General features: G+C 37.8%; 1 non-coding gene across 1 annotated transcript; it reads left to right on the top strand.

Moving 5' to 3' along the window:
* Window positions 1-38687: 38687 nt before the first annotated feature.
* Window positions 38688-38759, top strand: TRNAE-UUC (transfer RNA glutamic acid (anticodon UUC)). The gene has a single exon. It is a non-coding gene; the product is annotated as a tRNA-Glu (tRNA).
* Window positions 38760-72089: the final 33330 nt, after the last annotated feature.

Genomic DNA, 72089 nt, shown 5'->3' with positions numbered 1-72089 from the left:
CCTTGTTCACTGGGGAGCCTGCTTCTCCCTCTGCCTGCCATTCCCCCTGTTTGTGCTCTCTCTCTTTCTCCCTCTTTCTGGTAAATAAATAAAATCTTTTAAAAATATGCAAATGAATGGGCTTAACTGTGTTCCAGTAAAACTGTATTTGTAAAAACAAGTCTCTAGACCATCAGCTATTGTTTGCTGATCTATACTTTATAGTTAAATTGAGAAGTCCCCTCTGAGTCTAATTGCTCCTTGTCTTTTATAGTAATCTGCTTGAGGTTCTCTTCTTTGCCTTTGGTGATCAGTATCTTGGTGTAATTAGTTTATAAATGAGACTTCCTCAGGACTAATGATTCCTGAATCTGAGAAAAAATATCTTTAATGATTTCTGAGAGAATTGCAACTACTACCTCTTCAAACACGCCCCTCCCCCCGCCCCAATTCTTTCTGCTTTTGCTTTCTGGAACTTAGAGTAAATGTAAATAAAAATGCACTCCTGGGGCACTGTGTGGCTCAGTTAGTTAATGGTCCAACTCTAGATCTCAGCTCAGGTCTTGATCTCAGAGTCATGAGTTCAAGCCCCATGTTGGGCTCCACACTGGGCATGGAGTCTACTTAAAAATGTACTCCTAAGCAACATGTCATATTCTGCTTCATACCTTTTATCTCTCTTTTTTTTTTTTTTCTCTATGCTGTATACTCTTTAGATGTTTAATTCATTCAGTAATCATTCTTAAGCTAGGTCTAACACAATGTTTCAAACACTGAAATTCTCTTAACTTCCTTTAAAAATCTCTTTTTTAGGGGTGCCTGGTTGGCTTAGTAAATTAAGGTTGGTTTAAGCTCAGGTCATGATGTCATGGGTCATTAGACTGAGCCCCAGGTCAGGTTCTGTACTCAGCGGAGGGTCTGCTTGGGGAATCTCTCCCTCTGCCCCTCCCTGCCCCCCCCAACTTGTGCATGCCTGTGTGCTCTCTCTCTCTCAAAGTAAAGAAATATTTTTTTTAAAAAAACTTTCTCTTTTAAAGTATCTGATTATTTTTCATGGCCTTACAATTTTATCTTACATACCTTTAATCATCTTAAGAGCATTTTGTTTTTTACAGTATTTATTTGATAGTTTCATCACCAGACATTTTTTCAGGGTGTAATCCTATATTTCTTTTTTCTATTGACTTTCATCCATGGTAAACTATTTCCTCCTGTGCTTTATGGTTGTAGATTATGAGTTCATCATTATCAGGGATTTATCTATGGGACTCATAGCCTAAGTGAGAAATTATCTCTTCAAATAAGGCTTACACTTTCTTTTGCCAGAAATTCCATGAAAATGTGCCTTAGAACCATTTCACATATTAATTCTTCAGCTGTGGAATTACTGTACTACTTCAATAATATAAATATGAACTGCAAATCCATGTAAGTTGCAGACAGAATATTGTAAATTCTAAGACTGGCATTTTCTCCATTCAGAGCTTAGACTAAGACCAGGTTTTACTGAGAGTGTAGGTCTTTATGTTTCTGTCTTGGTATATGAATCTCAGCTTCAAATATACACCTGGGGCCCAAAGGCATACCTTACCTGGTATCAACATTAAAGTTCAAGCCCTCTAATTACAAACAACAGTAGTAACTTTCCCCAAGGCTAAGCAGTTGCAGTCATAGTTCATACTCCTTATTTGTCATTTCTTTCTTCTTTTTAGTCTCCTGTAAAATTATCTCACATTTTTCCTTTGTCTTTAAAGGCATTTTCTAGGTTTTATCTAACATCTTATATGCATTCAGGAAAGAGATTTCCAAGAAGTGCTTTTTAAATATTTATCGGCTCAGACTTGCTTTGAAAGCAGCCGAAAGGTATAGCATAAATGTGTTATCTATAGAGATGACAGGCCTAGATTTAAATCCAATCTTTGACACTCATGTATTATTTATGCTTAATGGTAGTGAGCCCAAATTACCTCCTTAATAAATCAAAATCATAAATCTTATCTTTATCAGTCAGTTCACTTTTAGGGAAAAATTATTTTCACCAACTAATGAAACAGGGAATTCCATACTGAGAACTAGGTGGTTACAAGTGTTCACAGAGCCAGAGTGGTTGGCTCTAGATTTGGCCTCTGGAATTGATGCTCAGAACTAGGGAACTGACCCCTCAATAGAGCCGTTGCCATTGGGAAGCATGGTATTCCCTGTGATGCAGGAATGGGAAATAACTGCACTGTGACAAAGCCATGTTGTACCTGCTAGCTCACAAAATGGACAGATGGACATTGTCAACCCTGTCTCTTGATACCCACTAGTGACCAAAGCCAGAAAGTCAACCAGAAGCGTAGCACCCACACCATCTCTGCCTTCCTAATCTAAGAATTTCTGATTGAACCAGATGAGTCAGAACTCGTCTCTGCTGTATGATGTAGCAAAGGTAAGATCTAGCGTTCCATTTTCTGTAGGATGGATGCCGAGAGAACCAATTCATGGTATCAACCAGGAGGGTAAGCAAGGAATAAATGAAACAATATGCGAAGTGTTTGGCACTGAGACTGGCCTGTAGCAAATGCCCTTTCTGTTGCCAGTACCCTGAGTCCTTTAAGGCCATCATCAGTGAGGCAGAACTTGTGCCATTTCAGAGGTTTCTTCGGCATGAATACATAGGGCTTGCTCACTCACGTAGAAATTAATATCACCAAACCCTGCTTTCTTTTATGTAAAGAGAACTGAGGTCGTGATTTAGAAGTTAAATCCATGGTTCTCCTCCATGGGTTTCATTACTTGGCCAGTCAGACAGGGATCACTGCACCAACTATAGCAGCCAAAACATCAAGTCTGAGGGCTGTCACTGTGTCCAAAATATGGGAAATATTCTTGTTCCTGATGGTAGCCCACACTCATCAGTGCAGAGAATGGCAGCACGGTGCTTCCATTACTGAAGTACAAACCCTAACAGACGCTATGGTCACTCACATACAGAGCCAACAAGGACAAGTTCCAGTTCCTCAGATGAATCCTTCTCTCCTCCTGATGGTATGAAATCCTGCCCCAAATACCTCACTCTGCTGATGAGGTATTCTTCATTGTGTATAATATGGAATTCTGCACAAAGAGGGAAAGGAAGCATAAATACTGTAGTTAAAGTACTTGATACAAAAGAAATAAACTAAAATTATATAAAATTTAAAAAATAAAGCCCCCAAATACTCTTCTCCTGACACGGTGAAGTATATATTAGCAAATTATTACTAAGTGGGCAAGTTAGGCAATCCTGCATACACATAATTTTGTAATTATACTCTGATGCATTTCGGTATAGGAGAATTATAAGTGGACATGAAGAATAAAAAGCACAATAAGCTTTTATACTTCATGACTCAGCATGGCATTGCCTGTCACATCTGTGACCCACTGCAAGGGCTGTCCAAATCAGAGTTGTCAGAGCAAGTCCTCTGGTTCAACATTTCTACGTTCATCTCACTTAATTCTCATAGCAACTCCTGAGGCAGACACAGCCTGACAATTTAATTTGTTCCTGGAGAGAGCTGCAAGTCTGGACATTTTAAGGTAGATTTTATCTTACATGGATATAATAGTATATATTAGAAGTCTTGTGTCAGAAATCAATTTCATTCTTACAAAAATATCAGAATTGATTACAAAAAATTAATGAAAAAAATAAGGCACAAACATATGTTTTGCAAAGAGGTATAAAGGCTTTATGATCAAATATTTAATATATATAACATCACCATTTGGGAACAGGGGTTCCACCTGCACTACACTGGCTGGAGTTTATTATAACAATAATGTTATACTTGTGAAACTGGACTCAAACTAATATCTCCTTTCTCTGGAGAAAAAGCAGGATCACTATTGCAAATCTCCTCTTTGCCAGCTGGATGCTCTCTCATGCTTCCAAAACCAGGAAACAAATGGCGAATGCTTTCTATTCAGTTCCTTCTAAAATATTTGACTTTGAACATATTTGCATCTTTGCTGGGTATCCTTTTTATTTTATCACTTACTGTTGCATGTTTTTCCGATTATTGAATTACAGAAATTCTTTATATATTCTGGAGACAAGTCCCTTATCAGATATATGTATTATAAATATTTCTTTTTTATCACTTTATTTTATTTTATTTTATTTTATTTTATTTTCGTCATGATAAATGTACTATTTAATCCCCACCTCCTATTTCATCAGTCCCCTCACCTACTGCCTCACTGGTGTAATCGTTAGTTTGTTCCCTATAATTAACAGTCTGTTTCTCATTTTCTCTCTCCATCCTCTCTTTTCCCTTGTCCTCATTTGATTTGTTTCTTAAATTTGCTGGATATTATTTTAGTGTGTACACTGGCTCTGGCATTAACCCTGAAGGCTATTCTTATTAGCATTGCAAAGTTTCTAATACTGGCCCAGGCAAGCAAAGCTCTTCCAAATCAAGGACCACCTGTTTCAGAATCCCCATTGAACAGGTGATATGCCAAGAGGAATTTTTAAACTTGCCTAAGATTCTAAACATAAATGTCACTTTGTACTTTATTTCAATTCTAAATAAAAATTCATTTTTTTTCTCACTGGGGAAACTTTCTGATGATTATGTATATTTGTTTAACATACCAAACATGAATAGACATTTCTCTACAGAAGATATACAAGTGACCAACAAACACATGAAAAGAAGTTCAACATTACTGATCAAAACGATAATGATATACTACCTCACACTCATCAGGATGACTATAAAAAAAAAAAAAAAAACAGAAAATTAATGTTGTGAGCATGTAAAAATTGGAATCCTTGTGCATTGCTGGTGGAAATGTAAAATGGTGAAGCCTCTGTGTAATACAGTATAATAGTTCCTCAAAAATTAAATATAACATTTCCATATGATCTCGCAATTCCAAAAGAAGTGAAAGTAGGGACTTGAACAAATATCTGTATATTATTTCATAGCAGCATTGCTCACAAAAGCCAAAAGGTAGAAACAACTCAAATGTCCATCAATGGATGAATAGATTTTTAAAATGTGGTATACCCACAAAATGGAATATTATTCAGTCTTTTAAAAAGGAGGCAATTTTTTTATTAATTAAATTTATTTATTTTCAGCATAACAGTATTCATTATTTTTGCACCACACCCAGTGCTCCATGCAATCTGTGCCCTCTATAATACCCACCACCTGGTACCCCAACCTCCCACCCCCCCACCACTTCATTCCCCTCAGATTGTTTTTCAGAGTCCATAGTCTCTCATGGTTCACCTCCCTTTCCAATTTCTCCCAAATCCCTTCTCCTCTCCAACTCCCCATGTCCTCCATGATATTTGTTATGCTCCACAAGTAAGTGAAACCATATGATAATTGACTCTCTCTGCTTGACTTATTTCACTCAGCATAATCTTTTCCAGTCCCATCCATGTTGCTACAAAAGTTGGGTATTCATCCTTTCTGATGGAGGCATAATACTAAAAAGGAGGCAATTTTGACATATGGCATAACATGGATGAACCTTAAATACATTATGCTAAGTAAAACAAAGCAGATAGAAAATTATTTTATATAATTTCATTTATATGAGACACCTAGAGTCATTAAATGGATAGAGATAGAAAGTAGGATGGTAGTTGCCAGGGTTTGGGAGGATGTGGGAATGGAGAGCTAGTGCTTAATGAGTGCAGAATTTGGGAAGATGAAAAGTTCTGGAGATGGGTAGTGATGATGGTTACACAACAATGTGAATACACCTAAGACACTAAACTGTACCCAAAATTAAGATAGTGATTTTATATTATGTGTATTTTACCACTAATTTTTTAAAAGTACCAGCCATTGACTTCGTGGTTCTGATATCCATCACTTTACATGGAATTCTCCCACCAGATCCTCCCAACAGTTATCCTCAGGCTCATGTGGCAGATAAGGTGATATGCCATGCACACTGATGGTCTCAGCACCCAGAGCAGGTCACCAGACTCCAGGACATCTATTCCTTCTATCACAAAGAAAAGCCAGCCAGCAGCAATACTGCAACCCCACTGCAGAGAGCAAAGAGCAAGGCAAACATTTAGCTAGTGGCAGCGACATGCTCCTTGAGAAATGACCCTTGAGTACCTGTGTTTCCAGCCCAGCAACAGGAGCAGCTCTCCCAGCTGGTTCAGAAAGGAGAACAGGGAATCCATTCATCATTTAAAAACTACATAGTGAAGTGACTGAAATATAGGAGCATGTCAGTTCTGTCGATATATATGGAAGAAGGGGATAAGTCTGCAGGGTAAATGCTTGAAGAAGGAAACCTAGCTCTTTAGGTAGATAACTTTTACTCAGTTAAAATGATATTCAGTAGATGCCCTTGTTATTTTTCCTCTTGAACATTTTCCTTTAAAGTCCTAACACACTAATTAAGTGATGTGATTTTATTTACTCCGAAGAAACTATTAAACAAAACAAAGCAAAATGAAAAAAAAAAAAAAAAAAGCCACAACTGGAGTAATTAACCCTCTATGACAGACCTAATTACATTTTCAACCAATCCTAGGAATGTGATCTTTTAACAGTTAATCTGAAATTTCCTGGTCAGCGCTTGTAGGGTCACCAGTGTTATAAAGACCCTGCTGTTTCTTCCTCCCCCAAAAGAAAATGACCTGGCCTGAAACAATCCTTTCCTTTCTTTTGTTGATAATGTTTTGCTTTACCCTACTTACTACAAAAGCCCTTCCATTTTGTACAGCTCCTACAACCATCTCTCTACTTGCTAGAGGAGATGCTGCCCAATTCAATGAATTCTTTGGTAAAGTCAGTTAGATCTTCAAATTTACTCAATGTATTTTATTTTTAACATAACTGATTAACTACTACATGCAAGAAAAGGCAAAACTTTTATATCCTTTTCTTAAGGAATCTATATCCCCTTAGATTTGAATTCCCATCTTTTCTCCTGAATCTACTAAAAAGATGAGAAGAAAGAGACACACGCAAAGATGGTCTCTAAAAGCCAAAGCAGGTTCTGCTGTCAACAATCCACTGCCTGATAGTTAAAGATTAAAATGTGACAGAGTGCCTGGGTGGCTCAGAGGATTAAAGTCTCTGCCTTCAACTCAGGTCATGATCCCAGGTCCTGGAATCAAGCCCTGCATCAGAATCTCTCCTCACTGGCGAGCCTGCTTCCCTTCTTCTTTCTCTCTGCCTCCCTCTCTCTCTCTCTGTCAAAAAAAATTTTTTTTTTAATCTAAAAAAATAAAAAATGTAAAAAAATAAATAAAACATGAAATTTTGTTTTCTGTTTGAAGTTATTTCCAGCCATTGCAAAGATGTTAATGAAAAGTGTTTCCCTTTAAAATTCAATAAAAACAATGGTAACACACCTGACCATCCTCAGCCGTGGAGGGGTAATTCATGTCAACACATTCAAACAATTTACCCAGTGGTTCTGTCAAAACTAATGAATTTAGACCCTGCAAGAACCCTAAATGTTGAAAGTATTAGAATGCCACACTCACAATGTAAGGATCTCAGGGCTGTGAGGAAGGCTCTCTAGAAAGGCCTTGTCTTCTGCAAGCAGAATTCGTGGGGTACAATGTGAAATCGGTGAAGAAGTAGGCAATTTGCAACCTTTTGGAAGTTTTTAATTGCAGGCCAGATTCTGAGTAATGATAGCCTGTTGCCCTACCATTCCTTGCATATTTTTAACCGTGAATTTATTTTTACCACTTTTGTTTTAGCCATTTCAATGGGAGGAAGTCATCTTTTGCGTCCTCTTGTGATTTTCTGTGATATGTTTTGGAGAAAATAGCTCAAATATATTTCACACCTATAATTTTATTGCTTGGAAAAGACTCCAGGCCTTGGCAGGCATGGTGGTGAAATCCTTCCGTGATGAGCCTGTGGTCTCCCAGGAGCCTAATTCAGCAGCCCTGGTGGAATGGAAACTTTACCGCATACATATTTCTCTCCCATACAGATACTTGAATTTTTCCTATTTTAGGATCATGGAAACTTCCCAGGGGGTTGAGATACCCTCACCCACTTTTTTCCCAATATATCATGCTCTTCACTCTTATGTCCATTCCATGACTTGCTCTGATTCATTAAGGATACAGGAGCATCTTCTTTTCTAAAATGCTATTGCATTCAACTTAAGTCACCACCTCCACTACCTTTGTTATCTTCTGACTGTAGATTGATTTGGGATGTCAACCTTAAAACACCCAGTTATTTTATTTTATTTCATTAGCAGAAGGAGTTTATTAGGGAATAGCAGAAAACTACAATTCAAGAGAAGCGAAATATGGTGCATATCAGCAAGTCCAAACAGACAGAGGGAAGGTCAGCTTTTGTTTTTTTTTTTTAAGATTTTTATTTATTTATTTGACAGAAAGTGATAGGGAGAGAGGGAACACAAGCAGGAGGAGCTGGAGAGGGAGAAGCAGGCTCCTGCCAAGCAGGGAGCCTGACATGGGGCTCGATCCCAGAACCCCAGGATCATGACCTGAGCTGAAGGCAGACACTTAACGACTGAGCCAGCCAGGCACCCTGGAAGGTCAACTTTTATTAGGTTATAGGAGGAAATTGCTGAGGGTTGTTTTAAACAAAAATTAATTGGAGAAAACAAGAGTTTGATGTTAGAGCAGTTTCTCATGCGCCATAAGCTGTGGTTAGTGCATTGCTGTTGAGGCAAGGAGGGATCTTCCTTCTTTTTCTTAAAAACAAGAGATAAAATTCCTGTGTAAGAAATGTCCTCGTGTGTCAAGATAATGCTTACCTTCCTTCTTTCTGTTGGCTATACAGTCTGTAAGGAATGGTGCATGAAATCTCCCTTTTTCAGGGCTTCCTGACTGCATTTAATATAAAGTTTCCTTTATTTCCTTTCACAGTGTATTTCCGGTTTCACTCATATACCTATAGTACAACTGGAAATGTATTTGGTCTTTGTCACTAGGGTCCAGCACAGAACTCCTAAAACCCTTGGAATTCTTCAAGTGACAGAAGTGTCTTGTCATTCAGGAGAAGCCTTTTTGAGTCCACCGGAGTTTATGCTAAGAAGTGGCCTAGGGTGGGGACCCTACATCTCCTCAGAATGGGGTTACTTACTAGAAAGACCAAGTGATTGGAAGGTTGGAACTTTCAGGCTTCCCCCACCCCAATGACCTCTAGAAAGAAAAGCAGAGGTGCTGCAGATTAAGATCCATAAAAACTTTTGAACCAGAATGCCTGGGTGGCTCAGTCGGCTTAGCCTCTGCATTGGGCTCAGGTCATGATCCCCGGGTCCTGGGATGGAGCCCAGCATTGGGTTCATTGCTCAGTGGGGAGCCTGCTTTTCTCTCTGCCTGTTTTTCCCCCTGCTTGTGCTCTCTATCTCTATCTCTCTTTCTCTGACAAATAAATAAATAGAATCTTAAAAACAAAAGAAAACAAAACTTCAGAACAGCAAATGTTGATAAGCTTCCACATACTGGGAGGGTGGTGCAGCCCAGTTGCACAGGGACAGAGCCCCTGCACTCAGGCCCTTTCCTGACCTCATCCTGTGTACTCCTCATCTGCTGTTCATCTGCATTCTTTATGATAACCAGTATAATAAACTGGTATGGCTAAGTAAATGTTTCTCCAAGTTTGGGCACCACTCTAGCAAATCAGTGAAACCCAAGGATAGGCAGGAACCTCCAATTTGTGCAGCTAGTCTGTGAGTAGCCCAGATGACATCTTGCATTTGTAACTGAATTTGTAACTGGCTTCTGAAGTGGGGACAATCATGTGGGACTGAACCCTTAACCTGCAAAGTTTGCTGCTGTGTCCAGGTAGATGGTGTCAGGATTGAGTTAAACTTGTAGGACACCTGGTCAGTGTCTGATGAGAACTATAGTGTCCCCTGGACTTGGAAAAACAAACATTAGAATAGCATTACCTTATTGAGCCCTAAATAGGGGTCACTGCATTTTTATTAATAAACATGTCTTTATGGATATTCTATTCTTCCTTTTATTTATAATTCTAAACTAGCAATAATTACTGAGTACCTACCAGCTTCTTTCATTATGAAGAACACTGACATTTAAAGATGGAAGATAATCCTGAGCTTCTGCCTTTAAGGAGCTCATATTCTACCATTTCATTCAGGTCCATTTCATTCGGTGAAAAAAAGGGTAGCTCTGCAGGTAAAGGAGATGCAGGATCTCCCTGTTCCCATACAGAATGGCATTGAAAATAATCATTGCTGAGATGGGTAACTGCTTACCGGAAGGGGTGTGAAGGTGGTATAACCTTCTGAGACCTTGCCAACTTCACTTCCCATGTCCTCAGGACATCACTTCTATCACTTTCAAGAACCCCTTCCCTTCACAGGCACCCTGACCATTGTCATGACCTGAACTATCCCTACTTTTATAGCCATTGGAATCTCAAATGATTGCAGCCTCCCATTTCAACACTGTTTCCACTACCTTCAACTCTCTAGCTTTAATTCTTCCTGTCTTACCAGCAGACAAACCCTTACCCTGAGCAAACCATGTATCTCCTTTCTCAGAACTCACATGACCTAGCAGTTCTAAAGAAAACCACATAATAGAGCCAGTTATTTTCACTATAAACTCACAATGACTAATTAGACCACACCACAGCCCAAAAACCCTGTTCATTTTCTGTACATGCTACTCAAGGCAATGATGCTTCAAACCTCCTGCTTCTCCTCATACCGCCACCCACCTGACTTCCTCTTGCTATCACGTCTTCTACTTGGTATGGAAAATTAAAAAAGCACTAGAGGTGAAATTCTTCCATTTCCCTTCACCAAATAACTGAACGTGCCCAATCTGCACTATTTTCCCCTCTCCCATTATGGTAGGCGAGGCTCCCCTTCTCCTGGAAGACACTTACTCCTTCAGTAGGTGTTGGCTTGATCTACTTCCACAGCATACATTATATTTTCTTTTTAGGATGGTCTGCTTTTCACTTCAAACAGCTTCACCTCATCTGCAATGCAAACATGCTTGAGCCCATGCACCCCACACATCTATCACCTGGTTGCCATGAATCCCCACTACATGGTCAGTCTGAAGTATTTAAAGCCAATCCCAAATCAGATCAGTGCCTCCATAATTCTTCAGTACATGTCTCTAAAAGAAAATATTTTTAAAAAATAACTAAAATACCTTATCATACCTAAAGGACTTAACAAAAATTTCCTAATACCATCAAACTTCTAGTCAGTGTTCAAATTTCCCAGTTGCCTCGTAATTTCCTTCCACGATTGGTTTGTTTGAACCAAAATCCAATATTTGACTAACATGACTGTGGTAGGCTGAATAATAGCCCCCAAGTTGTCCACATCTTAATCTTTGGAACTTGTGAATGTTACCTTATGTGGCAAAAGGAACTTTGCAGATGTAAGTACGTTAAGGCTCTTGGGAGGGAAAACATTATTCTAGAGTATCCAAGTGTGTCTAAGGTAAACACAAGGGTCCTCAAAAGAGAGAAGCAGGACTTTCATTCAGAGGAGATAAAACAACAGAAGCAAAGATTGCAGTAATGTGAGGTCGAGAGATAAGGAATGCTGGCAGCCTATGGAAGCGGGAAAGACGAGGAAACAAACCTTCCCCTAGAACCTCCAAAAGGAACAAAGACTGCTCACTCAGGTTATACTGTGAACCCCTAGAACTATATAGGAGGATAAATTTGTGTTGCTTTAAGCCAATAAATGTGTGCTGATTTGTTACAGCAGCAATAGGAAACTAATGCATTACATCTTCCATTTATTTTTTTTTTTTGACTTTTAATTTTTTATTTTTTATAAACATATATTTTTATCCCCAGGGGTACAGGTCTGTGAATCACCAGGTTTACACACTTCACAGCACTCACCAAAGCACATACCCTCCCCAATGTCCATAATCCCACCCTCTTCTCCCAAACCCCCTCCCCCCAGCAACCCTCAGTTTGTTTTGTGAGATTAAGAGTCACTTATGGTTTGTCTCCCTCCCAATCCCATCTTGTTTCATTTATTCTTCTCGTACCCACTTAAGCCACGTCTTCCATTTATTTTAACCTATGGCTTAGTCTTGGTTCTTTTTGTTTCTTTTTGTATTTCATTTGTTGAAGAAACAGTGTCATTTGTCCTGTAAATTTTCCCACATTTTGTATTTGACTGATCACATCCCTGCAGCTATATTCAACTTGTTCTATTTTTTGTTTGTTTGTTTTTATTTTTTGTGAACTAATAGTTTGATCTTGAGGCCTGGTCAGATATCAGTTTAAGTTTTTAAAAAGAAGACTTCATAGATAGGGTCATAAACTTCTTACTGCCTCAACTCAGGAGACTCATCATGTTGATTCTCTCTATTTTTTGAGTAAAGATTAATCATCTGATTCAGGTTTGATCACTCTTAAAATGTTCCCATTAATCTTTCTAATAATGGTTTTAGTGACATTGTCACTAAGGAAAGCAAATGGTCATATCCTCATATTGTTGTTTCTGTAGTTATGGGCTTGATGTATTCCATGCAATAAACCTTTCCTTATCAAATGTTCATGTACCCTGAGATACAGTTTGAAAAGGAAAGGTAGACTAAATATTTGTCTTTCTTTATTAGTTTTCAAAAAAAAAAGATTAATATTCTGTATCCATCAAAGGTAATCAATGAGTAGTGTTCTTTTTTTTTTTTTTAAGTTTTATGATAATCCCATGGACTCTCACACATTTGTTATATTTCCATCCATTGTAATTATCCTTTTTGTTTTTTCTTCCTTAAAGATTTTATTTGTTTATTTGACATATAGATAGAGAGCACAAGTAGGCAGAGCAACAGGCAGACAGGGAGAAGCATGCTTCCCACTGAGCCGGGAGCCAGATGCGGGCCAGATGCGGGGCTGGATCTCAGGACCCCAGAGTTATAACTGGAGCTGAAGGTAACCACTCAACTGACAGAGCCATCCAGGTGCCCTATTCTCTTTGTTCTTAATTGCTTTCTCTGGCCAGTGGATGGCGCTGGGTATGGATGTTGACAAGTGCAGCTCATTCTCTCAAACATCCTCTGACAACCCAGCTCTTTTCTGGATTTCAGGGCACTAGCCCAGGTGGTGATTTTCTTTTCCAGTAAAAAGTAGTTGTCTGCGGCAGCATGGAGCGGCACGAGCTGCAGGCAGCATGAGCCACGGCTCTTTCTGCTCATGGGTCATGTCCCCATGTTTTAATAAAATCACCTTTCTGCACACACACACACACACACACACACAGAAGTAGTGGTGTGAGATAGTCACTCTTTTTTTTAATTTTTTATTTTTTATAAACATATATTTTTATCCCCAGGGGTACAGGTCTGTGAATTACCAGTTTTACACACTTCACAGCACTCACCAAATCACATATCCTCCCCAATGTCCATAATCCCACCCCCTTCTCCCAAACCCCCTCCCCCCAGCAACCCTCAGTTTGTTTTGTGAGATTAAGAATCACTTATGGTTTGTCTCCCTCCCAATCCCATCTTGTTTCATTGATTCTTCTCCTACCCACTTAAGCCCCATGTTGCATCACCACTTCCTCATATCAGGGAGATCATATGAGAGTTGTCTTTCTCTGCTTGACTTATTTCACTAAGCATGATACGCTCTAGTTCCATCCATGTTGTCGCAAATGGCAAGATTTCATTTCTTTTGATGGCTGCATAATATTCCATGGTGTATATATACCACATCTTCTTGATCCATTCATCTGTTGATAGACATCTAGGTTCTTTCCATAGTTTGGCTATTGTGGACATTGCTGCTATAAACATTCGGGTGCATGTGCCCCTTTGGATCACTATGTTTGTATCTTTAGGGTAAATACCCAATAGTGCAATTGCTGGGTCATAGGGCAGTTCTATTTTCAACATTTTGAGGAACCTCCATGCTGTTTTCCAGAGTGGCTGCACCAGCTTGCATTCCCACCAACAGTGTAGGAGGGTTCCCCTTTCTCCGCATCCTCGCCAGCATCTGTCATTTCCTGACTTGTTGATTTTAGCCATTCTGACTGGTGTGAGGTGATATCTCATTGTGGTTTTGATTTGTATTTCCCTGATGCCGAGTGATATGGAGCACTTTTCCATGTGTCTGTTGGCCATCTGGATGTCTTCTTTGCAGAAATGTCTGTTCATGTCCTCTGCCCATTTCTTGATTGGATTATTTGTTCTTTGGGTGTTGAGTTTGCTAAGTTCTTTATAGATTCTGGACACTAGTCCTTTATCTGATATGTCGTTTGCAAATATCTTCTCCCATTCTGTCAGTTGTCTTTTGATTTTGTTAACTGTTTCCTTTGCTGTGCAAAAGCTTTTGATCTTGATGAAATCCCAGTAGTTCATTTTTTCCCTTGCTTCCCTTGCCTTTTGCGTTGTTCCTAGGAAGATGTTGCTGCGGCAGAGGTCGAAGAGGTTGCTGCCTGTGTTCTCCTCAAGGATTTTGATGGATTCCTTTCGTACATTGAGGTCCTTCATCCATTTTGAGTCTATTTTTGTGTGTGGTGTAAGGAAATGGTCCAATTTCATTTTTCTGCATGTGGCTGTCCAATTTTCCCAGCACCATTTATTGAAAAGGCTGTCTTTTTTCCATTGGACATTCTTTCCTGCTTTGTCGAAGATTAGTTGACCATAGATTTGAGGGTCTATTTCTGGGCTCTCTATTCTGTTCCATTGATCTATGTGTCTGTTTTTGTGCCAGTACCATGCTGTCTTGATGATGACAGCTTTGTAATAGAGCTTGAAGTCCGGAATTGTGATGCCACCAACGTTGGCTTTCTTTTTCAATATCCCTTTGGCTATTCGAGGTCTTTTCTGGTTCCATATAAATTTTAGAATTATTTGTTCCATTTCTTTGAAAAAGATGGATGGTACTTTGATAGGAATTGCATTAAATATGTAGATTGCTTTAGGTAGCATAGACATTTTCACAATGTTTATTCTTCCAATGCAGGAGCATGGAACATTTTTCCATTTCTTTGTGTCTTCCTCAATTTCTTTCATGAGTACTTTATAGTTTTCTGAGTATAGATTCTGTGCCTCTTTGGTTAGGTTTATTCCTAAGTATCTCATGGTTTTGGGTGCAATTGTAAATGGGATTGACTCCTTAATTTCTCTTTCTTCTGTTTGTGGTTGGAATAGAGAAATGCAACTGATTTCTGTGCATTGATTTTATATCCTGATACTTTACTGAATTCCTGTATAAGTTCTAGCAGTTTTGGAGTGGAGTCTTTTGGGTTTTCCACATATAGTATCATATCATCTGCGAAGAGTGATAATTTGACTTCTTCTTTGCCGATTTGGATGCCTTTAATTTCCTTTTGTTATCTGATTGCTGAGGCTAGGACTTCTAGTACTATGTTGAATAGCAGTGGTGATAATGGACATCCCTGCCGTGTTCCTGACCTTAAGCGGAAAAGCTTTCAGTTTTTCTCCATTGAGAATGATATTTGCTGTGGGTTTTTCATAGATGGCTTTGATGATATTGAGGTATGTGCCTTCTATCCCTACACTTTGAAGAGTTTTGATCAGGAAGGGATGCTGTACTTTGTCAAATGCTTTTTCAGCATCTATTGAGAGTATCATATGGTTCTTGTTCTTTCTTTTATTGATGTGTTGTATCACATTGACTGATTTGCAGATGTTGAACCAACCTTACAGCCCTGGAATAAATCCCACTTGGTCGTGGTGAATAATCCTTTTAATGTACTGTTGAATCCTATTGGCTAGTATTTTGTTGAGTATTTTCGCATCTGTGTTCATCAAGGATATTGGTCTATAGCTCTCTTTTTTGATGGGATCCTTGTCTGGTTTTGGGATTAAGGTGATGCTGGCCTCATAAAATGAGTTTGGAAGTTTTCCTTCCATTTCTATTTTTTGGAACACTTTCAGGAGAATAGGAATTAGTTCTTTAAATGTTTGGTAGAATTCCCCCGGGAAGCCTTCTGGCCCTGGGCTTTTGTTTGTTTGGAGATTTTTAATGACTGTTTCAATCTCCTTACTGGTTATGGGTCTGTTCAGGCTTTCTACTTCTTCCTGGTTCAGTTGTGGTAGTTTATATGTTTCTAGGAATGCATCCATTTCTTCCAGATTGTCAAATTTGTTGGCGTAGAGTTGTTCATAGTATGTTCTTATAATAGTTTGTATTTCTTTGGTGTTAGTTGTGATCTCTCCTCTTTCATTCATGATTTTATTTATTTGGGTCCTTTCTCTTTTCTTTTTGATAAGTCTGGCCAGGGGTTTATCACTTTTATTAATTCTTTCAAAGAACCAGCTCCTAGTTTCATTGATTTGTTCTATTGTTTTTTTGGTTTCTATTTCATTGATTTCTGCTCTGATCTTTATGATTTCTCTTCTCCTGCTGGGCTTAGGGTTTCTTTCTTGTTCTTTTCCAAGAGATAGTCACTTTTTAAAATTAATTATTGAAGTATGGTTGGCATACGATGTTACATTATTAGTTTCAGGTATAAACGTACTAATGCAAGAATTCTATAGATTACTCAATGCTCACCACAATAAGGGTAGTCACCATACAATGTTATTACAATATTATGGACTATTTCTATTGACTGTTGACTATATTTTCTATGCTATACATTTCATGATCAAGACTTATTTTACAATGGGAAGTTTACATCTCTTAATTCCCTTTATCTATTTTGCCCTTCTCCCCATACCCCACTCTGGCAACCACCAGTTTGCTCTCTGTATTTATGAGTCTCTTTCTATCTATTTATTTGTTTGTTCATTTATATTGTTTTTAGATTCCACATAATAGTGAAATCATGTGGATTTGTATTTCTCTGACTTATTTCTCTTAGCGCAATGCCCTCTAGTTTAGTCTAGGAGATTGTCATTTTTATACAGAGGTTTATAAAATCCACTCCCTGGCTGGGACAAAGCCACAGGCAGTGTTGGCATATAAGTATGAGGAGCCTGGATTCAGGTCCCTGGGGTGGGTCTTTATCCATCTTGCACCGACTCACAGGAGGAGATTATATTCTTCCAAACTCTGTGTTCAGTGATGTCACATTGAAAATTTGAAATCAGCTGTGGTAGGAGAAATTATACCATGGAGATTGGCAAATAGGACGAGTCAAAGTTTTTATCTCCTGGAGATCAGATATTAATCATTTATCCCACACTACTGTAAACCCCCACAGGCCCCCCAGCATCAGCCTAGGTTCTTTATCGGCCTAGTTTTTATTTCTATTTTTGGTTACAGGGACTTTCATTTATTTATTTCACTTACATTTGCTGCTATATCTGATTCAAAATGTATTTGTGTTTGTAGGAGGAAGGAAGGCCTTTCCAAGGTGCTGTGTTATTAGAAATATATACAAGTAATTATGATAGAGTTTGAGGATTAGTTGAGTATGGGATAGGGAGGAGGTAACAGAGAGAGTGGAGAATGCCAAGGAACTAGAACCTGCCTACCTCTTACCACCCAGTTCCCTTGATGCCCAATCTCCAGAGCCAGTGGCCTGGAGATATTTTTGAAGTTCTATAAGGTGATAGTAAATCAAAACAGCCAAAGGGAAACATGCTAAGACCAAGGAATACCGATCCAAACTCAGGATACAGGAGAAACTCTCACATGGTAAAGCTAACTTTGCAAATCAGTGAAAGAAAAAAAGGAGGTAGGATTCAAATTCTAAAATGTAAAAATAATTATTTGTGGAGCATAAGGAATAACACGGAGGACATGGGGACATGGAGAGGAGAAGTGAGTTGGGGGAAATTGGAGGGGGAGACAAACCATGAGAGACTGTGGACTCTGAGAAACAAACTGAGGGTTTTGAAGGGGCGGGGGTTGGAAGGTTGGGTGAGCCTGGTGGTGGGTATTATGGAGGGCACGTAATGCATGGAGCACTGGTTGTGGTGCATAAACAATGAATTCTAGAACACTGAAAAGAAATTTAAAACAATAAATTAAAATTAAAAGAAATTGTAAAAAAAAAAAAATCCTTAACCCACCCCTTGTAGCAAATAAGCTTCAGATAAACCACATTTCAGTTTTCCAAAGGAAATTATAAAAGTAAATTTATACAAGAGATTATCTTAATTATATTGTTTTTGTAACCAACCAAAGTTTCAAAATTGATATGTCATCAAAGGTAGAAAGTAGGAAGAAAAATATTTATAGTGTTTATCAATAGACTATAAAATGTCTTTTTTTCATGGACAAGTACGATATATGACTGATGTTAAAATATCTATAATATTTATGGGTTTTTTGAGCTTGACAAAATTATTCTAAAGTTCATTAGACAATAATTGGAAAAAATTTTGAAAGAGAAAAATGATATAGAACATTAAAGTTTGTTATAAAGCTACAATTATAAGAATATTATTCCAGCACAGAAATGGGCTGGCATGTGTTAACCAATTCCATTTTATATAGGAATTTATAAGTAATCATTTTAGTTAGTGGAGAAATAAAGGTTATTCAATAGATAATACTGAACTACTCAGTTAATTCTAAGGAGAGAAAATAAGCCAGATTTGAGATGCACTAAAATATATTCTACATAGCTCTTAGAGGTGGAGCTTTGTTAACTAATTCTAAATCAACTTAAAAGTATAGGAAAAGTCAGTTAAACAGCTAGAGTCAACATAAGATTTTTCTTACCACTAAAGTCTGATGACACAAGAGTTGGCAAGAACATTGAAATACTGGCATTTGCACATCTGACTGGTGGGAGTGTACACCATCCTGGGGACTTCAGAGTGTTCACACTAGGGTTGAAGAATGTAGCCATCTGTCTAATGGCTCCACTGCTAAGACAGCCCTCCTTAAGAATAGGATCAGGCACACAACAGGAAACATGTGCAAGGATATTTATGGCATCATTGTTTCAAATAAAGAAAATGGAATCAATCTAACCCCCCCAACAAGAGAACAGATAGCCTATATCTCGGTTATAAATTAATGAATGAGATCTACATCTATGAATTCTGAGAAGTCTCTACAAATACTAAGTGAATAAAATGAAGTTAGGTAAGAATTGCAATTCCTTTTTTTTTTTTTTTCAGTTTTATTGAAATACTGACATACAACACTGAATAAGTTTAAAGTATACAGTATTGGGGCGCCTGGGTGGCTCAGTGGGTTGAGGCCTCTGCCTTCGGTTCAGGTCATGATCCCTGGGTCCTGGGATCAAGCCCCACATCGGGCTTTCAGCTCCGTGGGGAGCCTGTTTCCCCTCTCTCTCTCTGCCTGCTTGCGACCTCTGTCTGTCAAATAAATAAATAAAATCTTTTAAAAAAAGTGTACAGCATTGTAACTTGACTTACATATATTGTGAAATGATTAACAAGATAAGTTAACATGCATCATCTCATATAGATACAAAAAAAGGAAAAAAATAATTTTTCCTTCTGATGAGAACTTTTAAGATTTACTCTCTTAGCAACTTTCCTGTGTATCGTGTTAACTATAGTCATCACATTGTACGTTACAACCCCGGTACTTATTTATCTTATAACCAAAAGTTTGTATCTTTTGACAGTTTTTTTCCAATTCCACCCACACCCCATCACCACCTCTGATAACCTTTTTCTATGAGGTTTTTGGTGTGGGTTTCGGTTTAGAGTCCACATGTAAGTGAAATCATATAGCATTTGTCTTTCCCTCTGCTTATCTCACATACCATAACGTCCTCAAAGTTCATCCATGTTGTCACAAATTCCTTCTTTTTTTAATGTTTGAATAATAAAGAATCATAATTCTTTTGCAACTATCTAGACATATAAATGAATAGTGTATATATTTTATGAACAAATACAAACTCAGTACTTTTGCTTTTCTGTACAAAGTACAAAAAAGACACACATGCCGAAGAAGACACACAAATGTATGCAGATATGTATGTATATATATATTGTCAAAAGGTGTATGACAGGGCCTGAAAAGGCAGCAGATATTTCCTACCATGCATTTCCTCTCAGTCTTCAGTTAGTTTTTGACAGGCTGAAACTGGTGTATTTATCACTGCTGTGACTCACCAAATTTAATGTGGTGGTAACTTCTGTGAATAAAGTCAGGGAGACTTATGGGGCTCCCCTGTATTTTTAATGTTTCATAAAAAGAAAAAAAAGTTAATCTAAATCAAATAGCATAAGTTATCTGTTGACAGCAATTAGCATGTATATATAAATGTTTTACATTTACTCCTTCGACTTTTCTGAGCTATTTTATAATTAAAAGTTTAGAAATGATTGAAGAAAAGGAAATATGGACTAAGGATTAGGTGCTGTCATATGAGAAATACCTTTCTAGATCAAATAGGATAAAAAGAAAATAAAAAGCAAAATACCCCAGGAAATGCCATCAGAGAAATTAAAGGTAATTTAAAATCTGGAGAAAAGCAGTATAAATTTATAAAGGTAACTTAAAATCTGGAGAAAAATAATATAAATTTATAAATTTATTTATAAAAGTAGTATAAATTTATAAATTTATAAAAAGTAGCTATAAATTTATAGCATAAAATCAATTAAAAAAAAAAAAAAAAGAAGGTGCCTGGGTGGCTCAGTTGGTTAAGCCTCCAACTCTTGATTTTAACTTAGGTCATGATCTCTGGGTGATAGGATCATGCCCTGAGTCCAGCTCTGTGCTCAGCATGGAGTCTGCTTGTACCTCTCCCTCTGTTCCTCTCCCTCTTTTCCTCCCCCTGTTTGTGCTCTTTCTCTCTCTCAAATAAATAAATAAAATCTTTGAACAAATTATTTTTAAAAAAAGAAGTGCTACTTTAGGAAAATGAACAAAGATAATGACCAAGAATAAACAAATATAGAGAAACAAAAGAAATTTAGACACTCATTATCATCTTGGGCAAAGGTTCTATTTTTGGAAAAGCCAAAACAACCTAAAAGGACTTATTTCAGAAGCAAATAACCCCCAAAAGCACCAATAAAACAGGGAGTTGGAGAATTTAGTTTCAAGTAGAAGACTATATTGTACTAGGCTATAGCCTTATTTAGATGTGGAGTAGGGGTGACAGATTTGGTGGATCAGGAGGAGTGTATGGGGAAGGAAGAAGAACACTGAGGGGCCCAAAAGGGGTGATGAACTTTCTGCATTCTTTGCTTGCAGTTGGAGTGTCTAGATCCTTAATTTTAAGAAATGGGGGAAAGTACAGTCTTTATTCATGCTCCTTTCCATCTAGACAAGCTTGTATATGAGCAGCTAAATCACAAGGCAAAACAGTTAGGGCCTGCTATATGCCACACACAGTTCTAAGTGTTGGAGACCCAGCAGAGGACAAAATGGGGCAAGTCACTCTCTTCCAGTGGAAATAAATGCAATCCCAGAGAGAGAACAGGATGTCAGCTGGTGGTCCCTGCTGCAGGAAGCAGAGGAGAAGAAGATGTGTGGTTGTGGATAGGGCATGTCATTTTCCCTTGCCTGAGAAAGCCTTTATAAGGGGGTGCCCTTGGGGTACTGAGTCAGACAGGTGTCTGGGCCAAAGGGGGTCAAGGAGAAAGCAAGCAAGCATGAAAACCAAGGAAGGGCATGCCAGTGTATTCAGGGAATAGCAAAGAAGACAGTGTCATGGGGGCAATTATTTTACAGGATGATATTAAGTAATTAAGAAAATTATCATAAGATATTGTTGAGCATAAAAATAAGGCCAGAAGTATAGGAAGATTATAGTCCTAAATTTTTGTTTAAAAATTTATACATGAAAAAAAAAGGCATAGAAAATTATATATCAAATGTTTTAAGCACAAGTTTTTGTTTAAAAACCTGTACATACAGAGGAGGAAAGCATAGAAGAGTATATATACACATGATACCAGGATTTCTTTTTGGTGCTGGGTTATTTTTTATTTTAATTTATTCTTCCTATTTTTCTGTTTCCTAAAATTTCTTGAATCCATTCAACTTTTTAAAATTAAGAAAATATCAATATTTGTTTAACTTCTTTTTCTGACAGTATGGTGAACTTGACACTCTGTGAACTCCTCCTGTTGAAAACAATTAAAAATGGTGGAAAAGTTTAAAATATTTTTGAAATGAGTGGGCAAGATAATAAAGAAGATTCAGAAGCCAAGTGAAAAGCAGAGACCAGGTTGACAGGTGGCTGGTCTTGTAGCCCACTGTCTCTAAGGGGCATATACAGCATATTTGGCTGACTCTACTCTCTGCTTCTTCCTCTCTCTCTGCCTGTGTCTCTGCCTACTTGTGATCTCTGTCTGTCAAATAAATAAAATCTAAACAAACAAACAATAAGTATCAGATAAAAGTAGAAAAAGGGGAAACTTTCAGTTACAAGATAAATAAGTACTGGGGATATAATGGACAACATGGTGACTTTAGTTAACCCTGCTCTATAGTATATATGGAAATTGCTAAGAGAGCATATCCTAAAATTTGTTATCACAGGTAAAACACACACACACACACACACAGGCACACACACACACACACACACACACGTGTTTCTATATGAGGTAATGGAAGTTAACTAAACTCTGTGGTAATCATTTCATGATATATATCAGTGAAGTTATTATGCTGTATACCTTAAACTTACACATTGCTGAATGTCAATTATATCTCAATAAAACAGAACAGGAAAAAAAAACATGAAATGTGTTTTCATGTAGATGATTTCCAAAAATATAAAATGTTTAACCATGTATTGTTTAAGAATGTGTGTGATGCGATTTTAAAGAAAATTTCTATAGCTTCTCACAATCAACTTCTCCTTAGGAGAAGACTTAATCATACCTCTGTCAGAAGAGGCCGGTCAAATATGAAAGACCAAGGATGGAGAAGCTCTGAATTCACAATTACCAAGGTTACCTTCATTCATGAAAGAATATGCTCTCTTTCTAAACACATTTATAATTTTCAAAGTCAATTAATCATGCTCTAAGCCACAAAAGCAATTGTTATGAATTTTAAGATGAATGATTCAAATCACATTTATTTTCACAAAGCAATAAAATAAGAAAACAATTTTAAAAGCCAAACATTTATGTAACTTTAAATTAAAAATCAAATAAAGGGCGCCTGGGTGGCTCAGTGGGTTAAGTCGCTGCCTTCGGCTCAGGTCATGATCTCAGGGTCCTGGGATCGAGTCCCGTATCGGGCTCTCTGCTCAGCAGGGAGCCTGCTTCCCTCTCTCTCTCTCTGCCTGCCTCTCTGCCTACTTGTGATCTCTCTCTGTCAAATAAATAAATAAAATCTTTGAAAAAAAAAAGAAGGAAAAAATAAATAAATAAATAAATAAATAAAAATCAAATAAAAGTAGAAATCGTAAGCCATTTATAACTGTATAACAGATGAGAGCATCATATTTCTACTCTCGTGGAAGGAGGAAAACGAAAGGGGCATTTAGAAAAACAGATTCTTAAATACATTGAGTAGATCCAACAGATTAAGATAAATTAAATTGAGCTTTCCACTCAATAATCTAGATATACGAACAACACAATTAGGAGGAAAAAATTAATAAAGAGATAAACAATTTAATTCAACAGAATAGGCCCCCACACGACACGTTCAGATGACCACAGCACCAAAAAAAAAAAAAAAAAATTCTATGAAATCGCCAATAAAACAAACTTTTGGCAAATAAAATCAACAATACAATAAGGAGGACACAAGTAATATAAGAAACAAATGGCACACCGGAGTGCCAATACAGAGAGTATTAATATGTTATAAAAGATTTATGTGCAACTTCAGTTCAATAAAAATAAAGGTTGGCTTGAGAACCATGTCATATATTGGCAATCCTGAGCATCCTGCTTTATGCCTCCAAGAGGGTTTGCTAACAGATAGCCATGAAATGTGATGCTCCTGTTTCTTGATAACTAACCCTGAAAAGTAGGTGTTTTAGATGAAGAATAGTATTGAACCCTCAAACCTTTAAGAAAGGGGCAAGGGAAAATATTAGGATGCTTGTACAAAGGAGGAAAAAGCATAAAAATAAATAATAATAAAAATTACCTCTCATCATTTACATGCAGTTTAAATAAATGGGAGGTGCATTTATGCCAATAAGAACAAGAGAGCTGATTTTGAAAGCTGCCCATCTCTTCCTGCCACCCACCTACAGAGCACTCACACAGCAAGGAGGGGAGTGCGCCAGGCACCCACAGCATAAGTCATCCCTAGCAGTCAGTACTCTGATTTATTACCCTACAACATGCTTCGGGAGGAAACACTGCTCCCCTAGAATGGTTTTAGCTGCAGTTTTCCAATCCAAGGGAAAAATAAAAGCCCACAAAATGATTATTTCCATCTCACTGTGTGAAGAGGAAGACAATTGCACCTGGTTCCCAGAAGCCAAACATTTCTAAATCTTGGCAAGATGAGGAGTGTCCCGCACCATCTCTCTGGGGTATGGCAACTCAGAATGTCCTCAAAACCTCTGGTTGGTAGTGATGCAGTGGACTTCCACGTTTACAGTCTCCGGAGGATTCACCTCCCTGACACACACCAAACTGTGCACCCTCACATCTCCACCAAGCTTCTTGGCCTCCTTCTCTAGCACCTGTTAGGAATCTGCACCTAGTTTCTCTGAAGAAGGAAAATGGGGACTGAAAGCAGCTCCCAAAGAGGATCTTGATAAGAGTCTGCTCCAACAATGACCATCTCCTGGGCACAGGCTGTGTTTGAGCTTCCTGAGTTTTTAATACAAACTAAACTCCAGAAGAAAGATTAACAAGCTGTCCCTCTTGCCCCTCCTCAGCTACTGAACAAACCCTGTGACCTCCATCTGATTGATAAGACAATGTTCCCTATTCATGCTGGGTACCCTCCAGGAAGCAGGCCAGGAACACTCCCACAAAGGAGCAGCATCTGGTCCTCCAGCTTGCTCTGCCCACTCCCAGAGGGAGCAAACCTCCTCTCCTCCCCCCACAAATAGGGTATGCTGCACTCCTGTAATGGGGAACAGTAATGAGTATAAACCCCTGAAGACCTAGGGTGGAGAGAAGGAAAGACCATATTTTATATTCTAAAATCAACTCTAGATCAATCTAGTGTATATTTTGGAGTTCTTTTGCCAGGAAGAGATGTTTATCAAAAATAATCGCTGTCTGGGGGCTTGTCACCTGCTGGTTTCCCTCCAAGAGTAAGCTACCTGATGAACTGAGGGGCCCCCAACTTTCTTGGCCTGTCCCACATCTGTCTATCTACCACCTGGTTATTCTGCCATGACAGCCCTCAGGTATCCCCACTCCCAGAACAGATGGTAAATCCTCACTGTGCCAATTGATGGGGTTCAGGACGTTCCTCAAAGCACGGCACTTTTGCATATTGAATTCTTAAGCTGAAGGGATTTGAGAAAACTACAGTGTTTCTTTTACAGTGTTTACTTTGTTTGGTTTTATGTTTGTGTATCTTTCGCCAACCTGCAGGATTTTATTTAATTTTTGTTCCAGCAATGAACTTTATAGTTTTAACACCACTAAAAACTCAACCCTCAGCGTTTTTAAAGCATCCATTACTTGTTCACTGTAATAATGACCTCAGCCTATTCCCAGAGCTAAGCACCTCCCTTGACTCTCTTCCACCACTGTATTTTAGTCGATCACTGTTTTGAGTTTACCTTTGACTTTTAGAAGCACATACCCTCTATTGTCTCATTGGTGCATTTTGAAATGGTTATCCCAGTACCAGCTTTAAAAGACAGAGTGCAAGGCTATTCAAATCATCCTTTACCCTTTCTTCTTTGGAGTTGTGGCTAACTTGGTGTTTCTCTACTCCATTAGGTTCTGCAACACTCACAACACATTCCCACATTGGCTTTCATCTTAGCTCATTCAATAGATTTAATCCCAGGTTCCTGTCTTTTTCCCCCCTACTATATTCAGTAATCTGTTGATTATCTGAAATTTGTCTTCAGTATTTTCTTCAGGACCAGCTAAAAAGATCTATAGAATTTTTTAAATATTTGATCTTCAGCCTTTATAATTAAAAGGCTCTTGACCTTGGAATAGGATTTTGGCCATACTTCCATTTCATGAGGTCTTAGAAAATACTCTTCTATCGTCTTTCAAGATTTCAGGAAAGATCTAAGGCTCGAATGAAGAAGAATGTGTGTCTGTGTGTGTGTGTTTTCCTTTCTCATTAAATGTAACCTAATCATTTATATGGTTGCAAAGGGACTGTTTCTCTGTTCATGAAGTTCAGCAATTTTGTTAAATAAAATACATATAATATGTAATGTTTTTGTCAGTGTTTTATGGACAGTTTATAGATTGAAATTTATATTTCTTTATGAAAAATTGCCACAAGTTTGCCCTTAAATTATATCTGTTATTTTTCAGCAATCACTAATTAACACTTGGTACTAGTTCTCCATCACCCTATAATAATAATTATTTTTTAAATTTTAATTATTGTAAGATTCAGGGATCAGCAATCTTTCCATCTACCTTGAGATTTTTCTTATGACTGAAGTACTATCGGCTTCAGAAATTTTCATAGGTGGGGTGCCTGGGTGGCTTAGTTCAGCGTCCAACTTCAGCTCAGGTCATGATCCCTGGGTCATGGGATGGAACCCTGCCTCAGGCTCCCTGCTCAGCGTGAAGTCTGCTTCTCCCTCTCCCTCTCCCTCTGCTCCTGCCCCCTCACTCCTGCTCTTGCTCGCTCTCTCTCTCTCAAAAATAAAGGGGCTCCTGGGGTGGTTTAGTGGGTTAAAGCCTCTGCCTTTGGCTCAGGTTATGATCCCAGGGTCCTGAGATTGAGCCCTGCATCAGGCTCTCTGCTCAGCGGGGAGCCTGCTTCCTCCTCTCTTTCAGCCTACCTCTCTGCCTACCTGTGATCTCTGTCTGTTAAATAAATAAATAAAAACTTTTAAAAATAAATAAATAAAGTATTTTTAAAAAGAAAAATTTTCACAAATATTTTATTCACCTATAAATTGGCAGGTAATATATTCTAAATCAATGCCTATCCCAAAATATCATCTTTAACCCTGACAAGTGAATGCTATTTTATTGGAAATATGTTCTTGGGCCAAAAAATCCTTCTTATTAGCACTCTCTAGATATTATTTCACTGTCTCTGAGTGCCAGAAAAGAAAGGTCTAATGCTCTTTTAATTTCAGTTGTGTCTGTTTATTCACTTTAGAAATTGAACCAATTTTCTCTTTAGAACTGGCATGTCAGTATTTCAAGAAGATATTTCTAGGCCTCTCTATTTTTTTAAAGTAATCTTTTCTCCACCCAGTGAGTTTTTTTCAATCTGCAGACTCAAGTCTTTATTATTTTTTTATTTTATTGTGGAAGGAACACTTAACATGAAATCTACAGTCTAAAAAAATTTTAAGTATACAATACATTATTGTTGATTCTAGATTCAAAATTGTACCTAGCTATTATGAATAATACTTCATTGAACATGGGAGCACAAATACCTCTGAGATTCTCATTTCAATTCTTTTGGATAAATACTTAGTAGTAAGATTGCTAGGTTGTGTGGTAATTGACAAAAACTATTATAGGAAACTAATTTCAAGCATAATAAAAAGTGTTCAAACATATAATAAAGTAAATATACCTAAATTAAGATAAGATGCTATGTTGGGCTGACAGCCTGACAAAGATGAAAACCACTGACCTTACTCAGTGCTGTTGGGAGTATAATGGTGAGCATTCTTAGTCACTGCCAGTAGAAATAAAATATTAACAATTTTGTGGGAAAAAAATACTTGGATGTGTATATCAAGGAATTTTATTTTTTTTAAAGATTTTATTTATTCATTTGACAGACAGAGATCACAAGTAGGCAGAGAAGCAGGCAGAGAGAGAGGAGGAAGTAGGCTCCCTATTGATCAGAGAGCCTTATTTGGGGCTCGATCCCAAGACCCTGAGATTATGACCTGAGCTGAAGGCAGAGGCTTTAACACACTGAGCCACCCAGGTGCCCCATCAAGGAACTTTAAAGGGCTGTTAGAATTTTATATGATAATTCTAATTCTGGGGTTTCATCTAAAATGAAGTCAAAGACTTATGAAGCATGTGGTTTGTTTCTGCATGATTTAAGATTAGAAAAAGTTGAAAATAAATTTCCAACATAAAGAAAAAATAAGTAAAGCAAAATAACCCCACAACAGAAAATGGGCAGGAGTTGTGACAAATTGGTTGAGGTGGCTATTCCTGGCTATTCCTGGGTGAAGATGTGGATAAATATATATTTTTATAATGACACATGTTTTCAAAATTTTCTTCCTGTATCATTTCATTGTCAAATCAAATTTCGAATTTGACAATGTCAAATTTCATTGTCAAATCAAATGTCAAATACCTGACTTGGCCTGCTGGAGGCTATAACACTTAGAAATGGCACATAGAATCACGTATGTGCAATAAGGCAAAAACATCCTTCTGCCATAGGAGTGAGATCATTGAATGCTGATGGGGCACCCGTCATAATATAACCGAAGAATCCACAAAAATTATAAATAATCATATAAAAAGGTATTCATCATCATCTGTTGCTAGGAAAACGTCAACTGAGACAACAATAAGATACTATAACACATCTATTAGAATGACTAATTAATTAGTCATAATTAATTAATTAGAATGACTAAATTCCAAAAAGGTGACAAAATCAGTTGCTGGCAGGATATAGAGATATGGAGAAAAAGGAACTCTCGTTCATTGCTGGTGGAAATGCAAAATGGTACAGCCACTTTGGAAGAGAATTTGTCAGCTTCCTACAAAGCCAAACATCCTTTTACCATGTGATCTAGCAATTGCACACCAAGGTATTTACCCAGCTGTGTTGAAAACTTACGTACACACACAAAAAGACTTCCTATAAATGTTTATAGCTATTTTACTAATAATTGGCAAAACTGGAAGCAACCAAGATATCCTTTAGTAGGTGAATGGGTAAACAAACTTTCGATGGAGTACAATGAAATATTACTCAGCGATAGAAATAAGTTATCAAGCTACACAAAAACACGTAAATCTTCAGTGCATATTGTTAAATAAAAATGGCAAACTGAAAAGATCACATATTGTGTGATTCCGTTTATATGACATTCTGGTGAAGGCAAAACTGTAGAGAAAACAAACAGTGGTTGCCAAGAATTTGGAGAGGGAAGAGGGAAGATGGTTGAATTATAAGGGATCTCTTAGGGTAGTGAAACTATTCTGTATGATGCCATAATGGTGAACACATGAAGCTATGCACCTGTCAAAAAACATAGAACTTTACACAGAAAGGAACTTTTATGTGTGCAAATGTTTAAAAGTCATTTAGGAAGTCGGGGGCTCCCAAAATAGAATGCAGCTGTGACAAAGGAATCTAACTATTACAAATTATGACACAACCTCACAGAAGACAGCAGGGAGACAAAGTGTGGGCCTAAGTATTTTAGAAATGAGTATATAAGACTAAAGGCAAAAGGATCTGTTCATAAGCACTGTACTCTAGGTGGAATTTTTTTTTTTCAAGATATGGGTTAACACATCTGAAACTACTATATACAAACATGGAATTGAAAAGAAAGTGGATGGTGAATGTTAAATGTAAGGTTCCTCATTACTGAAGCAGAATGTTACATTTAAGCATTGATAGAAGGCTAGCATTATCTATAGGTAAAGGATTAGAGCTGGAGACATCAGTATGAACTAAATATTCCCAGAGTATACACATAACAATTAAATGACTTTTTTAAATCTGTTAATCTGTAAAGTTTCCCCGAAAAGGTAAAAGAGTGGGACAAAAAGATGTGAGGAAGAAATCTTCAGACAAATCGCTAATTAGCTTCTTCTAAAAAAGAATTTGACATATACAGACGCAAACGAGGGTGTCATGTAGCTGATTGTGACACAATGTGGGTCCCTGAGAATTTTATCAAGTCATCTGATAAAAAAGCTCACACTTAGTAATCTCCATGGATGAAAATGTAGGAGACGATCTTCCCATTTAAACAAAATGATATCTTTTCTAAACAAATAAGGCAATTCCTTCATGACACCTTTTAAAATTTTCTAAAGTCTGTGGAAAATGCTCAAATGTCAAAGTTCATGCAAGAGGTGATTTCCCAGCCATTTCTTTATTTACAATCATACTCTCCAATTTCTGACTTCAAACAATCTAGAAAAAAGTGAGAAGGTCTTTGGAAATGTCAGTAGTAGCTAATCCTGAACACTGATTAAAAACGCTACTTAGGAAAGAAAATGCTGCTTAGAGAGACAGTTTCTTACATTTTTTTTTTATTAGCTTTAGCTAAAGAATATTTTAGGAAGGCAAATTTGGGGCCTAAATTGCATTCAGAAGTCTCCTTACACCAACTGAAGAAAGCAGAGCATGGAACAGTTGGACTTTTGTTTCCTTTTTTATCTGAAGTGCTGTTCAAGAGAACTATCTTGCCCATATTAAAAATTTTCTAAAGTGGTGTCTGTGGTTTCAAATGTCTTGGTATAGTTGTGCCAGTTAGACATGCACAATAATTAGACTATTAGTGATAAAACATGAGGAAAGGCAGTTTACATTGAAGAGAAAAAGTGAAAATTGCAAAATGTCTATAAGAATGGCTCTTGTATGATTCTGGGCCTCTGAAGCTTGATAAAAACCAATCATCACCTATCAGGGCCAGACAAAATTTGGTTACAAGCAGACAAGATTAAATGAAAGCAGTTTTGGGGAGATACAAAAACAAGACTGAGGAAGTTCTTCTTACCAGGATGGTGACCCAAGGCAAAGGTTGCCAAAAAATACTGGTCTGAGAAGAAACCTCAATTTTCAACCCCTGAGTTGTCTTGATGATGGATTTCTCAGGTCTAGCTCTATGGACTTCCCCTACCCCCGCAGTATGCCCCCTACCCCCTTGAAGACACAAGACCAGCAGACAGGGTATGAGATAAGCAGGTGTTAATAAACAATTTTATGAAAGAACAATACAAATTTAGTGAAATAAATAAAAATCCCAGAAGACCTAATTCCTAAGAAAACAAAATTAACCCAATACTGAAAAGGCTTTAACAAAATAGGAGAGTTTAATTCACCATGAATTCATCTCCCTGCCAAAGCAGATGGCAACTGGTATAGGTAGAGGCAGAAAGTCCCAGATGTGTGTGCCATCGCTGAGTAGAGCATGCCAGGCCAAGGCATTAAGCTCTCAGTACACCTGAGTGGAGCTTCTATTTCTATCAACGCCCTTCGGCCAAAGACCATCAGGGGCATACTTACAGCTGAACAAGTTGGTTTTATCCTTCTTTTCAGGGAGAGAGAACATGTACATAGGGAACATTTCCACAAAAAGCTGTTTCAAAGAACTTTATCCTATAATTTGGGTTCTCATTGGATGAACTGAGAAAGAATCAGAAGAGTTTGCTCTATTTGGGAATCTCTCAGAAAATATAGGCAGTTCTATAATTGGGATCACAATTCATCCTTTTCTGCAGGCACTAGACAAGGGAAGGAAAAAGTTGTAATTGACCAAGAAATTGTAGTCACTTATGACTAGTGTAATTAAAAATAAAAGTAAAAGAGGTGTTCGGTACTTTGTGGGTGGCATAAGGACCTTGTTTTTCATCTGTAGTTAGACAACACTATGAAAGTGCCTAGCTTTGTCTCACTTTATCATGACCTCAGAGAGACCTTGTCTGAGGTTTGTGTTCTATAAGATTGCTTATGCCCAGTCTGAAAGTAACATGACCTAGCTTTGTGAGTACCAGGTCAGCTCTCTGCATATCCGGGGCTGTATATTTTTCCTTTCTCAAAATTAAAGTCTTAGGAAATAAACACAAGCAAACAATTAGAATTAACTAATCATAATGCAGGGTGAGAAGTGAGTTGCAGAGATGTGTACAAGGTAGAGTGGTGGCATGATGTAAGAAAACATCCATTTGGTGTATAGATGGAGGTCACCATGAGCAGAGCTTGGTTCCAGGAAAAAAATGTCCACAAGGTGATATTTAAGCGAAGCCTTGAGAAATAAGGAGACATTCCTTAGGTGAAGTAGATGAGGGACACACACAAAGTTGGGGGAAGAAGATTTTTTAGAACTGGTGCCTACACAGGAAAGGAGTTTTTAGGATGGCATATTAGGAGAAATTACAAAGAATCTAAAACAGAGAGAAATAAGGCTTGTATGCATAGGCAAGTCTCAGATGTGAATGACCTTTCTGAATTGCTAAGGAATTTGACCTTATATGATAAATAACCAGAAGGTTTTAAACAGTGGACTAACGTAACTGTGTTAGATAGGAGACAAACCCAGGGACAGAGAGACCAGCAAGGAAGCATTTTCATTCAAGTGATCCAAGGAAAGTCTGAACTAGGGCCCTGTTGATCGGCAGAGGGGAGGAAGGTGATGGAGACTTCAGATCTATTTCTTAAAGCCAGAGGTGAATTTTTCCATTAAACCTTCAACTCAGGAAGCCTCACTTGGCACTGGCCCCTTTCAAGTCCCTAGGAGTGGCCCACAGACTGTCTTACGTAGTCATATGTTTTTAGAGAGTTTACAAAATAAGATACTTTAACTACAATCAGACTTGAACCTCGCCAGGCTAATCACCCAGTAGTGTGACACAAACAGCTAGAGGTGTTATCTTTCCCTTGGAATTCTGCTCCTTCACAGTTCCCCTCAGGAGGAGTTGAATTTTGATTGTAAGAATTCAGAGTCTGGCTGAAAAAAAGTAATATGGGGGCATTAGAATTTAATAAGTAAAAATACTCTTTTCTAGATTTTGAAATATTTGTGTTTTTTTTAAATGTGCAATTATTTGTGATTTCTTCTTACTGTAAATGAATATTCACTTTCATCCAGAATTTTGTATTCATGAGTTTGTATTCTTTGTCTTTAAATGGATCCCAACATTTGTGTAAGTGCTAAGCCCCACAGACTTGAACCTCGCCAGGCTAATCACCCAGTAGTGTGACACAAACAGCTAGAGGTGTTATCTTGATAAGAACATTTCCTATGGCTCTGGCACTGGAACATGTCTACAGTGGAAGAAAAACAGCTTTGATACTTACAGAGCCAGAAGCTAGCCTGTGGAAATTTCTTCCAATTACCAGACATGCAAAATTTTAAATAGAGGATGACATTATCATTGATCTCTTCTTAGGAATATACTTGATAATATTCAAACACTCCCAAATAGTTTTCTGGATAGGAATCATTTGGAATAGAATTTATAAGAAGTCCTATGATTGCAAGGCAAAGATTCACAGCCATTCTACAAGCTGTGAATATCCATCTGTGAAGTCATGTTTTACACATTCCAACACAATGGATCACATCAGGGGTTTTGACAAATCTTTGACACATCATATGAAAGCCCCATAACTCATACCAAAATAATAATTCATTAACAGGAAGATATAAATTTCAAAAAGAAGTGACAAATAAACTCTTGGATTCTCTGATAATCCAGTTAATAAAAAAGGAGCAAATCATATGAATTTATTGGATTTAAATTTAATTTTAATATTTAAATTTCTTGCTGATTCGACATAAAACATTTAATTCAACAAAGACTGCAACAACCACAAAACCTTGTAAGAAGCCAGTACAATGAAACACACATAGCAAACTGGCAAATAGATGTCATCCGTCCAGGGAACACTGGAAATATCCTGGAGTGTTATGATTTATATATGAAAGAATCTTAACAGAGGTTGCCATAATTTACCAGCAATGTTAAAAATGTATAAGATATTACTAATAATGAGTTGAGGAACTGAAAGAAATTTTCTCAACTATCAATAACATAAGAACAAATTTCAAAAATGATGCTACTAAAGACTGTATTATCTTTCTATTCCCTTCATAGAAAATATTACATTCTCTGTCATATGTGGAAAGGACAGAGTATGCAGGAAAGAAAAGTAACATAGGAGGCATTAGAATTTAATAAATAAAATTTTATCTAGATTTTTAAATGTTTTATTTATGTTAAATATTAAATATCTAATACTTAATATTTGTTACTATTTTTCAATTGTTAAACGTGTGATTTGTAATGATTTCTTCTTACTCTAAATAAATATCCACTTCCATCAGAATTTTGTATTCATGGTTTTGTGTTCCTTTTTTTAAAGTAGATCTCAACATTTGTGTAAGCTCAAAACCTCACTTGAATAGGCTTCTGCTCAACCAGTAAAAATCTAAGCCTGTGTATACTCAGTTATCTCTCCGACAAATTCATTCTTACTTAAGACCTGCTGCAGCTTCAATATTAATGTCACAGTCTTTTTAATGGTTGCTACAATCTCTTTAACCTTGCGCTAATTCTCTGAAGCAATGACTGTTTTTTTAACATACTTGGAAGTACAACTTATTTTGAGGGAGTCCACATGTTAGAGACGATTCATAAATGCTTTTTATATGTTGAAAGGAAATTTTTCTGCCATAATAATTTAGGAGTTCTCACTGATTTAAATAAGGTTGAAGCTGTGAATCACATTTCAACTCTTCTCTTACACACCCAGAATAGAATTGTTAAACAAATACTCTACAACTGTTCTCTTCCCACCCCTCAACCTTTCTAAAATAAATATTACCCACTAGGCTTTCACCTTTTCGTGATGACTTTAGAAAGCAAAGTATCCATGTCCTGGAAGCAAGTATAGTTGGTTTTGTTTGTTTGTTTGTTTGTTTGTTTGTTTTGTTTTGTTTTGCTTTCATTATTGTTGTTGCTGTTGATGTTGGAAAAACTATGATTTTAATTAAATAGCATGTTTTCTTTAAATCTTTCCTGTTATTAGGTAAATCTGGATGCTCACACTTAGGGGAAGAGTTGTGTTGAAACATGGAATTTCCATTTTAGTAAATCAAAACCTGTGGGGTTATTGGCAATTCCATACGGCTAGTCATAATATAATAAACAACTACTTTTTAAATAAAAAATTGGTTTGGCTTAGAGAATAATCAAAGATGCTCTATGGAAGCAATGCCAATTGTTCACTTGCTTTGTTTCATGTGTTTGTTAAAGCAAGAATAAGGGTGGTTACCATCTTCCTTCCCAAATGGACACATTTTGGAAACACAGTGGACTTGCCAAAAATTACTTCCATAATCTTACTATCACTGAAAAGAAAATAAACCAATCAAAAATTGTTGTAGGTTAAGCTTCTGCCTTCCACTCAGGTCATGATCTCAGGGTCCTGGGATCAAGCCCTGCATCAGGCTCTCTACATAGCAGGGAGCCTGCTTGCCTCTCTCTCTGCCCACTGCCTGCTTGTGATCTCCCTTTCTCGGTCAAATAAATAAATAAAATATATATTTTAAAAGTATTTAAAAAATCATTGCGTATCTATTGTGTACTAGGCCCCATGATCCGCATAGACAGGATAGAGAAATACTTCAGACATGTTCTTACCCCAAGTTGCTTACAATGTATTCGAAGTTATTTAACATAGAAAGATGATGAAAACTACAAAATCTTAGACAACTGTCAAATAAATGATACAGAGAAGAAACATTGCCCGATTCCAGCAAAAGAATGAAAGCAGGGACACTGGGTGGCTCAGTCAATTGAGCTGCTGCCTTCAGCTCCGGTCATGATCCCAGAGTGTTGGTATCAAACCCTACACAGGGCTCTTTGCTCAGTGGGAAGTCCGCTTCTCCCTCTCTGCCTGCTATTCCCTCTGCTTGTGCTCTCGCTCTCTCTTTCTCTCTCTCTCTCAAAAATAAATAAAACTAAAGAAGAAAAGAATGAAAGCATAAGACAAAGAACACACATCCAAATGCAGAGAGCACACATGAAATCCCTTCAAGGAATGGGGTCAAGTATTGGCTGTGTATGCTTAACATGGGAGGGGTTGGGGGCATGGTGGGGAGATACTCATTTTCAAAGATTCAGTAGTTTTTCCAAAAGTTAACTGCTGGTCAGCTTCTGAATTTAGGATTTATGCCAGGTATATCTGACTTCAAAAGGCAGAAGAAATTCATACACACAAATACATACACACACATTATTCATATTATTTTATTACAGCCTTCAGTTTACCCAACTTAATAAAAAAATTATTATCAGTAGTACTATATTTGCCAAATTACAACTCCTAGAAAGACATTAGAACTTAATACTTTTTATTCAGTATATATATTGTCCTTGGAATTTTCCATTCCCTTATAGAGAAACTGCTCTCTAGTTTTTATTTATTTCAGCATAATCATATTATCCTTATCATGGAGTCAACACAAAACGATCTCCTAAAAGGATTTCACTAAATCTATTAGTTGGATGATTTAAATTCCTGGTTATTTTTGAGGTTCTGGCCTTAAAAATCCCCGAGGTTATCTTTCAGATCTTAAATCTCTAAATTACTAAAATACATCAAATATGCATTAAAAGAAATGTGAGATACTAACTCCAATTTTTTTTAATTACTTAAACTACCAAATGGAAGGATTCTGATGCACCACTCTGTAAAACCAAGCAAAACATTGGAATCTTCCTACTGTACTTCAGTTTTCACTAAAACCAGAAACAAAGCCATAACCATTGCCTCAGGCACTTAATCACCTACTAGGAAATTCTTTTCTTCTTGTCTTGCCCTTATCATTTTAGGAAACTTAGCATTATTTCTACTACTAACAAACCCTAAATTACAGTGACTTAATGCAACCAAACTTAATTGCTAAATGTAACAATGTAACTTATGTGTTGGTGGTTGGTAAGTGGCTTGCATTTCCAGGGTTTTTCTCATTCCATCTTGAGCCTCTGGTCCCCTCTGCCTCAGCTGGAAGGGACTGGGAAGGATACTGTGCTCAGCATGGCAGGGGAAAGGCAGCCAGCCAGCCATCACTGTTCATTTTTCAGCAGGGTAGTGAATGACCTTGAAGTCTGTGTTGTGCTCCTTGTTTTCCTGTGTGGGATCTGCAGGGAGTAGGAGGAGGCCCCAATACTCTACTGGTAGCACTGCCTCCCATATAATCCTCCCTAATACCCTTCGTCATAGGGTACCTGGTTATGGGCAACACAGAATTTAAAATGCTGAATTAAATACACAATTTACACATTTTGATAGATAATTGCCAAGTTGTTCCTCCCCATCCCCACAACACATCTCCATCTGAGTTTGTGTCCTCACTTCCTTCCTGACCCTGGATATCTTAGCCTTGGTTTACATTGTATTGCAATGGTTACACATGAGCTTGTGCTTTTTCCTGGAATTTATTGACTAATCAGAACTCCTTGTTTCTCCATCCACTATTCATTCTTTCCTTGACCCCTATCCCTGTGGGTTTCCCCAGATGCTAAGATTCAGTTGTATGGTAATAATAGTCACTTTTTCTTATCAGACCTATTTCAAACATTTTCTTTCAATCTATAGCTAGAATGTTGACATGATATTATTTATGCCAAAAAGTATTTTCAATTCTTTTTTTTTTTAAACTATTTTACTTATTTGAGAGAGCGAGCAAGCAAGAACCCAAGCAGAGGGAGGTGCAGAGGGAGAGGAGAGGCAGGCTCCCCAGTGACCAGGGAGCCAGACACTGGGCTTCAACCCAGCACACTGGGATCATGACCTGAGCAAGGCAGACGCTTAACTGAACCTCCAGGCAACCCAAAAGTTTTCAAATCTTAAGAATTGTTTACTTTTCAACAGACATTTTAAATTCTTAGAGATTAAGAATATTTTAATCCTTTCACTCTTACTTGATTTTTGCTCAGGATGATCCTGGCCCTCCACTGTGGTATTTTATGTGCCCTAAAGTGTATCTATTACTTTCACAAGCAGTGTGTCTTGGTGTTCAGCGCCTGAGAAGCAATTCAAGAACAATACTGGTTTTATTAAATTTAAAAAATGTAAATGCTTGGTCATAAACACATATAGGAAATCCTGACACTGTGCCTCCTTGATCAAATTTTATGAGTTTCTAAGAACTTCCTTTTCCCACATACTTACCAACACTTGACATTTTTACACTTTTGCTTTTTGTCCAAATGCTAGCTGGGAGCCTGTGAGGTTGAAGTTTATTATTATTATTTTTTTTTCAAATGGTTTCTGTCCGTGGGGTTCCTCTCCAACTAATGGCCTGTTCTCAGCAAGTTTTCATTTTTGTATTGCAGCGTTTGTCTTATTATAAATCATGTGTAGTTTCTCTGTATGATACCAATCATTTGTACGTTTATCTCCCCGCCTGTGGTTTGTTTTCTTACTACCCTCCAAGCCCCACAACCCACCACCTACCGAAGTATGAGTTGCTTACATAGTACAACGTGCGGATTTTCCTTTACAGTCCTGGGTGTTTTGCTCTGATTTTAATAAGGTAAGGCCATTTCTAAACAAGATTGTAAAAACAGTAGTACCAAAGGCTTTGCTGCCCCAAACGTTCCCCACGGGTTATTCGGGGTACGCAGGCTTCTAAATGCAAAATTCCTGACCTAAACCTCACGAGTGGAAAAATCTGGTCTAATAAAAGTTTACACGCAGCGCCAACGGGACCTGGGAAGCCAATCTCATAACATGTTCCTTGAGGCATTCAAACCATTCCTTCCCATATTTCCCCCGCCCCAGTTTTTTAACTGAGGTTTGTGGAGGCTGCAGCTTCCTTGGGAGGGGGGAGAGGCGGGCGGGGGAGTCCACAAGACCGCGTACGAAGCGAGTCCAGACCTGGAGAAAGAGCACGGAGCACACCTCCATTGCTGATTGCGGAATGCCGAAAAACCACGCACGCGCAGAGAACTGGTGCAACAAGAGGCCGGGCCGGACGCTGAAAGCGGAAGTAGATGAGAAGGTTTCAATACACTTACACTTAGAACCATCCCCGTCGTCTCCCACATGGTCTAGCGGTTAGGATTCCTGGTTTTCACCCAGGCGGCCCGGGTTCGACTCCCGGTGTGGGAACGCCAAAGTTTTTAAAAACTTAAGTAAAAAATTACCATGGTATATTTGGATCATTCTTAGCAAGAATGTTTTTAATATAATTGTTGAAAGGTGTTATTTGGTAGGGAAACTACCAAATTATTTGGTAGGCATTATGAGCCATCATGATTTTCAGGCTTGAAAATCCTGCTTATGTAATCAATATTGTCACTTTCATCCATTATAAAATTCATTTAAAATATAATAAATCATAATTAATGTTTAATGGTCAAACTCTATTAGAAAAAGGAATTCACTTTTTGTTCCACCTTTATTCAGATAATTTACATATAAGTAAACTATGTAAGTTTAAAGGTGTAAATTCAAAGGTGCACAACATGATATATATATATAGATAGATAAGATAGATAAACACACATACACACACCACACCACACACACACACATATTTACCACAGTAAGGTGAGTTAATACCTCCATCACATCACATAATTACCATTTCTTTTCGACTTCTTAGAATTTCTTAGATTCTGGCCAATATACTGTTTTTATGCTCCCACTAAGTATTTCTGGCCCAACACTAAAGAGATAGTGAACGAAAAGAAAGGGAAAAGCTGATAAAGTTAAACCCAAGATCAGCTAATATTTGAGGTGAACCCAAGAGCAGCTAATATTTGAGGTGAACCTAAGAGCAGCTAATATTTGAGGATTCAGTGGAGAGGATGGGGTGTTTCCTGGAGCTGAAGCAAGAGTCACTATGGATGGGATATAAAGAAATGAGAGTTCTCCAAATAGAAGTATGGTTTTAACAGAGATGTAACAGGGGAAGAGAATGAAGGAAAATATCAAATCCATTCACTTAGCTAATTTTCACAGAACATGTGGGAAAACTGAAGTATCGAATCAGATTCTTGTTAGAATCATACGTTGTCCTTAGGTTGAGGTCAGCACTCTGCAAATTCAAACTTTCACAAGCAGGAGTGTTGCAACTTTCTCAGCTCCTAAACTATTTCCAGGATAAGAAAAAAAAAAAAAATTCTAGGAAGAGACTTACATACTTTTAACTGTAATGTAAGTCTAGGTGAGTAGTAGTTAAAGCACACAATGCCTTCTCCTTTGAAATTTCTATTGTTTGAACCCGTCCTGTGCCATTCACAGCGATTGGTCAAATCATGTGGGCAAATTCATGCTATACCAGTTGTGGGTATCTTGAGCATGATTTGGACAATAAAATCACTAGAGAAAATATCCAGGGTCTCTAAACCAACCAAAAAAAACCAAAAAACAAACAAACAAACAAAAAAAAAAAACATCACATCAGTTGCAGACAGAGATAAGGTTTTCATGGGGATATTGTGCATATTCTATTCATCCAAAGACAGTAACTTCCATACCTTGATTGAATTTTGTATTCTCAGTTTGTATTGGAGACAATATAAGATTTGATTATAAAAATTATTTGAGGGGCGCCTGGGTGGCTCAGTCAAACAGCCTATTCTTGATTTCAGCTCAGGTCATGATCTCAAGAGTCCTAAGATCAAGTCCCACAAGGCTCTGTGCTGGGCATGGAGCCTGCTTGAGAATCTCTCTCTCTCTCTCTCTCTCCCTCTCTCAACTCTGCCCCTGCCCCAGTCCTCTCTCCCTCTCTAAAACAAAACAAAGCAAAACAAAACAACAACAACAACATTTGAGTGTTTTGAAAATTATTCCTTCAGATACTGTTCATTATGTGACATATGACCAAATTCTTTAAAGATTTTAATTCTGAAAAGTGTCCTCTGTAAATACCTCTCAGACCAACTGCCTTCTCACCATTCACATTCCCAATGTGGATCTCCTCAGTACCAAAGGCTTTGGCCAGAACTATCTTAACAGCCTTATTCACCAAGGGCTTGCTATAGTGATAGATATAGATGGGACTTCATATCTCACCTTTGGAAGAAGTGGTGAAAATGTATCACTCACTTAAGATAATCCTATCACGACACCCTGAACATTATGTCTTAGTACAGAAGTAAAAAACAAGTGGAAAGCTGAAGAGAATGGATGTCAAATAGCCAAAAGGGTGGGCTGTTCTGGTCATTTTTTTGTTTGCTCTTGCCTTCTTTTATATCCTTCATATTCTTTTATATCCTTTCTGAGAGGGCTGTATATCTACAAACTTCATTTCCCAAACTTCCTTCCCAGATGTTTAGTTAGCTTTTGCCCAACAGAGGTACTGGCTGAAAGACTGGAATGTTCTAAAAAAGCAGAGCATTTTTTTTTTTTAATGCTTCTGATAATGTCTTTCATAGCAGTGGGCATCCATGATGGCTACCAGCAACTTCAGACTCCAGCAGCACTTGGGATTCCCAGAGAGTCTGCTGTTAGCTGAGAGCCACCAGAAGTGTCACAGTGGCCAACAATGGACTCCAGTAAACCCTGGAAGTTTCCTAGAGTATAGTGGGAAGTTTCCAAAGTTCCAATGTACCTCTAATGGTAATGGCAGTGTCCAGCAGTTACATGCAGAGTGCTGTCTCCTACCTTCAGGAGATCATCACCACCTCTTCTGTTTTTAATTCTTTCAGCCCTAAGTAAATTGTGGTATCTGCAATTACTAATTTCTGATTAATCTAATGTCTTCTTCACTGTAGCTCCTCCAGCCCTTCCAAAAAGTATATAACCAGTTACCTCAATTAAATTTCCTCCTTGAAATATTTGTTTTCTTGACTGCAGATCAATGAATACAAGTGTTGTTACTGTGTAATTTCCATCTACCTTTATCCTCTCCTTACTGACTTTTTTTTTGGGGGGGGGGGAGTTGAGTACCTAAATTATTCCATGTGTCAAGGAATTTCTTGGAGAAATGATACTCACCTGAGACCTAAAGAATGAGTTAGCAAAGTGAAGAGATGTGTAAATGTACATGAGTCAAGTTATTCTCAAGATCAGTCTGCTTTTGCCCAAGCCAAGGAAATGAGTCGATAATTAAATATATGATGGGAAAACTGCATTTTTCAGGTCTTTGTTGGTGGCACTAATCTCTCTAATTCTTCCTAGGATGAAGGATTGCTTTTAGTTTACTCCTTTGGTAAGAAAGGGGACTTCCAGGGGCTACCATTTATCTTTCTGGCCATAGTAGTCCTCATTCCAAGATTTGGGGAGCAATATGTTAATGTCAATTGCCAAGTAATACATTTGAACAGACATAACAGAATCAGGTGCATCCACAGACCCACTGGAGCAACTCTGAGATAGACTGAAACCAAAACTTCATTTATCTCCTAATTTCCAATGAACCATATGAAAGCAATGGAGGACCAGGAGGAACAAATAAAAATAGCAACATGGTACTAGTAATTCCTACCTGTTTGCTGCAGGAAAGGATTAGTGTTAAATCAGCCAGTGTAAGTCAACAGAATAAATGGCCATAGGTCCTCTGGGAGAAGAATTGAGGGGGGTTCTTTCTCAAGTGTAACCAGTGTACTCTTCCTTCAGTGGGACTCAAATTATGAAATAACTTGGCTCTTGGTACCCAACCATAGGCAATACATCTCCATTGTAATGACAAGCCAGGTTTCTGGTCACCAAACTTACAGTCTTGTAATTGTATATATCAAATAATACTTTAGTAAACTGCCCATCTACTTCATTGTTAAGACACCACTGCCAAAGATCCCTGTTGCTCCAACACTGCCTCAGTAACCAAGTCCACTTTTTTCCTGGTGTAAGGGCCTATTTAGCCAGAGTGATTCCATGTGGTTAAACAATGACTTTGTTGCTTATACAGTAAAACTTAAACTGTCCCTGCCCTCCGTCCCCCCCCCCCCAGGGTCTTACTTAAAAACAAGTCCCCAGAAACCAGGCCCAGGTAACAAAGCCCAACTAAGGGTGGGTCAGGCCAGGTGGAGGTATCCAATCAGTGGGGATGCATACTGTCTCCCTAGCTACAAGGAGTATGGGCCCTGCCCTTTGGGCGCCAATTCTGACCAAGGTGATAGGCTAGTTCAAATATCTACTATAGGGTAAATTGTAATTCAATTGGTCACTTATGTGTGACCTAGCATGACTGTATAGCTTTTTCTGTGTGTTACAATCTCATTGGCCACCTGTGCATGGCCGGCCCAACCACATGGCCTTTGCCCTTAAAAGCTAATCTGTAAGGCAGAGAGAGGTCACTTCTTGATGCTTGGTGTGAAATAAAGCTTCATTTGACCTTTGCTTTGTATCAGTCTCACTCCTTTAATCATGGACCCATTATTGGGGGACCTTTCATCTGGCAGTTTTGTTTCTTGGATTTTGCTACTCTGGGGATTCCATGATTCCCACTGAATCAGGAGCTCTTGTAGGTTCTTTTAGTGACCCTTGCTTGTGGAAGACTGACACCAAGGGGTTTTCAAGCTGCTGATGCTCTCTTTACCAATGCATTTCCTAGTACCTTAAAGGAAGAAGCATTTCCTGGACCTCTCTGGGGAATATGGTGGATATACGTGGGCTTGTGTTTCATTTGATAAATTCCACTCCCAATATGACTATTTGCCTAAATGTTTAAAAATATAAGTCCATCCTGTATCATGGATGTATGGCTTTATAGCCTCAAAGGAGGTGGGCTGTAGTTGGTCCAGATTTCAGTTAATTAACCAAGCAAACATGGACTTAGAGCCACACCCAGATATTCAAACTAACCCATGGAATCCGTATCCACAAGTTTAGCCTAATTCAATATTATCTTCTGCCTCCTTGGTGTAACAATCTTAAGATCCATTTCCACATCTATTCCTCAACTTTCTTCTGATACAAATTGGCATAATCTTATAATTATTTCAATGTCTAAACTATCTCGTGCTGGATCAGACTATATACCAGACCTCCTGGCAGGCCTAGGATTGAGTTCCAGTTTTGTGTCTGGAAGGTAGACCTGGTGTAGAATGGGCATCACCTTACAAGGTAACCACCATGGTTAAAATCCATATTGAGCCCCTTGGTGTGCAAAGTTTGGTCTGTGAACCAGCAGCATCAGAATCATCTAAGCACTTTCTAGAAATGCAGAAAATCAAGCAACACCCTAGACCTACTGAGTCAAAATGTGCATTTTAACAAAATACTCAGGTGATTCTTATGCATATTAACATCTGAAAAGCCCTGATTAAGTCCTCAAGGAAGGCAGGAAGGGAAGCTGCCTCCACAGCAAGAAAAAGCTCAAGGAAACCTGGGGCTTCACAGTTCTCAATCCCTCTGAGCCAACTCAAATCTTCCCATTCCTTGTTTTGGCGTTCCATTTTTTTCTTAACAAATACGATGACTCCTGCTTAAGAAATATGGAGAAATTCTGAGTCAAGTTCACACTGTAATTCCACAATTGGCAGAATCATATTGTGGCACTGATTTTCAGCTGTACCTCTTGTGACTTATTTCTATAAAGGTTAAGGAGTTATCTGAGGACCATCATACAGGATCTCTAGTCCTCTGGCCATATACTGAGTTGAGAGTTTAAAGCCTTGAGTGATTCATTTTCTTTATGAACTCCCCAGGACAGTCAGAAATAGCCAGCCCACCATCACAGTAGTTGATTACAGAAGTCCCTTGGTCTCCCAACATCTTACCTTCAAGAGACCTTTTTATCTCAGGTAACACCAGGTTATAATTTAAGTAAATATCTTTCCTCTACATATATGAATTACCAGTATCCTATTTTCCATTGATAGTGAAGTCATTACGGAATCTATGTTCAAGAAAAGACAATCAGTCTCAATGTTCATCTTTGAGTGTCTGTTTCCTGAAGGCACTGTTGTCTACAAGAACTGAATAGGTAGACAATCAGAAAACACTTCAGATATTTCTAACAGATGAAGAGTTGGGGGGGAGGGGAAGGAGTTAGCTTTGGCAAAACTTAAGAACATTTCACTGCTGACATTGTTGGAACCTGCTAATAATACAGCAGGAGCCACCCAGACTGTTAATTCTGCAATCACTCAGACACTTGTGGTGGCTACTACAGAAGCATGCTACTTACTTACACATACTGCCTCAGCTGCTTGAATTACTAGCACTCACGGGGCAGCTCCTGGTACCTCTGTTGGAAATGCCAAAGACACTGCAACCAAGTCAGTTACAGTTCTTAAAAGGAGAAGAAGAAAAAAATGCCCCTTCCTCCTGTCAGTGTCTTCATTTGACTGAGCCTAATTAGCAGCCAGCTGGCCAGGTAAGCTGAAAATGTATGTAAGATTGTAGCTCTCTTCAATACAGAGAAACATACGCTTACGCAGAGAGAGGGATGGCAGCCATCTTTGAGACAGCTGTGATATCTATGAAGGTTTCAAATCTCCTCCAAGCCTAACCCACAGTTTCTCAGCATTGTTTCCCACTGCCCTCTCTAGGCCCCGATTTCCTTTTTCTACTTTGTCTCTGAGTGCCCTGTGCAGATACAAACAATGGCTTTTTTGAAGCCTCAGTAAAGGACGTTTCATTTTTGTTGATAAAGTAAAATGTTTATTAAAAAAAAAAAGCAATTGACCTTTTATTGAAGCCTGCTTGATTAAAAGGCATGAATTCTTAATGCTTCTTGAGGGAGGACCAAAACATCCTGTGGCATATAACCTAAAGTGTGATAGTATTGGCTGTACCCATTTTCCTAATATTTGTAAAAAATGCAAAACCTCTAGTTTTTCAACAGCTGGTTCACTCTCAGTTTGCCTATCACACTTTCTCTTATAGTGTTATACTTGTTTTATTGGGTTTGTTTGTTAATAAAAATAAATCATTCATGTCAATGTATTAATAAATCCTATTAATTATTTTAAAAGGGTATTGAAAACAAGAGACCCCAAATGCTGTTGGTTAGACTAAGCCCCATGTCACTAAACCAATGCTTAATTACAACTTCAGCTTTCTCAGAAATGCACTCTCAAAACCAGTCAATCAGGAATTATTGGTCAACACCAGTTACGTAATCTGCCTGATAGGCGCTGGCCATAAGAAAGGAAAGTACCCTTGCAATAACCAGCCTGCTTTTTTTGCCTTGTACAGTTTTCTTGTCCCCACTCACTTCTGCCGATAAACGTCTTCCATTTCGTACAGCTTTTCAGAGCTCCTTTCTATCTGCTAGATTGGATGCTGCCCCATTATCTGCTAGGTTGGATACAGCCCCAACTCGTTGAATAAAGCCAATAAGATCCTTAAAATTTACCCAGTTAAATTTTGTTTTTTTAACAAAATATATCTACCTTGGAATATAAATAAGTATACAGAAAATATGCTAACAAGGAGAGGATGCAGGGTCACCTCTGTGGTTCAGTTGGTTATGCATCCAACTCTTGATTGTGGCTTAGGTCGTGATCTCAGGGTTATGAGATTAAGCTCCGAGTTGGGCTCTGCTGCTGGGCACAGAGACTGATTAAGATTTTCACTCTTTCTCTCTCTCTCTCACTCTCTCTGCCCCTACCCCCTTCCCATCTCCTCAACTCCCAGCTCAAGGGCTTTCTTTCTTTCTCTAAAAAGCAAATAAATAATAAATAAATAAATACATAAATGAATGAATAAATAAATAGGAGAGAGAGGATGCAAATGCAAAAGTATATATGTTTACTGAGGGTTAAATTATATCCAAACTTCATGCTGTGGACTTTGACTCCAAAAGAACAAATTCCTAAGGGCACACATTCTCTTTTAGAAGGTGGTGGGAATCCCGGTGAACATGCTCTGAGCTCTTTACTATGTCCCAGAGACAATTGTCAAACTGGTGGAGTTGAACATTACATCAATACCTATTGTGATATAAGACAAAAAGCTCATCCAAGAAGCATGCAATGAATATTCTGAATGGTCAACATAATCAGCTTTGGTGGACAGCTCAAAAAAGATGCCCTAATTCTTACTCTCTAGGATGTTTTTGTAATGAGTAGTCATTAGAGGGGGAAAAAAGTAAAAATATTGATAATGTGCCCCTTGATTCTTCATTCACCCACACATAAAAAACTAAGGGTGTTTTTCTTGCTTCTTTTCATTCATAATCTAAATCAAATTATCACAATGTTCTCTTTAGGTGATCTAAAGTGCTCCCCAGAGCTCTTCTCCCTCCTCATTACCATAACTTTAGTTCTGAGCCCAAAACATCCCACCTAATAGATATCAACCTCTCACTGGCTTTATTAAACTATCAGTAGGGAGACTTTTGGATTGGAATGGTATGAAGAATTCTTAAAATGGCATATCGTGGCCAGAAACTATGACTCTATAAACTCAGCTGCACTTTTATCTCCTACAACCAAAGAGAACGAGCATCATACAAACATGATCAAAAGGTCCCCAGTAGGGGTGTCTTGTGCCTCAGTTTGTTGAGCTTCTGACTCTTGGTTTCCACTCAGGTCATGATCTCAGGGTTGGGAGATAGAGCCCTGGTATGTTTTGAGCTCTTTGCTCAGAATCTACTTGAGATTATCTCTCTCCATTTCCCTCCCCCACCCACACACATACCAGTCATGTGTTTTTTCTCTCTGTCTCTCTCTTTAAAATAAATAAATCTTTTTTTTTTTTTTTTTTTTAATAAAAAATGGTCCCTGTTTGGACCACTGGAGATAGAGTTGGCTCACCTCCTTCAGGTAGTGGAATGCCAATCATAGGATAACTGGGCCCCTGCTGCCCCAACTTTGCCCCCTCAACCCATCCCACTCCCCTCAGCTACTGCTTCCACATAAGTTAAAGATACAGGACTGGACAATATGCAGGCATCCCTCAGTGATGATAATTCCCCAGAGGAGGATTGCCTATTGAGAGGGGAAGGTTTTGCCCCCTACAGGAGACATGATCAAAGTGACTGCTGGTATTTTTAGGTATATTTTCCTGCATATTCCAGGAACCTCTCCCTGCAACTGCCTTACTGCCATCAATAAGAGTAGCATCTTGCCTGCCTAGGATGAGTTGGGAGGGAAAAAAAAATGGACAATGTTCGGTATTTTGGGGGCAGCTTTTTTGAATTAGACATAGGGCTGCTTCTTACCACCTCCCTCTTCATTTCTCTCTTTCCATTTCTAGACTGCAGATCCAGAGAACAAGCCAGATCGGCTGAGCTCTTGACAGATTGCTGCAGTGAACAAGGAAGTCGATTAAGCACTATGCCATTCTGGAACTGCAGAAAGCCTGAAGAGTCTGCAGGTCTTTTTGGAGAAATACTAGTGGATCGTTTGCAACAATCTGAGGGTCCCATGGAGCACATTGCCAGTGGGGCTTGGGAAATGCTAACAGATTCTATGGGGAATTCTTGTAGGCTGCCAGTGAATTGTTCATACAAGATTTTCAGTTTCAAGAGGGACCACTCATCCTTTATAGCTCCTGACTCCCTGGCTGAGTTTCACCAGTGGGTCAGATCACAGATGCAGAAGAGGGATTCAAGGAAAGCTGGAAAAACAGTTCTCAAGCCATCATTTTGGCACTCAGTCAATGAGACCAGAAGATGGTGGTGGGTGGTGGGAGTTCTTATAAACCTGATGACTCTAAGCGGGTCCCTGGTGCTGGTAAACACCTTGGTTCCAGAGGTAAACACCCTGGAAAACAGCAAGGTGTTGGAATTTAGAAGAGAGAGAGTGAGAGAGAGCATAGAGTCCTCTGGGGTTGCTCAGTGGCCCTAAAACACCCTTAGAGACATAGACCCCTTCTAGAGGTAATCTTGCTAAAGCTAGTAAGGAAGAGTGACACAGTGTGGGACAAGTCCCCTCTGCACCTCCTTGACCCACTGCACTACCCAGCTCTCTCCTCCTTCTCCTTCTCCAGATAACTTGAGGCCAAATCCTGAGGGCTGCACCTGTGACTGACATAGGTGCTGTGCCCTTCAAGACTGTACTTATGTGAATGCCCTGCCTGTCAGGACACTGCCCCACTCCCAGAAGGTGTGTAGGCCTTCAGATCATCTTCAACTCACTGATCAGGGCTGTGCAGTTCCTGAACTGATGTCTTGGACAAGGTAAAAGAAATTCCTACAAAAACATAAGGATGAAGCCTTTCTGAAGTCTAACTTTCTAAAGTAGATTCTAAGAGGCCATGAGGCATCTTCCTTTGACTTGGTGACTGTTGGCACTCATGGTTACATTCAGTCCTCCAGACAGGCCTGGTCAGTTGGTACGGAATAACCTTGATCTTGGTCTTGTCTCAAACTAATCGACCAGTTCTTGTCACAGTCCCTCAAAGTGGAACCTATTTGGATTCATAATGGGCATCCCATGCTTCTTAGTTGGGTCCTGAAAAAATCAAGGCCAAAAACATACAGGTGATTTTTCAGGCCTGACCACAAGCAAATACAAGGCAGGCTTCAGCGGAAGCTGCCCTCCCCACATTGGGCTTGGTGATAGCCAGGACATGGCAGTCTCTCATAGGAGTTACAGTCAAGGTCTCATGCCTTCCCCTGCCCTGCCCCTAGCCAACCAGACACTTATGGACATCTGCACTCCCAGCCAGGCATCCTCATCCACAACCCTCTTTCAGGGCCACCATGCTTGGTGTCTTTGGTTGTAGGAGATAAAATTGCATACTAAGTTTGTAAAGAGTCATTGCTTCTGGCCATGATACACCCATTTTATGCATCTTCACAGATGAAGTAATATAAAAATCATAGAAGATGTCTTGGCACCAGACACTTGGCACCATACGAATCCAAAAGTCTCTCTACTGAATGTTTAAGAAAGCCAATGGGAAACTGATGGTCTTTTAGGTGGGATATTTTGGACTTCAGAACTAAGGCCATGATAGTAAGGAGAGGGAAAGGGGAATCTCTGGGAACTCTTCAGAAGATCAGCTCAAGGGAACATCATGATTGATTAAATGCAGATGGTGAGTGAAAGAGTGTCCATATTACTCCTATATAGGAAAATTATAAGGGTTCAGGAATTGTGTGTCAGGACATGGCACAGTGCCTCTGCTAGACCCCTGGAAGGGGGTCAGAGGGGAGACTTGAAACACTTTTCTCTAATTAAGGTAATTTTTCCCGGTCCTTCCTTCTTTTCCTCCCCCATTCTCTCTCCTGCAGAGCAGGAGCAGCAGCCATAGTTGTTTTTTCAGGGTTCTCCTAGCAGTGACATGATCACTACCTGCCATACCATGTCTGAGCTGGCCCACCTGACCCTTAGCGAGAGTGCTGATCCATGAAGGGAAATGGAAGCTGAGGAAGCCAGCACTTTCTCTGGCTTAGCCTCATGCTTGCACAGTCTCGGTAGGTTATTAAAGTCTTGAGCATTACTTTCTTTATAATTTATCTTAACCAGCTATTCAGACATCTGGCAGTTCAACTCTCTCCAGTTCAGCTGAACCCCTAAAAAGGCAAAAGTAGTGCAGACCGCTAGGCTACCCCCCAAAAATCTCTGCCACCCCTAGAAACTGAGCCAGGAGCTCCACCTGCCAGGCTGTGGTCCACCTGGAGAACAAGAAAAGGGGCAAAAGCACTGCATGCTGCTAGTTGGTAAGTCTTTCATTATTAAGAATGAGCATATATTCATCATATGATGGCCTATAATGAAACACTATGAAAGGGGAATAATAATATCACAAGACTTCAAAAGCAGCAAACCCCTGAAAATTAATTTTAGAAATGACAAACTCCCCTAGACAACCACTTGCTGCCTTAAACTATTTATAAAACTATATGATATTTATGAAACAACAGCAATCTAGGAAGACAGAAGAGGCCGCTGACAAACATATGAATAAAGAAGATTTTGAAAAGAAAACAGTGTCAAATACAGAATGAAAAGCTTATTAGAATGAAAGGAGAAAAAAAAAACAAAATCAATGTTGCAGAAAACTGAATCTATCATGGCAAATTAAAGGCTGTCTCAGGAACAGCCAGCGTGTAGACAGGAAAACACTGAGGACAGTGCTGTTAGAGGACAGAAAAGAGAACTTAGAGCTAAGAATTGACAAGTTTTTCATGAGGTAGAAACTATAGAAAGTGGAAGAGAAGGAAAAACTATAGAAATGATTAAAGACAAGGAGCATACAGCTGGACAGGGCTCACTGAATTCCAGGCAAAGACAATAAAAAGACACTTCCACATTCTGCCAAAACTTATCACCAGGTTATATGGCTTAAAAACCCATAAACTTTGTTAAAAAACAATTTTAAAAGACAATTTAGGTGATGCAAATTCTATTGAAAACTTCATGAAGCAGGTAGTCTCTATTTTCAAGGGTTCAGAGAACTGCCAAATGGGGCAGAAGGCAGGAAGCTCTTATATGATAAAGAATAAGGAACAAAAAAGAGGAAACAGAAAATATTTGGTTGGCTCTGGGGCTGCATAATCAACCTTATTTGGGATGAGAGGAACAAAAAAATATAGAGTCCAGAGTTGGCTTGGTGAATGGGGATTGGCTGCCTGGGTATTCTGTGTTTCTGGACAAATGAAGCATTTATAGGAACGTGAAAGCTAACTTTTGAGTCAATGACATGCATATGGGTAGGGCAGCTCCATATTGGTCCTAGAAAGTTATTTTAGCAACTTTTACATGGAAAAATTACATTATCCAATGTATCAATCTAGTTTTGGTTTACAAAACAGAGCCACTGCAAAAAATTAAGGGAATGAAAAGGTTTGACATAGGAATGGGCTAGTGTAAATGCTGAGGAGTTGAAAGTCTGAGGAGTTGCCACCAGGAAATGGGCAAAACAGTCACCAACTATTTTGGCATCAGGTTCTGGGTTAGCTGAGAAGCTGGACCTCACAGAAAAGTCACCACACCACAGGGAGCTGTCATGAACAACCAAGAATAAGAATCTCTCTTCCTCTGCCTTCCAGATCTCACCTTTCTTCAAGCTGGGAAACTCTAACCCTCAACCATTCCAAAGCAAAAGGGGGTCTGGCAAGTGCAATTCTTGGTGTCAAGTGACAAAAATAATGCAATTTAGTAAAGAGTTTGATGTCCTTTCAAGGAAAAACAATCCAGGTACTGGGGAGGGGTACAGTGTCTCATGAGCAATGGAACACTCCTCCCAAGGAATTTTGGGCAAAATTGAGTTTTATAGAATGTTAGGAGAGGCAAGGTGGAAACAGGGCTTGATTGGCCAGGTCAGGGATTTCCTTACAAGGCTAGCAGGTCCCACTGTCTAGGGTAAGGTAATCTAGTTAAAGCTGAGTTGGAGGACTATGACTATGTATGCTAAGTTTCCCTGGTTTCCATGGCTCCTAAAAGCATAACTTCCTAAAACCCTTGTAATTCCCTATACAGAAGCCATAAAGCATCTTTTGTTACAATATTTAGATTTGTTCCCAGTTCCTAAAACAGCTGGAGTGATCATGGTGAACTGGGTGTCTTTTGTTATTCATACCAAATCCCTTTCAACCATATCTGAATTTATGTTAGTGAGAGGATTTTTTGGAAAGCATCTAGATAACTGGGGGGAGGAGCTGATTGCCATGAGAACAAATAATGTGATTGGATGGATGGAATTTTTAGTCCCACCCCTTTTAACCTCCAGGGAGGGTAGAGGGCTGGAAGCTGAATCAATCACCAACCACCATGATTTAATCAACCATGCTTACCTAATGAAGCTCCATAAAAATCCAGAATAATTTGGAAAGCTTCCAGATTGATAGACAAGAACACATTCACATTCTGAGAGGGTGGGAAACCTCCACAGGGACAGACACTCCTGTACTCAGAACGCTATAAATCTCTTCAACTGCCTGTTTACCTGTATCCTTTAATATCCTTTGTAATAAATTGGTCATCAATAAACTGATTTCCTAAGTCCTGTGATTGCTGTAGTCAATTAATTGAACACAGGAGGGGGAACCTTCAGTAGCTGGAACAACCAATAGCTGGTTGAACAGAAGCCCAGGTGACAACCTGGACATGCCATTGGCATATAAAAATAGGGGAGGAAAGCAATCCTGTGGGACTGAGCCCTCAATCTACGGGATTTGATGTTATTTCCAGGTAGTCATATTGAGTTACATTGTTAAGACATCCAACTGTTACCCCAGAATTTCTTACCATGTGGAATCTGCCCACCACCCACCTCCAAATTTTGTGTCAGAAGTTCAAGAGAAGTGAAGAGTATTGAGACTAGAGGAATGTTTTTCTGTCACAGCAACATTGTGATAAAGCTTCTTCCCAAATTGTTTTGTTTCCATTTATTACTTCCATATCTTACCTTTATTCAGTATAAAAAAATTTGCTTCTCAAGTCTTAACCTTTCCCTATGGTTCAGATGTGATTTCTCACCATGTTTTAAAATGAATTAAAATTATTAGTGTTGTTCTGTTTCAACACTTGCCCTCATTACATTGACTACTATCTTGAACAAGTTTGAATTTTTCTGTGTTTTTTTTTTAAGTTATGTTATCAACTATTTTTAAATGTTCTTAGGAAGGGGACAAAATGGGAAACAAAAATGTTAATGGAAGTCTCTGAAGAGAATTGTGGATGACTTGAAATTTTTTCTCTACACTTTTCTGTATATTCTAAATGCTGTTCAATGAACAAATATTATTTTTTATAGACAGAAAAAATATGCTAATGAGTCAGTGGGAGATCTTCCTATCTTCCTTCCTTTCCCTTCCTATAGAGTCTTAGACATGAACAGGATGAAAATGACATCCACACCGAATGATGGTTTATCACTGGGTTTTGGAGTGCAACCACGAGAAGGTTCAGCATGGGGTGTCAGAGAGCAAGCAGAGTTAGGAAGGCAATTATGTTTAGAAGGGAGAGAGCATGGTGATGGGATGAGAGGTTAATACAGGGGGTAGGTTAAACAGAGAAATTAGTAAAGAAATTAGGGAAGACGTAAATTTGTGTGTGTGTACATACATTTGTTCCCTAGCTCTGTTCCCTGAAAGAGCCTAAGAGCATTAGCACCATGGTCCCTATGAGCACACCTAGTAGAGTTGTGTAGTGAAGAATTTGACCTTGTCCAAAGAAAAGTCTGAGCTTTGCACCTCAGCTTCTAGGAGGTCATCTCTAGATCCTTGGAATATTATGCTTAATAGGATTGTTTCTGTTTGCCAGAGAGTCTTGGATCATACTGGATAGTCAAACAATGTGAGTTAGGGGAGGAGCTGGCCACATCTATATAGTCTTAGTGTGGGGGCTGGCCAAGCCAGAAAGACCAACAATATGACTTACAGTAAAGACGTGGGTCACATGGTATCAGAATGAGATGAACCATGTGGGTGGGCAATCAATTAATCCATCATTCCTATGTGATGAAGCCTCAATAAAAACTCTTAACACCAAAGCTTCCTTTACTAGCAAAACTCTCGTGTACTGTTATACATACAATGCCAGCATAATAAATCATTCTGTCTCCATGGAGGAAGGACAATGGAAATTCTATATCTGATAACTGTCCTAGACTCTGCTTCTTCCTTAGGCTGATTTTAATCTGTATCCCTTCCCTATAATATGCTATAACCACGAGCATAATAGCTCTCAGTGATTTTGGTGAGTTCTAGTGAATCATCAAATCTGAGATGATTTAGGATACCCTTGAACTTAAAGTTGGTATCAGAAATTAGGATTATTTTGAAGGACCATGCTTTCTAACTTTGTAGCTGTCCATTTTTCAAGGCCTACAAGATAGCTTCTAAATCTCATGCTCCCCTAAATGGAACCAGAGCTCCTTAGAGTAAGGGCTGAATCAAGGGCAAGAGCAGGAAAAGTACAAGATGAGCTAACTTATTCTTTTTGTGCCAGAAACTAAGTGCTCAAAGAAGGATGAAAATATGTCAACAACAACAACAAATACAGAAATCAACTTGAAGGGGTTCCCATTGGCCAAATCAGGGGATTTGATCTGTGCATCAAAAGAAAAAATAGAAGTAGTGGATTATGACCTTTTGTAAAAATAAGAATACATGTACCCATACAGATATTAATAAATAAGTAAATTTAAAGTTTGATGAGGAAGTGATATTTGCATAGTCTCAAAGCTCTCAAGAGCTTTGAGGTTTTACCTTTACAGGCTTACAGGCTAGCGGCTCATAGATTCATCAAGGCTAGAAGACAAAGGACTTTATTATTCACTGCACAGCAGGCAGCATGAACTTTGTTTCTTTTGGTTCCCTTTGTTCCCTAAGTTCCATAGGATCAACATGAAGTGGCCCAAGTGGATGCTGCATACACAGCACATTACATCACAACTGAGGAGCCCAGAGCTTAGAAAAGCCCAAACTATAATGGCCTCCATGCAATTTGCCCATTTGCCACTGAGTGAAACATTATCTTTATTTTTCTGGATAGCAAACAAAGCTGCCCTGTGCTCCAGAGGGAAACATTACGTCTGTCTAACAAGGCTTTCTGCCATGAAAACATCCTTAAAAAGACAGACCAGAACAAAAGGTAACCAGTGCCTCTCAGAGGTGCAGAAATGCAAGAGAATTGTCTTCCAACAAAAGCATTTCTATAGAAAATACTTATCAATTACAGGACTAAAGGAGCCACACTCTGTGGGGACTTCTAGCTGGCAACTTAATCAAACAATTAGTACGAATATCATCAGTAATGGTGCAAAGGAAACTTAAATATCCACCTGATAGAATAGGAAGAATGCACATCTCTTCTGTGTTATTCTTTCCAGACATCCATAATCAGATTCTAATCACGAGAAAACCTTATACAAAACCAGATAGAGAAACATTCGATCCCAGAACTTCCCTAAGACTTTTGAAAGTATCTATGTCATCAAAGTCCTGGAAAAATGCAAGTACTGTTACAGACTATAGGAGACTTAATAGATGTGACAGCCAAAGGCAACATGTTATGATTCTGAAACTGAACCCCTTTCTTAAAAGGATATTTGGGAACAACTGGAAAAAAAGCCTGATGATCTGAAGATTATGTATTATGTATTATGCTAATTTCATGATTTTTTATTGTTGAATTGTGTTCAACTGAGGTCAGGTAGGGGAATGTCCTTGTTGATAGGTATTTGGGAGGAAGGTGAGAGGTTGGATGTACCCAGCGGACAACTTACTCACAAGTAAGGGTAGAAAATTCTTTGTACTGTATGTCCAACTTTTCTTAAGTGGTGATTGTTTTAAAATAAAAAAAAATAGGTATTAGATTTACCATTTTTATATGTAAAAAAAGTCTACATATACCTACGTGGCTGTGAAAAAATATACTGAAGTGAGCTAATAATGGTTATTGCTGGTAATGAGACAGTTGGTACTCTTTCCCCTACCTCTAACTTGCCATACTTTCCAGTTTTCATGAGCTGGTATTAACTGCATTATACAAAACATGTATGTAAAAGGTCCAGCGGTTATCCTTTATGTAGACTAGGTTGTCCCATCAAGGCATGCTGAGAAGGGCCCTCCATGAAGAGGCTGTGAGCCTCATCCCCTCATCCATTCCCAGTCCGCCACATACTCCATTTCAGCCACACTTCATTTCTAGCAGTTTTCCACAAATATCCTGTGCTGGTTTGTGTCTTTTTGATCTAGAACAATCTTCTCTCTTTTCTGTCTAGCGAACTTCTCCTTAGCCTTCTCTTTAAATTTTGTTTTCTCATGGAAAATTTTTCTCAAGCCTCTGATTCTAACAATCCTTTATTCTACCCTATTCAACTGTGCATGTACTTCCAGTGTACTGTTTACCTTTCTGCCTTATCACTTTGATCATTTGTGCTGCCTTCTAGATGCCAAGACAAAAAGCAGGTACTAGATCTCATTGTCTTCACCACACCCACCCAACCATTAAACTAAGATCTGTCCCTAAAAGGGTTTGGTGAATGAATGATCTAACATGATTATAATGGTGAAACTCAGCTGAGGTCACCTAGACATGCAGGTTTTGTTTCATTTATTCTTTGCCTCCTTTAAAAAAATGCATTGAACCTCTTTTTTGTGCCAAGAAGTGAGGTAGGAGAAAAGATTTTGCCTCAAGGAGGTCACCATCTAAAAGGTAAGATGAGCTATTAACAATTAGCAGAGAATGTGGCAAGGATATAGAGACAGAGCAACACGGGGCTATTGTGGAGGCAGAAGTTAGAAGCAAGCAAAACAAGGGACTAGGATTTGAACCATTTCAAAACTCTATAGCTTGAAGTACGTATATGGCAGGATTCCGCCACCCACACCATTTGAATTTTGTTTTGTTTTGTTTTCCTTTGTGCCTGTATCCTTATGGAGCTGCATTGAGGCTCTAATAAATAATAAATAATAGGTACACTAATAATTCCCTTGACCCAGGTCAAGGAGCCCCACTGTAACCAGGCCTAGATATGGGGGGTTGAGGGTGTTGAGATGGGTTTTCCATGTGGACATGTTATCCCATCTTTATTTTCCTCAATTTTTATAATTATAGAGTCTGTATATCTTCTCTTCCATGTGTATCATAGAAATGTTTTGTCTAGATATTGCCTATACATTTTAATATCTGTAAATACCTAATCAGCCTCCTGATGTGGGGTGCACTATTATTTCAGTGGATTATTTCACAGGATCTTTGATTCTCCTGAAAGAAATAGGTTACATACACCCTTTGCATAGAGATGAATACATTTATATCTATCCATACCTACATACATATATATTTTCATTTTACATAGAAGACATTGAAACACTTACTAAAAAGCACCAACAATACAAATGATGTATTAAAAATTTTTTAAGCTAGTGATTTTTTAACACAGTTACACAACTGTTCTCCTTTGTGGTGGCTGTTGTATTTTTAGCTTCACTTTGATTACTGCTGCTGGAGACAGCTGTTTCCACAATCTACAAGAGCGTATGGTGCATACATTCATCATGTGATCTTGGATAACCACCATCAGACATCTTCTCTCACAGTAGAGTTTCACTCTCCGGTTGTTTTTTGCATTCTCTTATTAGTTATCCCAGTGCAGGAAAAACAAATCTTCCACCCAGGTTCCTGATTTCCACATTAATCTATTATTCAATAATAACATTCCTTACAGAGCTGCATTAATTAAAAGCAAGCACCACAAGAAACCTGTCACTTCAAGTGTCATTTGTCACAACAACCTGATGTTCTTTTCTTTCTGTCATTTTTAGAACTTTGGTTGCCATGGCAACCTATGGCCCCTTTTATATATAGCATCACTTATATTCAGTTGGTTTATTTTATTTCCTTTTTTTTTTTTTTTTTACCATCAGGAAGACAAACTGTTTTTTTTTTTTTCTTCTTTTAACAAAGCTCATAATGTGGTAGAATAATCAGGCATAATGATAGGTTGATCCACAAAGGAATATTACATGTTAAATGAAAAATTATTATCTTTCAGCTGTATATTAAAATGCTCTGTTTAAAAAATAAAATCTCTACAAAGAAGCAAGTCCAGGTTTAATCTCCCAAGTGCTGGCTCATTAGAAGTCTGTTGCCCTGGGATGTAATTAGTATCCCATAAAATAGCAGATAAACAAAACGACTGCAGGTTTAAGGGAAATTCAGGTGTGCATAACAAGCAATATTCAGCCTTAAGCTGGTCCCATCCACTCAGGAATTATGGGGCTCACTGACCCAGCCCAGATCACATCTGGGATTCTCAGTGCTTCCACGCACCACTTCCTTAGATCCAAGTCCAAAATTCATTGAGGACAAAGCCTTTCTGGGAGGGAAAGTTGGCGGAAAGCAGCCTTCTGCAAGGTACAGATGACATTCCAGAAGATTCTTTTTTTTTTTTTTTTAAAGATTTTATTTATTTGACAGATGGAGATCACAAGTAGGCAGAGAGGCAGGCAGAGAAGAGGGGGGAAGTAGGCCCCCCGCCAAGCAGAGAGCCCGATGCAGGGCTCTATCCCAGGACCCTGGGATCATGACCTGAGCCAAAGGCAGAGGCTTTAACCCACTGAGCCACCCCGGCGCCCCCAGGAAGATTCTAAACTACCTGCCATCAGGGAGAGATGGGAAAGACACTCCATAAGAGGAGAGTGTGTCTGGTCACAGCATCAAGCCAGCCAACTTCCATAGCCAGGCCACCCTACATCCACAGGCAGTTCTCAATTCTCCCTAAGCCCTTGTACCTTCTAATCTGCCCAGTCTCATTATTTCCAAGATAATCTAGGTCTGCACTCATTTGACTTCACGTTCTCGTTATAAACTCTTGGCCTGCACTTCCCCCTTTCTTTTTCTTTTTCTTTTTTTTTTTTTTTTCCTCTCCCATCTAAGTCCTATTTCCTTACTGACCCTCTTGGCACCTCAGTTCTTGGCAACCTCTTAATTTGCTTTTTAATCTTTATTATTCTTATGGTCTCCCTACTACTTAGCAATTAAATATATGGCTTCCTTTCATTTAGTTCTACATGTATTCATTGAGCATTTACTATGTGCCAAACCTTTTAAGAGGCACTATGGAGAAAAATGATAAACAAATTCAGATTCCAGACTTAAGAGCTTTTAGTCTAGTGAGGAGAAACCAACATGAAAACAGGTAATTCCTGTGTAATTCAGTAAAAATAAGAGATGTTCATAGTTCAGGCAAAAGTGCAAACTATACCTAACAAAATCTGGGGTTTCATGGAGAGAAAAATGAATCTTTAAAAATTTGAAATACTTAGCAAAGGAAAGAAAAAGGATAAGGGCACTCCAGACAAAAGAAGGGTATGGTCAAAGGCCTAGAGACACAGAACATTGGAGGCTGTGCAGGGAGACACAATAGGTATTGCTGGAAAATACAGAGGAGGGATGGGGAGTTGGAGATGTGAATAGCAACCATGTATTAAAGTTCTTTGCTTGTCTAGAAAAAGCACTTGGGATTCATTTGGAAAAAAGAGTAAAGGATTTTGGCTTGGGAATAATATGTTTGAATTTGTTTTTAGCTCAGGATATTTTACATTCCTAAGTCTGTCAGTGTTTCCTGGTATATTGATAACTTTTATTTCTTTGATTAGGTGGAATTTGAAAACAAAATTCACTTTTTACTTTTTTTGTATATACCACAATTTACAATACATGAAGATAAGAACTCTAGAAATATATGAATTTTCCAAAAACAACTCTTCCTGATTTTCTGCGACTTATTAATATAGTCACAAGAGTAGTGTGCAGAAAAGGCCTAAATATGAAGGTATGATGAACTGATATAGGCTATCATCAAAAATATCTAACATGGGGGTGCCTGGGTGGCTCAGTCAGTTGGACGTCTGTTTTTGTTTATGCTCCCTTTGTCAAAATAAATAAAACTTGAAAAAAATCCAGTATGGATTGACTAAAACTTTTGGGATACAGTGAAGACAGTGTTTATAGGGAAATTTACAGTTATAAATGCTTGCATTAAAAAAGAGGATCTCAAATCAATAACCTAAATTTTACATCTTAAGTAAATAGAAGAAGAAAAAAATATGAACTAACCCCAAAGCATCAGAAGGAGGGAAATAATGAGTATTAAAGTAGAGGAAATTTTGTGCCAGTTCCATGTTGTAATAGAGCTACCCTATGACCTTGCAAATGCACTACTGGGTATTTACCCCAAAGATATAGATGTAGTGAAAAGAAAGGCCATCTGTACCCCAATGTTCATAGCAGCAATGGCCACAGTCACCAAGCTTTGGAAAGAGCCAAGATGCCCTTCAACAGATGAATGGATAAAGAAGATATGGTTCATATATACAATGGAATATTGTATATATACAATAGTCTCCATCAGAAAGGATGAATACCCAACTTTTGTTATCAACATGGACAGGATTGGAGGAGATTATGCTTAGTGAAATAAGTCAAGCAGAGAGAGTCAATTATCATATGGTTTCACTTACTTGTGGAGCATAAGGAATAACATGGAGGGCATTAGGAGAAGGAAAGGAAAAGTGAATTGGGGCAATTAGAGAGTTAGACGAAGCTTGAGAGACTGTGGACTCTGAGAAACAAATTGAGGGTTTGGGAAGGGAGGGGGGTGGGGAATGAGTGAGTCTGGTTGTGGGTATTAAGAAGGGAATGTATTGCATGGAGCACTGGGTGTGGCACATAAATAATGAGTCTTGGAACACTGAAAAAATTAAATTTTAAAAAAAGTAGAGAAAACTGAAATAGGAAACAGAAAACAATAGATAAAATCAGTAAAACCTAAAGTTGATTCATGGAAAAGAATCAACAAAATTTGCAAGCTTTTAGCTATATAAACTAAAAAAAGAGAGAAAGAAACTCAAATTATTAAAATAAGACATTACTACTGACCTTGAAGGAAAAAAAAAGGAATATAAGAGAACATTATAAGATATTTTACACCGACAAACTAGATAACATAGGTGAAATGGACAAATTCCTAGAAATATAAAAACTGCCCAAAAGTCACTGAAGAAAGAAATAGAAAATCTGAGAAGACCCATAGCAAGTAAAGAGATTGGATGAATAATTGAAACCCCCCCTCAAAATACCCAGTACCAGATAACTTCACCCATGAATTCTATCAAACATTTAAAGAAGAATTAACACCAATCTTTCTCAAACTCTTTCAAAAATAGAAGAGAAAGGAATACTATCTAACTTATTTGATAAGGCTAGCATCAACCTTGATATCAACGCCAGACAAAAACAACACAAGAAAACAACAGACAAAAATATCTTATGAATATTGATGTTAAAAAAATCAACAAAATATTGGCAAACTGAATCCAACACTATACTGAAAGGACTTGTACCATTACCAAGTGACATCAAACTCAAGAATGTAAAAGTGGCTCACTATATGAAAATAAATCAAAGTAAAGCTTCATATTAATAGAATGAAGGAAAAGAACTATATGACAGGCTCAAAAGATGCAGAAGAAACATTTGACAAAACCCAGTACCCTTTCATGATATAATGATTTACCAATCTAGACAGATAAGAACTTTCTCAACCTGATAAAGGACATTGATAAAAAAAAAAACAAACACACAAATAGCATCATACTCAATGCTGAAAGTCTAAAAACTGTTGTCTAAGGTCAGGAACAAGAAAAGAGTGCATACTTTTGATATTTGTATTCCATATTGTACTGAAAGTTCTAGTCAGAGCAATTAGACAGAAAAAGAAATAAAAGATATTCAAGTAGAAAAGGCAGAAGTAAAACTACCCTATTCATAGATGAAATAATCACATATATGGAAATTCCTAAAGAATTCACCAAAAACTATTAGAGCTAATAAAAAATTCAACAAAGACTGTAGGATATAAGACCTATAAAATAGTCATAAATGATCTGAAAAGGAAAATAAAAATCATTTTCATTCACAATAGAATCAAAAAGAATATAGTATCTAGGAATAGATTTAGCCAAATAACAATGTAGCCACACTGGAAATTACTGGAAGAAATTGAAGAAGAAACATTTGAAAGAAACAATTTGAAGAAGAAACAACATTTGAAGAAGAAACAATTGAAACTGAAACATTACTGGAAGAAATTGAAGAAGACCTAAATAAATGGAAAGATATACTATATTTGTGGTTTGGAAGATTCAGTATTTTAGGATAGCAGTATTTTAGGATATCCCAAAGCAATCTACATATATAATGCAATCCCTATCAAAAGTCCAGGGGTCTTGTTTACAGATATAGAAAAGACAATACTTAAATTTATGTAATATTACAAGAAACACCAAATAGTCAAAACAATGTGGGGAAAAAACCACCAAAGTTTGCATGTCCTGGTTTCAAAATTTACTGCAAGTCTACAGTAATCAAAATCTTGTGGCAGTGTCATAAAGGTGGACATATAGGCCAATGAAAAGAAGTTGAGAGTCCAGAAATAAAGCCATATATCTATGTCCAATTTTTAATAAATTTACCAAGACTATTTGGGAAAAAATAGTCTTTTAAACAAATGGTGCTGGGGAAATTGGATAGCCACATGCAAAATAATGTTAGATCCTTGTTAAACCATATAAAAAATTAACTCAAAGTGGACTAAACTGAATGAATGTAAGAGATATATCTATAAAACTTCAGAAGAAATCATAGGGTCAAATCTGTAAAATCTTAGATTTGGTAATGGATTCTTAGATATGACACCAAAATTATAACCAATAAAAAGATTAGGCAAATTGAACTTTACCAAGTGAAAAACTTTAGGCATCAAAGGATATTATGAAGAAAGTAAAAAGACAACTTACAGAATGGAGCAGTGTGTTGGTAAATTATTCATCTGATATGATAAGGGTCTAGTACTCAGAATACATGAAGATGTATTACAACTCAAAAACTAAATTTTTTTTTAATGGGAAAAGGGTTTGAATAGACATTTCTCCAAAAATTTACAAATGGCCAACTAAAACATGAAAATATATTCAAAATCACAGGTCATTAGGAAAATGAAAATTAAAACCACAGTGATGTACCACTTTAAACTCACTAGGATTGCTGGCATAATTTTTTTTTAAAGGAAAATAACAAGTCTGGCAAGCATATGGGGAAATTTTAGTTCTCATACATTGCTGCTGATAACGTAAAATTTTCAGCTGCTGTGGAAAACAGTTTGGTGGTTGCCAAAAAGTTAAATGTAGAAATACCACATGAGTCAGCAATTCCATTCTTAGATGTACACCCAGAATTGAAATAAGGTCCTTAAACAAATACATGTACACACATGTTCATGCACAATAACTAAAAAGTGGTAACAGCCCAACTCTCAATGGATAAACAGATAAATATAGTATATACACATAACAGAAAACTATTAAATGACAAAAAGAATGCTATGATATGAATAAAACTTGAAAAAGTTTATGTTTTTTATGTGACTCAAAAGGTCACATAATGTATGATTCTATTTATATGACACACCCAGAACAGATAAATTCATAGAAATAGAACACAAATTAGTGTTTATCAGACATAGAGGAAGGGGAGGAATAAGGAGTGACTGCTAATGGGCATGGCACGTTTTCCTTTGGGGTGGTTAATATATTTTGAAACTTGACAAAAATGATAGTTGTACAAAATACCTTTTTTTTCCTTAAGATTTTATTTATTTATTTTACAGAGAAAGAGATTACAAGTATGCCCAGAGGCAGGCAGAGAGAGAGAGGAGGAAGCAGGCTCCGGCTGAGTGGAGATCCTGATGCGGGGCTCGATTCCAGGATCATGGGATCATGACATCAGCCCAAAGCAGAGGCTTTAACCAGGCACCCCTACAAAATACCATTGATTAGATTTTGCAACAGTTAATTTTAATGTTATGTGGACTTCACTTCAATGAAAAAAGAAATTAAAAATTTAAAAGAAACATCTAATCTGAAAAAGGAACTATAAATTTTAGAATCAAAACCAACTTTGGAAGCCTCAGGATCCAAGGATCCAAGGATCCAAGACCCTTGCAGAAGTTATTTTTGGGTAGTTGGTTAGCTATATTCACACTTTTCTGGGGATTTACTTCCTACTTTGCTTCTTTCCATCCAATTCCCATTGCCATGGTTCCGATAGAAAGATTTGGGTTTACACAACTGGACACCAACACCACTCATCTTCACCCTCCAAAAGTAAATAACCTTGGAGTGAGAACCTGATCCACACAGATCAACCAGAGACCATGATCATATAACAATTTGGAATCTGAGCAAGGATTTCCCAGTATCACTCTGGCTGGCTTCTTCAGTGGAAGAAACACAGAACGAGGGAGCTGGTGGTATATTCCATCATGTTTTAGCAGGAGTCCAGAGTAGAGAAAGCTTATGAGGTTAAGAAAAACAAAGTAGGTTTACAAAGAGGAGCAGAGAGGAAATAAGGTGAGAAATTACTAACTATAGATCGTTCCTTGGAGCAGTTCTTTACTAAGACCTGGCAGTTCTGTGGAACTTTGGTTCCATGAGAGACCCTGTAATCCTCCTTAATTCTCATTTTTTCATGAAAGTAATTTGAATGGATTTTTGTGTCTTGCAACCTATACACTTTTCTTATGCAGATGAGAAACAAATGATCATATATGGTTTAACTATAAAAATTAGTTGTTTAATCATAATTTGTGGGGCACCTGGGTGGCTCAGTGGGTTGAGTGTCTGCTTCTGCTCAGATCATGATCCTGAAGTCTTGGGATAAGCCCCTCATCAGACTCCCTGCTCAGAGATGAGTCTGCTTCTCCTCCTACCCCTCACCCTGCTCGTGCTCTCTCTTTCTCAAATAAATAAATAAATTTTTTTTAAAAAATTATAATTTGTTAAACATTTATGAGAAACATTAGTTCTAAGAGGTTTTATCAGGGCAAGTGATACTAAGAAATGATTATCTTGGTGCTATTATATTCTGTTGATTACTATGCCAGAAAAATGAAGTGTGCTTAAAAAACAAAAGCAACAATTCTTTGTCCCTGTATACAAGCCCCTAATAATCTAGGTAGAATGCAGAATATGGCTGCAAGTCATCCCATGGTTGATACGTGGGAAAAAAAGTGACAAAATCTTGAAAAAATGGAGAATAATTGTATTTCAAAAAAGAATTGTGTAAAGAAACCATCAGATTGTAAAATCTAGGTTTTAATTTATCTAATTCAGTAAGTATACCTTTGTTTGCATTTATAGATATTCAAACATTTGTTGAAGTTTTTAATTAACAGTTAGAAATTTTCATTCTATTTCATCAGTGAAATATTTATTTTATTTTCCATATTCATTTGTAAATGTTAACAGTGCAGTTACATAGAACTAAAAATACATATTCCATAAAAATTGCGGACACTGAATTTGTCTTTGTAACATTCAAAAAAACTCAGGACACAATTTGGTTTTTGGTGTACAGATCTTTTTATATAACAAAGAAAGCTACTCTATTAATTTCCTCTCCCTAGGCATTGACAAATACCTAGTGAGAGGAAAGATGTTTTGATAAAGGACTTCCCTGTAAATTATATATACAAAATCTTTGTTTTCATTTTTTAACGTCAGAAAATGAAAAAATAAAGATTACACTAATACATCTGTCAATAGACTGATGTTATAGGCATAGAAAGAAAGCACTAAAATGTTAATCAGAAAGAGTGAATGGAATTAACTGACATCTGATTTCGTTGTTTACACCTAAGTCCATTTTTTTTTCATTGAAAATTAGGTAAAATCTGAGGATATAGATCAAGTTAAATTTGTAAGGAGGGTGTTTCTTACTCCGGAAGTGATGCTATGCATATAGGCCCAAGTCTGTTTGAGAACAAAGTACATATTTTTAACTCAAGTGTTTCCTCAGTGACCATTACTTTCTAAGACAACACAATAAAATCTGTAGCAGGAGTCTCAATTCTCTCATTACCATCTGTTTTTGAGGAATATAGAGGCAGAAGTCAAGAAACAAGGTCACGTAATTTATTTCTTGTGTGTGTGTTCACGGAAGTATGTGTGGAAGGATGGAAGGTCAATAGAAATAAGGATCCCAGAAAATCATAGGTTCATAAAATATTGTAATTGGAAAATCCAAGAGTTTTTTTTGCAGGCCTAGAATGCAAACGCTACCTGTTCAAGTGCCTTATGTGGTAAGGCATTCGTTTTACTCCATTCATGTGTTCTTTTAATAGTGTGTCCAGTATCCAAAGACCCAAACAGAAGTTTCAGTCCTGAAAAATTAACTTGTAAATGCACACATCTAGTACCATGCCAGCTAATCTTCCAGATGTAGCTAGGGCTCTTTAAGGTGCAACACTGAAGAGAGATTCCACTTCCACCAACTATGTAACAATGTTCTCACTGACCACGTGCTGTTGAGTTGTGGTACATTGAGTGGGTCTCCAGAGGAAAGCACCTTCAAGAATATAAGTTCATTGGTGATGAGATAGATAAAGTCAACCTTTTGCTTTGTAAGCCCAAGTTTGTCATCCTTTTATTTCATTCTTGTCACTGGAGTTCAGGTATAAGGTAACACATTTCTTTTCCAAAGTTATCCCCGTGCACAGTGTAAAGTGACGACATAAAGCTCACTCTCAAAAACAAAAAAACAAAAACAAAACAAAACTCACTCTTTTCAACAACAGTTCATCAATTCAGCAATATATTAATTACACAGCTACTTGTGCGGTAGGATGCATAGATATATAAGACAGTAGGAGACTGAATAAGTAGCTTTGATTCTATTTCTACCATATCCTTGAAATTTATGACTTGTTTATTCCTCTGTGAAGTAGGGTTGGTATTTACAAAACCATACCCAGAGAATTGACAAGTCTGAAAAAAACAAATAAAATTATTTTTTCTACCCACAAAATAAACAGAGAAGTTCTATAAATACTTCTTCTCCAGGAAAGCTCATAAGCCATTTTACATTTTTCAATTAAAATAAATTCATTTCCCAATCACCTGAAAACCTGAACCCTCCCCTAGCTGAAAAGATGTGTGCAGTATATGCATATTCCCTGTGGCAAAATCCCTTTCTGAAGGAGCTCACTTTGCATTTCATACTCAGACCAGGAGACAAATTTCAGTATAGTTCCCAACACTCCAGGGCTTTCTTGGCTACTATTAAAGTTGGTATCTCTAGTCCTGTTTAAAAAATTTCTCAGGCTTCATTTAGAAATCATTCTAGTTTCTTTTCAGATGTCATTCAAGGCCAAATCATAATCTGTAGTTCAATATTTCTTTCACACCTATTTTGAGTCCTCTTGTTTCAAATAAGTATTTATTTTGTTTTAATGCCTCTCTACCTCTTACTGTTCAGGTCCTTCTTGAAGTTTAGCTGTTTGCACTGACATACCCCAGGGTAACATTAGGAAAATGAGCTGGTTGTCAGAAACAGAAAATTATGCAAATGAGTTTTTCTTCCATGATAGATTTAGAAGAAACAGGGATAGGGAAAGCCTTAAACAAGAAAATAACATACAACATATATTGACATAAATATTAATAGTAAATTAAGTATAAGTAAGGTAGGAACACCTGGGTGGCTTAGCGGTTGGGCATCTGCTTTCTGCTTGGGTCATGATCCTGGATTCCTGGGATTGAGTACTCCGTCGGGCTCCATGCTGGACAGGGAGTCTGCTTCTCTCTCTGCCTGCTGCTCTTCCACTCTCTCTCTTTCTCTCTCTGACAAATAAATCAATAAAATCTTTAAAAAAGAATAAATAAGGTGTAAAGGAAACAAAGGCAGTAAATGAAGGCAGAGCTATTTTGGAATAATCCTTGCAAAGTTTTAAAGGAATGTGCAAATTTTTAAAATAGAATAATTAAAATAAATGTGAGCTATGAAGACAAATACAGGTTTTGAAAAAGTGCTAAGACTCTAGCAGCATTTTCTAAGCGTTTCTGGATAGTTCTTTGCTTTTCATGAAAAGTTGGAGGAATCAGAGGTATCTATTGAATTGGTTGCCAAGACTTATGGAGCCCCCACTGTCTTACCTTCACTGGGGTCTAATCTGGTTTTAGATCATTTTTAACAGATACATAAGACAAGAAGTTAACAAAATACTGAAATAAACTTTGAAAAACATATCAGATTTAAACACATAAATAATAAATACATATTTATCCACAAATCTTGTCTGTAGACCAAGATCTTTTCTTTGAATATGGTTGTAGCTCTTTGTTCCTCTTGCATTAGCCACACTTATAATATAGCAATTCTGTTTATCAGTCAGTGAACTGAACAATTTAAAGACAGTTGAAAAGCAATTTGAGTGTAGAATCTTTCCAAATTTTTATGTTTTCACTGAATTGACACTTGGCTTTTCAATAGCAACATTATAAAGTCTTCGAAAAACATTCAATTAAATTTTTTTAAAAACAAATCTCTTTAAAGATTGTGCAATATTTCATTATATAGCACAATTAGAATAACATGTATGCTAATTACAATTGTGCAATATAAGGAAATAATACATATAAGACTCAGGGGTTAGACACAGCCTAGTGCCTCTGAGCTTTCTGTTACTGTGAAGTCCACTAACTCTAGGAAATAATGAAGATCTGTTACCTTCAGACTGGTGGTTGGGTTAGGGTGCATTCACTGTACCATAAGAGTAGAGGTAGGACACCTACTGTCATATGCTCTCGTGCAGAAATGAGAAACACCCAAGGACAGTGTGATATATAAGAGAAATGAAGAAAAGGCCACAGAGGGCACACAGAGACATAAAAAAAAAATCACAAAGCATACAAAAATACTGAGGAATTCTAATGGAATTTAAAATTTTTTTTATCTTTACAATCTTAGAATTTAATTTGTAGACAAGAAGAGTTACATTTTTGTATTTTGAATTAACACAATGGTCAGTAGATTAGAAGCACAGTTGCTCTAAATTAACTCTCTGAATTTTCATGCTTTTTTCTCATTGAAGAACCCTGTTGTTGAGTAAACACCATTTACAGCATACTCACTGAGTACCATAACCAAACTGAAGGCAGCAGAGAGCATGGTGTGAGAACCATTAGCTCTAAGACCATACAACTCACTCACTATCTTCTTAAAAGGATCACATGAAGTAATGTATGTAAAAGTATTCTGTTTTCCCAAACCACAAGTCATCTTTCCGTTAGAATTAGCATACCATGATCTGTAGCTAATACATTAAGCAATATGTTTCTTGAGAGGGAAGCTATGCCTTACTCATTTGGGGTATCACCAACTACCTAGTGTATGCCTTTTCCATCATGGAGACTCAATAAATGCTTGTTAAATTAAAATTATATATTTTCTAATGGTAAGACTATGCTCTTATATCCTGACATTTGCCCCACATATATGCACGCTTCTAATGCTTCTCAATTATTGTATGGTGGTGGCAGGTATAAAATAAGGAACTGTTAGGAATCAAGGTCACTTTAATAATCTTATATTTAAGTCATTTTCTCACAAAAGACATGAAGAGCCTAGAAGCATAAAGTTATAGAAGAAAAAAGATTCTTTGACATTACATAAGTTTTTGTAGATAAATTACCCCTTCCCTATATAAAATACACAATTTAAATAATACTCAGATTTTTAAAGTTGTATTCATACTTGAAAGAAAATTTGGATAGCAAATAAATATTAAAGATTTTAATCTCATTAGAATTAAATGTATATAAAGCTTTCTACTGTCAGGTTTGTTTAAACAACCATATAAAAGAATATCTATAACTAGGAGCTCAGAAATATTTCTGGTGGAGACCAAGATTGTTGTGTTATCATTCATCACTTCCTAACCTTTTTGAAAAATTGGGGCAAGTCAAGCAAAGTGTTTCTTTTTCTCTATTTTACTTTACTTTAGCCCTTAACTTTAAAAATGATGTATAAGGTATAGCTATTAACTTAATTAAAATTTCATTTATATGAGAAAGTTTGTTGAGCTCTTGAGAAGGTAAAGAAATTATAACAATTAAAAGGATAATAAAATTCACTTAAATAATAGATTCTGGATGTATAATTACCAGAGTACATTATAAATAACGATTTCTTCCTTGTGCATAATATCTTCCTGGTAGTTCCAATAAATCTCTGTCTATTTTTTCCTTCAATAATGGATAATGGTTCTCACACCGAATTCTGGATTTGGAAGGCCTATTTATAGGCTAGAGCAGTGAAGTTTTAATATTTCCATAGCTTATCATCTAACACTTCTATTTAGTCCCTCACTATTTGTTGGTTGGCTGGTTGGTTAGTTGGTACTATTTAACTCATAAATTCTTAATAAACTTAACCTATCCTCTTTCTTCATGGGACTCATTTTTATTCATTATTATCCCAAGCAGAAGAAACAACTAAAATAACCCTCAACCATATCAATTTTCTTCTTGCTCAATGCAGATAAAATTTTCTAAACTAAAATCTTCTCAAAATCATATCCAAATCCCACCCATTCTCAAAGCTCCTGCTAGTTCCTCTTTTTTAGTAATTCCAAGTAGACATGTTCATTTTTCATCTCCCTCTTGCTTTCTGAACACTTCATCATGGTGTCTTACAGGCAATTAAAGTTCTTTGCTTCAAAAAACCATGCTCATATTTCTTCTCCACAAATCTGTACTTCTTTTTGGTACCTGTCTTTGTTAATGACATAACTATTCACCCAGTAGCCCAAGTTGACAGCTTGAGAGGAGTTTCTGGGGATCATTGGCAGCAGGAGAGAAGTAGGAACAAAACTCAGTCCATCCAACCATTACCTTCTACTCTGGATCTTCACAGTCACTTCAGGAGACCAAGACCTCATCTACCTTTCTATGCTTGTGATACCTTCATGGTCATGTTTTCAGCCCAGCCTACAAGTTCTCACCTATTACTTACTCTCTCTGTATTGGGTTCAAATTTAAGATTCCCAAACCCAGAACACAGATTTAATGGAGTAATTATCCTTCCTAAGAACCTGTAGGTGACCTCCCCCACAAGATGAAGGCCATAGTCTGACCCTCTCCTTCTCTCCAATCACCATCCTCCTCTCTTACTACTACCTTTATCTCTCTGTGTACCATCCTCCCATTCACCCTTCCTCTAGCCACTTGGAACCATTCATTCTGCTCTCCATGTAGTGTCACCCTTTGACCTTGGCTCCTTTCTATCATACTTTTTTTCTTATCTTAGAATGCCTGCCAGTTCTATCTCTCTCTGCTTAACCTTCACTGCACAGTTCACATCATCTATGTCACCACTTCTTGAGGAATTTATGGATTCACCAAGGAAAAAATTAATTGCTTTATTTTCTGGACTTCCATAGCATTCTGTCCATAGTGGCAGTAGAACCTTTACCACATGGAATGTGGAGTGTTCCTTTCACTCTCACGGGGAGTATGGCAATGGCCAGTAAATGCTTAAGTGAATGAATGGAATTAATGGAAAAACAAATGAATGTATAGTATCATCCATAGACAATAAGAAGTGGAAGGGGAAAGTCAACTTGGGGGCTGTTGGTAAGTGTAATTAACTCCAGCCTCTCTCCCTACTGCTTTCTGTGTTCCCAGTGGTATACAATTACTGCGAGTGAACCATGGGCCCCTCCATGAAGCATCTTATACATTTTGGCTGAGTAAATGACCTCTAATACACAAAAAGTTAAACATAAGTTAGAGCGAGAGTAATTGTCAAATAAGTCTATCCATACTGCACATCTGAATCCTGTGGGTAGGTTCATAAAAAATAAAATTCCTTGCTCCCACAATAGATCCCACAAACACTATATCATTAACAAGTTCTCAGTTATACTTATATACCAGTTCAGGCAGTTCCACAGACTAGTATTTGGGAGCAAGTGGGCTACCTGTTCAGAAATATTTTAGATGACTGACAGAACAATGAGAAAAGTACTCATGGAAGAAAGAAGACTTAAAGTAGTTTCTGAAGACTAGTTGGGATTTGGAGGGTGGGGAAAGCATTCAGGTAAGATTAACTATTTTGTGAAGTCATAATGATAGAAATAAGCACTTGGTATGTAGGGGCCAGAGAGGGTTCACCAGCTTGGCTGAGGTAGAGGTAACTGATGAAGACATAGGTGGAACTGTGAGTTGGAGTCATATTTCCCAGAGCCTTCAATGACAAGAAAGGTAATGGTGTTTTGTTTTGTTTTGTTTAAAAA

This window comes from Mustela lutreola, chromosome 7 (assembly GCF_030435805.1).
Source record: "Mustela lutreola isolate mMusLut2 chromosome 7, mMusLut2.pri, whole genome shotgun sequence".
NCBI lineage: Eukaryota > Metazoa > Chordata > Mammalia > Carnivora > Mustelidae > Mustela > Mustela lutreola.
The sequence above is the reverse complement of the archived record's forward strand: the minus strand, read 5'-3'. Positions and strand labels throughout refer to the sequence as shown.